Source organism: Gymnogyps californianus, chromosome Z, assembly GCF_018139145.2.
Source record: "Gymnogyps californianus isolate 813 chromosome Z, ASM1813914v2, whole genome shotgun sequence".
In the NCBI taxonomy this organism is placed as follows: domain Eukaryota; kingdom Metazoa; phylum Chordata; class Aves; order Accipitriformes; family Cathartidae; genus Gymnogyps; species Gymnogyps californianus.
The window spans coordinates 29,497,222-29,555,125 of NC_059500.1; the positions used below are offsets into that span (position 1 = coordinate 29,497,222).

General features: G+C 47.0%; 1 protein-coding gene across 1 annotated transcript; it reads left to right on the plus strand.

Moving 5' to 3' along the window:
• The first annotated feature begins 19,026 nt into the window (after positions 1-19,026).
• On the plus strand, positions 19,027-45,266 carry SLC49A3 (solute carrier family 49 member 3). Its single transcript, XM_050912795.1, has 10 exons — positions 19,027-19,155; positions 28,480-28,638; positions 29,576-29,795; positions 35,807-35,883; positions 36,001-36,138; positions 36,708-36,824; positions 38,442-38,594; positions 40,486-40,643; positions 41,710-41,822; positions 43,289-45,266. The coding sequence occupies exons 1-10, from the start codon at positions 19,027-19,029 to the stop codon at positions 43,441-43,443; spliced, it is 1,419 nt and encodes a 472-aa protein (XP_050768752.1). The 3' UTR covers positions 43,444-45,266.
• The last annotated feature ends 12,638 nt before the right edge of the window (positions 45,267-57,904 follow it).

A 57,904-nucleotide genomic window follows, 5' to 3' on the forward strand; every position in this document is an offset into this window, starting at 1 on the left:
AAGAAATTATCTCATAAAGATTTTTGGCACATCCTGATTTAGTAGCATGTGCAGCCTTCAAGTGGTGCAGCATGCAGGAGATACTGTGCCCTGAAAATAGGTGCTGTGAAGAAACAGCTCTGCAGGGAACAGTAAGGAAAGACAGAAGTTACTTCCGTTTGACCTGACCTGATCCTTTTGGGTCCCTGGGCTGTAACTCACACTCTGTGCAGGCAGAAAACATACATGGTTTGACTTCTTTTCCTGACTGTCTTTCCCTCACTAAAAATCTACTTTTCAGCTCCACTTATAGCCTTCCTAGAGGTGCTAAGAAACCCATTTCCACTGTGGGTTTCCAGAGGTGCTCCTCTGTCTGCCGCGTCTCAAGCTGTGCTTCCCTGTCTGGGACAGGACCCAGCCCAGAGCTGGGATGTCACAGCTCTTCCCCATGTTTTCTTCCTCCCACTCACCTCATGAGCCTCCAGTGAGTGGGTTTAAACACTGACAGGGTTCTTGTACGTAGCCATTCTCCCCCAGTATGTAATCCCCACTGTCAGCACAGCTCCATCTGTGCCTCATTTCCAAGCACATGGGGGAGTATCTGCAGGCTGCAGAATTATTTCAGTGGCATAAGACTTCCACAAGCTTTTGCAGGCCTGAGTGGGCAAGAGTTTGAGGGCAGGGAAGGTGCTGTCCCATCTTTCTCTCTTCCCTCCTCCCAAGTCAGCCTCAGTATCAAGGAGCAAACTGCAAACACGGGATAAACCAAGATGCCAGGCTCCTACAAAGCAATGACAGTGATTAATAGTGTGATCATGCCAAGACATTTGTGGGTTAGCTTACTGCAGTTCACATTTAAAAAAGAAAATTGAGAAATGTTTTTGCATGATGAGAAATGCATGAAAGACTCACAGTGACAGGGTATTTCTATGGTGACCAGTGCAGCATCATATTTAGACTACAGCAATAAGAGATGTTAATGGTGGAGTCCTGGCTCCTGAAGCAGCCAGATCTTTAGGGAAGCTGAGTACACTTTAAAAGGAGCAAGAAGATGTTTCAAATATATAACAAAACAAAAATACAGACAGAAAGACTGTCCCAGCCATGTAGAAATTTGGAGCTGAGATATGAGGGCTTTTGGATTCCCAAGTACAGCTCGGCAGCTACAACACTGTTTTTTCAGTATTTCTAGTACAACAGGCAGAAAACAAGAAGAAACAATGGTCCCATTTGTGAAGCTGGATACCAGAGGAATACAAAGGCTGTATTTTCAGCTTCTCACTAGGAAAACATCACAGATCATTTTTTTCAGCAGGCACATTGAGGTTTTGTTACTAAGGAAGCCAAGGCAAAACAAGGGACACAAGGCTTAGACCCAGGAAATAGAAAATAATTCCAAAGTCCATATCTAGCTATAAACCACACAGTATTTCTTAGAAGAGCTATCTGTAAAGGGAAACACATTATCCCTTAGCTCTGTGCTGAGTTCCTCTGAAGAACCTTAGTGTTCTGAGCAAGCCAAGCTGATAGTATTCCCCTTTTTTTGACAAACTGAAAGCATATATTCTTGTTAGATTTCAGCTCTGTCCCTTTCCTTGCTAAGCTGTTTTTTCTCACAGGTCCCCAGATGCAGTCAGGCGCAGTGGTACTGATGCAAGGGGAAAGATCCCTCAGATCGGGATGAGGTGGCACAGAAGCAAGTTTAGGCAGCTGAGTCTATCGATCGGGGCTGTCCCAAACAGTGGCCTTGATTCTCCCCTGGGTTTGAGAGGGGAATTCTTGGGTCAGAAGTTGGTGCACACAAGATACTGATTTTTCCAGGAGGAGACAGCAAAGTGTGGATGACACAGAATAAGGTGTATAGAATAGTTCCTTAACACTGCGCCAGCCCTGCAGGGGAACGCCATTTAAAACTGTCCTCAAGGGATGCTGGAGTAATGTGTTCCTTTCTACTGTCTCGTACCTAAAGTTCAGTCTGATTTTCTTTGGCCTCATAAGAGGAGAAAAAGTGACAGGTTTAAGCTTGTCATCTATTTTGTGCCATGAGACCCCCTAAATAATTACATTTACTCATTTTTTTTTTCATTACTGGCAGATGCTCATGTGTGAAACAGTGATCCAGGGTCTTGCATAACAAAATGAATGCTGGTCCACTGCCTGTCTGCCCAGGACAATTTTCTTGTCCAACAGAAAAGAACTGAAAGGCTGCCTAACACTGCCACCTTGGGACTTCTACACACACCATAATAATTCCTAAACATCGCTAAAGTCTTTTAGTTCAAATTTTTATAAGTACCTTTCAGAAACTACAGAGAGTCTTATCTCCATACAATGATCTAAAAGCTATCCATTTCCATTCAAACAAATTATTTTCAGGACTAAAGAATTTATCTAAAACTGTCTTTAAAATTTCTCTCTCAAAAACACAGATTAAATTTTAATCATAAAAATGTCTAGAAATTATTTTAGGTTATTTAAATAAACTATTGGATTTGGAGCTTGGCTTCAAAGATGATCAGTTACAATTGCATTCTAAGTAGCTTAAGTAAGATCTAAATTTGAAAAAACAAAATCGACCGTTTTAGCAGAGTAAACCCCATGGTTCAAACTCAGCCCTACTGTAATCATTTTAGATAGGAGGTACTTGCAAACAACCCTAGAGGAGGAGGAAACAACACCAGTCCTTTTCTTTGAGTGGCAAGAGCTAATTGTTCGCAAACCTACAGTGTCAGTTCCCATATGACGGGGAAGTGAGAAACCACATATAATTCCTGTCTGCAAGATGTTTAACACTGGTCTGGGAGCCACTAGCTGCCTTTAATTGCAGAGAGTTTGCAGACCCTGTCTAATATAAACACTCACAGCAATTAATTCCAGCTCACTCTCACATCTCACCTGGGCAACTGGCTCTCAGTGGCCCTGCTGGAGCAGGGGGGTTGGACCGGATGACCTCCAGAGGTCCCTGCCAACCTCAGCTCTTCTGTGGCTCTGTGATTCTGTGATCCCCATCATGGCAATAAGGAGATGCTGTCAGCAGCCACCCTGAGACAGCCCTCTTCCCCGCACAGGGCAGGGCCCCAGTCAAACCCCAGGTCAGGAGGTCTCAGCTCCTTACTCCTGCCCCTGCTCAACACCAGAGCCCAGCAAGACCCCTACCAGCTGCAATGGCAGGCTGAGCAGAAGAAGACAAAGCATTTCCTGCCAGGCTGAAGTCAGGAGCTTGCACTGAGAAGAAAGCTGAAGAGGGTGTGAAAATGGTGAGGCGCTCACCTTGGCACGGGGTGCAGCGCTGCAGGGCAGAACTGCGCCACCCAAGCTGAAGCCCCGTGCATTCCCTGGCCTCACCTGGGGGATCATGGAGACCCCAAAGCTTAGAAGCCCAGAAAACACAGGCTCCCACCTGAAATGGGATAGAAGTGTCTTTCAGGTGACACAGGCTGCTTCTCTGGAGGGCTGTGCTGGTGATGATGGTAGCTTTACATTGTTACAGAAAAAGAGAAAAGATGCTTGGTGCTGAAGAAGCAGTTCTTGAGGAACTCGTTGCTTGCTGTCACTGCATATGGGAGGAAGCCCTTTGTACAGATTAAGCCTTCAGCTGGCCTCAATGAAATAGCTATGGTCAGTACATGGGACATGTTGGTCGGGCAGGGAAAATAAAAGTCCACAGGCTCACAGGCAGCATGATGCAAGGCCCAGAGCTGCACTGTCCTGGCAGGACCATTGACAGGAGGCACAAGTGCAGCCAGTGTGATAAACATGAGAAACCCTCCCAAACACCACAGGCTTTGGGAGCCCTGACTTTAGGAGCCCTGACTGGCTTTTGTAATAACATTTCAATGCTCCAAACATCCTCCCATACCCACCACAGCAAACTACCAGCAGGAAAAACAGGCTGCACATCGGAGGCAAAACATTCAGTTTGGCATAGAAGGAGCTGACATGAGTCTCAGTTCATTTTCCATACCCTTTAGGGCGTTGTTAATATGAACAAATACATTCCTGCTCTGAAGTTATTTTAAAGAGCAATTTTACAGATTATATGCAGAAATGACCTGAACATGGCTGATGTAATTTATTATGTTCTTTAATGTTCTTGCAACAAAAAGATCTTGTTGTCATTCTGCCCTCTATGCAAACCGTGTTCAAAAGGATGCTTAAAAAAATATTAGCCTAACAAGTCATTCTTGCTGGACGTAAATTGAACAAACATAATTCAGCTACTGACTCAGATTAAATAGAAGCGAGACAAAATTCCTGAACACAGAGTGATTTAGAAATGTGGGTAGGGCAACAATACATTGTCAAGTTTTATGCTAAGCATGAGTCTGGGTAAAAAAACCCACAAGGGAAAACATATTGGACAATGCAGATCTGCGAACGGGCATTGGGGTTTCCATACCCTATTGCAGTCCAAGTCTCTTTGCAATGAGATCTAGTTCTCATGTGTCCTGGTTTCAGCTGGGATAGAGTTAATTTTCTTCCTAGTAGCTGGTATAGTGTTATGTTTTGGATTTAGTGTGAGAATAATGTTGATAACACACTGATTTTTTTAGTTGTTGCTAAGTAGTGTTTATACTAAGTCAAGGATTTTTCAGCTTCTGATGCCCAGCCAGCAAGAAGGCTGGAGGGGCACAAGATGCTGGGAGGGCACACAGCCAGGACAGCTGACCCAAACTGGCCAAAGGGATATTCCATACCATATGACATCATGCCTAGTATATAAACTGGGAGGAGTTGGCCAGGAGGGGCGTATTGCTGTTTGGGAACTAACTAGGCATCAGTCGGTGAGTGGTGAGCAATTGCATTGTGCATCACTTGTTTTGTATATTCTAACTCTTTTAGTATTATTATTGTCATTTTATTATCATTACTATCTTTATTATTATTTTCTTCCTTTTTGTCCTATTAAACTGTCTTTATCTCAACTCACAAGTTTCGGGGTTTTTTTCGATTCTCTCCCCCATGCCACTGGGTGGGGGGAGTGAGCAAGCGGCTGCATGGTGCTTAGTTGCCAGCTGGGGTTAATCCACGGCATCCTAGCACTGAATGACTGTATGTGAATGTCAAATTTTCACTAAAAAGACCTCTCGAAAATGCAGGAGTAGAATTCCAGTCTTCTGGAAAGACTGTGGAAAACAAATGAGGGAATTGTAAAAGCTTGGAGACCAGGAGGCAATGATAAAGTTCACATTTTATTTCTCTTAAATAAGTGATTTACCATCTGGGTAGCATTGGGGAAAATGAGGCAGAGTAGGGATTAGCTTTTCTTGATTAGTGAATGTTTAGGTCAGGCAAATGTAGGGCTGACCACTAGGCCAAAAGCCTGGTCATGTTTTGCTGTTGTTGCATTGTCTGAAAAAGGATTTTATGAACCATGTTGTCATACCAGATATGCTATTGCCTGAAAGTTGCTCTTTTCCCAGTTTGCTCAGGACAGAGCAGAGTTTTATAATAGGCATTTTTCCACTTATGGTTCTTGCTCACTCGGCTGCCAGGACTGTAAACTATTTTGTTAGAAGCCTTTTTTAGGAGGATTTGGTGGAGATAGGTACTTTGCTGTACAAAAGGATTCATTATTTTGAAATGTGCTTTTGCCTCTGGTTTTGAATACAAGCCAAACTTTTCAGCATGCTCTGCAGAGGCAATGCAGCAGCAGATTTGGGAAGCTTTTCTCCCCATTTCTGAAGCAGTAAACCTGCAACAGGCTAGAGACCTTAGTTCCCAATGTCTGCATGGATAGATGGAAAATACTCCAGCAAAGAGGGAGGCAACTTCCCATCAGAACCCTCTATGGCTTAATCAAAACCAACGCACCTCTATCAGATGTTTTCATCTTGATAATTGGGCAGATTCCACCAAATATTTTTTCCCAGACATTTAACATCAGCAACGTATGACAAGCATGCTAAAATAGTGTTTCTTTTCACATTGGCGCTATGGAAAAAGTCCTACAATTTAATGTAAATTAGTTTTAGCCTAGCAGTTGCCCTCCAGTGTGTGTGGTATGTATTCCTCTGTGTTATTAGTGAGATTAGTTAAATTGTGGTATTTCTGATCTGCCTTAGAGCTACAGGTCAAAGGGGAATTGACTGCCAGTATGTGACTGACTCTTACTCTGCAGCTGTTCAACCGTATTTCCAAGGCAAGCCATTAGTGCATTTGATCCTGGGATCCAGAAGACTCCACAGCATGAGGAAGCATCCAGAAGAAACACAAAGCATAGCCAACATCACAGAGCATGAGAAGCTTTGGTTTGAGCGGTGCTTGTTGTTCATGTCACATGCACGTTCTCAGCAAGGGGCAGTCCATGCTGTTATGTTTTATCTACCTTCTCCTATCAATGGGCTTCGTCATAATAGGTATCTCCATTCATGGTTTGTTCACTATTAACTTCAAAAGAGTTACTGTAGTTTAAACTTTGAACATTATCTAGCACACTTGCTGTTCAGTGATATTATTCTACCTAGTCTTTTATTTCTCTAATGAGTTAATATGCTGTTACTTGAAATGGTGCTAATCTGCCAAATTAGAACCAGATTAAAGAAAAGAATATGAACTATTAATATAGGACCTAAATACATGCTTGAAAATCTCCCTGAGAGCTTCAGTGATTGTTTTACTATGAAGTCTTTTATCTAAGTGAACCTGGATGATGAACCTAAATAAAGGTAGGAAAGTTAATTGGACCTTTTACTATAGAATTAGCATAATAGGTCTACCTTTCAAGCTGCCAACTCTGCTATAAAATAGTCAAACAAGAAAATTAGCTAAGTTTGAATATATGAATGCCTTTGGTTTTAAGAATGAGATCAACAAGTCTTATGCAAGATACTTACCCTTAGGAAAATGAAAATACGAGAGAAAGGTTGTATAGCTAAGTTGCAGAGAGGTGGCTTTTTGCCTTCTCAAAGGTATTTGAAATATATATTCCAATATAGAGAGAAGCCTTATTATTGGACAGTCTTTGCTTTTACACTAACACATGCAGATTGCTATAGATATAGCAGGGCTCAGGGGAGAAAACCTGGCCTATATGTATTAAAAAAAACAGATATCAGAAGCTAGGGTCTTAACCACAGCCCCAAGATCTAAATAAATTGCACCAGTGACAGAAGCAATGAGTGTACAGCAGCTGACTGCAAGGAAAGCTTATGAGCACGCTGTAGTGAAGCGCAAGTCCCAGTGAGTCTCTAAACCTCTTGTAGAAAACAATAGTTTACACCCCATTGCAGGCATTATCTCTGCCCTAGTCGGGGGGCAAGAAATAAAGGAAGTCATGGAGGAGAAGGTGAATTTTAAGATGCAGCCTTCTCCACTCAATTTCTTATGTTGGGCCTCTTTCTAGATTTCAGTGCCATATTGAAAGCTTACCTTGATGAACAAAATTCCTTGTGCCCTGTTGACTGTTCAGTAACTAGGCAGACTAAACAGTTTTACTGTGGAGCTCATACTGACTGAACTTGGAGACAAAGCAGAGGAGAGCAGCTTGATTTATTGTCAGCAGGAAGCCGCCTCTTCCACTGTGGGAATCTGGGGTCTCAGGAGGCAACAGGAGCTTCTGCTGTAAGTCGCAGTACTTCTGACATGAGAAAGATAAGGGCACACTTTTTTCCCAACAGTGTTATTAATTTTCTGAGTGCGTAGGTGAAAAGTAAGCAACCTTTATGAAATGAGTGTGCACACTTCCCCATTTACACTAAAAATATAGGATCTTACTGGAAACCTTTCAGTCAGCAAGGGTGCCCATCTAAAAATGCAATTGATGGTGTGCTCCATGTGGAAATGCACAGCTGGATTTTAGAGCATTAATGTAGTAAAATTTTAGTAAATGCTTTTCCTGTAGTTTTTCCTTTGCATTAGTAAAAGTCAGCATAATATATTGCAACATCAGCCTGAACGGCTGACTGCCTTGGCTTTGCTATCACAGTTTACATTTGTTTTACAAGCAATCCAGTTTTACATGGATTGTCTTTACTGGCCTCTGTGCTATGAAGTTCATCCCATGCTCTTCGTATGAACAAGTCCTTATGCTGTCTCTGTGTAACACTATAATGTATCTCCTGAGCATGTGTAAAGGCCATAATGACAGTTAAATCTGAATGAGATTTCTGCTGGAATAAAAAATGCATTCAGGTCAGTCACTTAGAAGTTTTACAGTCTATGCAGTCTATCAGGTTTTCTAAGTCAAATGATTATTCCAGCTTCCTAGTCTGAAGCCACAGGATGTAAAAAACCCATCATTTATACAGATGCTAATTACTCCCTAAAAGTATTCAAAATTAACTGTAACAATTCTGATTTTAAAAACTAGTGCTACTAAGAACATTTAAATGGTGTAATTGCATTTTTCAGCTATACTAGCATGTGTGACAGCACAGAATAGAAAATGAATCAGTGGTGGTTAATTTCTGATGTGAGTTTAGCTCTACAGCATCAAGAGAAACTTCAGTGGTTCTGCAAGGCTGTAAAGGGAATTTCAAATTATAAAAATTGGGATCTCTATAAAATAATTCTGCCTTCAGATCTGTTAATTATGCATTGAAACAAGAGCTGGGTATTTGTTCAAGGTGGGAAGCAACTGCGAAGTTCAGCATGAGAATACAAAAAAGGTACTTCGTGAAATATGATCCTCGTCTAATAGATTTAAAGTAAGACCTAAACTATATCCCACACATTTTCTTAGCAACTCTGTGATCCTGTGAACCAAGAATCATCAAAACTGAAAAAAGCACCAAGAAAACAGGCATGTTTTTTAACCAGCTGGTTTTTACTTTCTGGTCTGGTGTAATAAAAATCCAAACAAATTGCTCTGTATACAGAAGCTGTATTTTCCATGGATTTCTGTCCAGTAATCACTCTGCCACATTAATCTCTTCTTTTGGTCTCCCTCTAGCACTTAGAGTGCCTCCCATGACCCTGAGCTCCTTTTGGTTGAGTGGACAGGGGGTCAAGAGGCAGTGTGTGCGGTGGCTGGCTTGGAACAGGAGTCAGGGTGCCAACTGCCCAGCCTACCCCTGCTTCTGAGTTTTTGGGAGCCGGCCAGAAGACAGAATACCTGACCTCCCTTTGCCTTCCCTTACACACAGTACCAGTGGTCTGTCTTCCTAGATACCAAGTTTTACAAAATTTATAAGACATTAAAGTCATTGGGATTTCCACCTTTCCATCCAGCATGACTGAAGCTAGCCAGCAGATACGAAAGTTATCATAGAGGGACTCAGAAAATGGATACATGCAGGTAGCATGAATGCATAACCCCCTTTTCCAAAGCAAACTGTTCTAAAAAGGCTCAGGACAGCCTCTCATGCAAGAATATTAAAACACTGAAGAGACCACTCCTTTAGCAATGAAAAGAAAAAAAATAAGCAGAATGTAATCCTCAGTAAAACCTCACATGATAAAAAAAATCCAAAACAAACAAAACACATGACAAAAGGACAGCCCATACTCAGAAAGACAAAGCATGCAGTTTCCAGCTAAACAGAACTGTAGCTCCTTGTGCCTTACAGTCAGCACTGAAAAACACATGTGCCTGATGAGGAAAAAAGGGGGGGGCGGGACGGGACAGGGGACGGAGGAAGTTGTTGTAGTATTAAAAAAACCACTAGGAAATAAGTTGTGGGTGGCGGCAGAGAACAAGAGGAGAACCTTGAATGATTCTTTCCTCTGAATAACCTTGTATTATATTAAGGAAATACTAAATCCAGAATAGGAAATTTTAATACAAAAAGAGTGTGTAAAGTTTGCAAAATGAAGTGCAGCTTTTCTGCAAAAACCTTCCTACACTTCCTCTGTAAAGAATTTTTTATAATTCTGTAGGGAAATAATATAAACTGAGTTCAATTTCATTCCAAAACATAGTGCCTTATGTAGTAGATTTGTGCCCCAAGTGTCCTGTTTGGCTCCCTTTCTGCACAACACTGGTCCCAGTGGTGCCACTCTGGTAGAGTTATCAGTAAATGGCCACTCAAGAGTTACTTATATAGATCATAATTTTTCCCTTGGCAAAGGGTAGAGTCTTCTAGTGCAGCACTAGGGAAACTGTACTTCTTTCCCAAATACTTGCTAGCTCTCATTTTCAGTAGCGTTGAATATATGCACAGCAAATACAGTCACTGCGCCATTTCTCATCCTTCTGGGCTGGTTTAGGGCCCAGCTGGTTCCTTTTATGTTTACTCGTCATTTCTGGTCAACAGCTATTTCAGAAACAAAAGGAGGACTGAGACTACCCTTAAACAGGATAATTACTTCTGGACTTCTCTGAAGTTTTCACATGCCACTTCCTGCAGCCACTATGTAATAAAAATATTGAATTGTTCTTTTGCAATTACACAAACTGACAGCAGGCGGCCAGGAGTAAAGTAAGCATGCATGCCTCCATGTGTTGTGGGGTGTGGGTGTGTGAACATACTATGTGTCCTGTGTGTTCTCCTGCAGAGGGATTAAGAAGTTCCATGCTGGGGATTTCAGGCATACAGAGATAGAGCCAAAACAGAAGAGAGGAAAACGTGTTTATAGTCCTTCGCACAGACTTCTCTAAAATCCTCTATCAGCCTATATACTCCTCACCCAGCCTGTATATTGTAGCTGCTCTCTACATCTGCAAAGTGGTATAAAGCAGAAGGAATACATTAGTGAATCTGACTGCTGAAAGGCAAATACAAAAAAAGGGGTTTTGAGAACTTCTCTGTAGTTATTAGCAATCACAAATGGCGACATACTCTTTGGTGTTTCAAATAATATTTGGGAAGGGAATTCCATTCCAGATAAATGTCTAGCTGAAAGAGTATGAAACAGAGTATGCATCCAATCACATGGTAAATTGCACTGAAGAGAAATTGGAATTACCACAAAACAAGTCTTCCAAACACCAGAAATTGAACTAAGATGGCCAAACATGCAGGAGAGGCACAGATAAATCATCCAACCTTTTTTTGTCTTGCAGAAAGAAGGGAAAGTGAAGAGGAAAGGGGGAGACAGAGAGAGAAAGGTAGAACAGGGAGCCATTGCCCACAGGCATCACTGCTTTCAGAGAATATGAACAATGATGTGTTGTGATACGTAATAATTATTATCATATGGCCCTTGCACAGCATCCCTGCAAAGCAGATCTAACAAAGTCCCTTGTGTGCTCTACGTGGACAGCTGACTTCCAGCACTGAGCGTCCCTTCTCATCTTCATCTTGGCTGCAGTGCAGCTGGACTTACAGCATTTGCTTTCTGGGACCATCAGGCATCCAATCTTGTTTACAATATGTGGATCCTTACTCCATTCTTTAGCTCCCATATAACACATTTTTTTTGTGCAGAGAACAAAGGAGAAATCTGGGAATGTTTTTGAGAAAAAGACTGTCTTGGCTTGTCTCATTAGCACTGTGCCTGCAAGACAGCAGCAGCTGCTTGTGTGTTGAGGACATCTCTGATGACTTTGGAACAGGACACCACCACTGTACCAGGGATCAAGCAAAGATGACCCAATGTTGTACTAGTTAGATGTGGCTGTGCACCAGCACAGCAAGTTAAGAATGAGCAAGAACTGTGAAAATACAGTAATGCTGGAGCTGTGATTGCTAATGTTTAAGAGGAAAATGTTTTAAAAAGCTTACAATAGGGAAAAAAAAGAAAAAAAGAAACCCGAAAAGAGGAAGCTAGAAAAGCTTTGTGGTTAGAATGACCTAACAACAGAGATCCGTGGTACAGAGCAAAGCCGACTGTGTGGCAGGGGAGAAGCGTGCTGCACCAGTGCCTGTCGCTGTCGCTGTCACACCAGTCCCAAGCCTCCTCGCCAGCTAAAACCTCTCTGCAGGCTGCCGCGGCCCTAGCAGGCGGGCCGCGGGCGGGGACAGGGCGCGAATACCGCGCCAAGGCTGCCAGGAAACGGAGGTAAAACTCCCCGTGCTGCTCCCTCCGCCGGGCGCGGGCTGGGGGGCTCTGCCGGCCCCCCAGCGGGAGGCGGGCCGCCTCCTGCCGCAGGCCCCGCGCCGGCGGCTGCGGCGGGCAGGGCGGTGCGGGGGGGTACCCGGCCCCCCGCGGGACCGGTCCGGCGTTCGGGGGACAAGGACCAGCCGCACAACGCGGGGGACGCTGCTGGCCGAGTGAGCCACGCTTGCGCCGGCGAAGAAATATTTTAAAAATAAGAACAAAGACAATGCTGCACCAGGAAAGCTGATTGTTAAAATTTCCTTTTGCTTCGAAATGTAAATTGGACACCTACTTTGTTTGGATTTTGCACCCACTTCTTTTAAATGGAGCCTGAAATATGGTCAGGTATAATGATTCTAAAATAGCTTCAGCTACTCATGTTTGCAAAGCCATGAAATTGAGTGTGTTTTCCATGGGGAAAATAATAAATAAAATAAAATAAAAAATAAAATATGATTTCCACTTCTCTCCTTGAAAGATTCATCCTACAAGGCACTTATCAAGCTGTCAGTGCACAAACGATTGATTTTTATGTAGACATATCAATAATTCCACTTGTTTGTCTTATGTGAGTGGGTAAGTTTGGTATAGACATAAATGGAAAAAAACTGGCTCAAGGACGACTAAATACCAAAATAAGAAAACACTTTAAAATATCAGGTAATGTTTTAAGTCTTTCATTGAGTTATCTTAGGCTTCAGAAAAGATTGGCAGCACAGATACAACAATCAAGAGTGTGTTTTACTTCACGTTCGTAGAGTCCACAAGCAGAACTTTCTAAGGCACATGTTATTTATTTTAGCCAGAAAAGTGCTATTGTTGGGTTGTGTCCACCCATTTGCAGGAATGGTTACAGCTACAATGACAAATCTGTACTGTCTTGGGAAAAGGAACATCCTCACAAGGAGGAGTGAGCCGAAGGGTAGACAAGTCTTTAAAACTGTATTCTGTAGAAAAATGTTCAGAGGTAAGACTGTATAATGGACTAGTCTTTCACTGCTGTTTAGAGTGGCAGAGGTGACTGTTAGCTCCCTGCTCTTCTGTCAGCTGCTTGCAGTTCTCTTAGGGGACATTTTGGTTTTCCAGGCTCACAACTGCCAGAGATGGGAACAAGAGGAACCGTTCCCAGGACCTGCCTCGCTGTGAAGAGATTCAGCCCCTGGACAACTGGTTTGCTACCCAGAGCGTTGGACATGCATTTTGCTGTCTCCTAAGATACTTTTCTGATTTGACTGGCCTGTTTTGCTCTGTTTGGCCAAGCGAGCAACTAATCTTTAAGTCTGGAGGAAAGTGTCTGGTTCAGCAGTCTGCAAACATGCCAGTGCAGTGACTTCTGCATTCCTGTTTCTTCTCCATGCCTGCCAGTAATGCGGAACTTGCATATGCAATAGTCTCTTGCAGTCTGGGAGATCCTTTGCGCTGCTTTGCTCTGGGCACTTAACAATTGCTCTCCTTTTTTTTTTCTTTTGTTTTTTTTAAATGTATGATCTTCCTCTCCATGAAGGGTCTTAGACTTGCATTGTGACAGTCTTGGAAATGAAGATTTTACTGTTTTTTTCCAATTCACCTTCCAGTGTACACAGTGGAAACAAACAGGATGCTGGCCTCCAGGTATGCAGAATGAGTCTTCGGAGCCCTCTCTGCCACAAACCATACAAATACACACTTTAATTAAAAGGTCCACATAAACCAAAATCCAGCATTCCCTGGGGAACTCTCCTCATACTTCTAATACCAGGCCAAGAGACAGAATAGCAGTGGATGATGGATCGGTTTCTGTAACGACAGCACTTTTCACTATATTTTTGTGGAATTAAAATTAATCAAGGCTTGCTAATTTAAACATTAAAAACATAAGGAAGTTCCACAGTAAAAATTGTTTGAGCAATCCCAGTTCCACCTCCAGCCCCATACATACACTCTGCACCTAATGAGCCTGCATGGTCTTTAATTACACTTTCAGGTACCATTTTAACCCGGGCTCCTTAGATAGTAAGCAATGCACAAAACTAGTACGTCTGCCTATTTCATTCCCCTTCCCCTTCCTTTTTTTTTTTTTTTTTTTTAACGTTAGCGAGTTTTAATGGAACTTGACAGAGGGACAGCCTTCTCAAAACCAGCAAAGTTCCTACAGTTTCATGAAAATCTGTGGCTGAAGAGAGAGAAGAACATATTAGCACCCCAGCATAGAAAACTTGCAGTGTCAGCAGCAAGCAGATAAACCATGTAGCAGGAGGATATTATTAATGCCCCAACCGTGATGAAAGGTTGCAACTTACTCAATGCTAGTCAAGCCAAACATGCACCCCTAAGGTTAGTTCTGCAGCTCAGGACATCTTGTTCCCTGCCTCTTTCAGTGCACAGCAGGGGAAGAAGCAGCCTTTCACTCTATCACTGTCTCCAGCAGTGATGAGATCTGTGAAGCTTCCACCAAGTGCAAGAACAGGCCATCTCAGTATTCAGGAAAAAAGGAGACATATCAGCAGACCAGCTTGGGTAAGTAGGGAATCATGGCAGAACTCCAATGCAAAACAAGAGCATACAGGATGTGGAAGCAGGGATGGGCTACAAAGGAGGAATTCAGAAACATTGCCGAGGCATGCAGGGATGGTGTCAGGAAAGCCAAAGCTCAGTTGGAGTTTCAACTTTCATGTCAAGGGTAACAAGAACAGCTTCAGCTCCTAAATTAGTGGTAAAAGGCTGGACAAGGAAAATGGCAGACAGTTACTGAATAGGCTGGGTGACTTGGTGAGAGTGGACACAGACACACCTGAGGAAGTCAATGCCTTCTTTACCTTATTCTTCACCAGCAAGGTCTCCCAGGCCTCAAGGCCTAGGATTCACGGAGGGGAAGGATGACCATTAGTGGATGAGTCAGGGATTGCTGGAGAAAACTTGACTCATACAAGTCCATGGAACCAGAAGGGCTGTGTCCAAGGATGCTGAAAGAGCTGGCTGATGCCACAGCAAGGCCACTTTTGATCATCTTTGAGAGGCCATGGATACCCCTGCCAACTGGAGAAAAGTTGCACCTATATTCAAAAAGCACTCAAAGGACAGCCCAGGCAACTGCAGGTTGTCCAGTCTCAATTCAATCCCTGGAAAAAACAGGAACCGAGTTCTCTTGGATGATATTTCTGGACACATGAAGGAGAAGTAGGCAATTGGGAATAATCAGCATGGGTTCACTGAGGATAAATCATGCCTAGTGAACCTGCCTGATTGCGGTTTTTTGATAAAAGAATGGGATTTGTGGATGGGGGGAGAGCAGTGGATGTCATTTACCATGAGTTTAGCAACATTTTCAACGCTGTCTCCCACAGTGTTCTTGTATACAAGTCAGGACATTATGGTCTGGATGGGTAGCCAACTGGATGGGTAAAGTACTGGTTGGATTGAGTCAGAGCGTTGTGGTTAATGAGTTGTACTCGATCTGAAGGTTATATTGTGGCATCTATCCTAGGGTCGGTCCAGCAGTAGGATAGGTTGCCCAGAGAGATTGTGCAGTCTCCATTGTTGGAGGTTTTCAAGACCAGATTGAGCCCTAAGCAAACCGGTCTGACGTCATTGCTGACCCTGCTTTGAACAGGAGGTTGCACTAGAGACCTCCTAAGGTCTCTTCCAACCTGAATGATCCTGTAATTCCCACCATGAGTGCTCAATACTGGAAAGCTGCTTTGGATGCAGAATCCTCTCCCAACACTAAGTTGTTCCACACTAATTTTACAACCAAGGTACAGAAACTTCAAATACCCCATTGCTGAAAACCTTCTTTCACATACCTACTGTCTCAGCATTTCCTTCCCTGACAGAAAACAAACATGTTTTTTGTTTGGGTTTGTTTTTTTCTTTTTTTTTTTTTTAAGTAGCAGGGACTGTTCAGTGTAGATCACATAAGCTCACACATCAGACACCACAGGTACCTCAGTACAAGTACCTACAAAACAAGAAACTGCTTAACTGAGAAGCATCTGTGACATCTGGCTTAAGCTGCCAGTTCCTGAAAACAAAAGCCAGGATGAAAAGAGGGTATAAAATGTGCTGGGGTGTGGGGAAGAGAGGGTGACACTGGGGAGAAAGGGACTGATGGAGATGTATCAGGCAGAAGCAGAGCACCAGGAAAGAATGAGGAGATGCAGGGCAGATGGGGCCATTCTCCTTCAACACTAATCCTATTGCTCTCCTTGGTGTCCTGCCAGTAACAAGTGGTGCCCCTGTTCATGGGAGACGTGGTATAGAGCAGAGGAATGAAGTTGCACAGAGCTGCTCTGAGTGCTCTTAGCTCCCTGCAGGCCCAGACTAGTCCTTGCAGGGTATGTACAGCAAGGCAATACAACTAGGAGAAGCACGAGGGCAAAAAAATATTGAATTTCCTCCCCAGATGTGACTTACACAGATTTCTTCTGATTATTCTGGTCCAAACAGCAAAGCAGTTCTCTCCTGCTTCAGTTGTCTTTTCCCCTTTCTGTGGCCTTGCTTGACACATACTTTCTGATGTCTGCACCCAAGGTGACAGAGCTCTCATAGAGAGCATCTCCTTCACTATCCAGCTACAACTCAGTCCTGGACCCTATTTCAAGTAGAAAACAGCACACCATGTTATCTTGACATAAAAAATAATGCAGAAAGGGGCTGAACAGGGCAGCCTTGATTCTGGTCTGTCCTACAAATATGTGTAATTTGAGCTTTTCCTGTATTTTACTAACAAAATGGACAGCAGAGAGCAGAAGCTGTAAAGGTATTTCACATGGGATCCTGGTTTCTGCCAGCATTATTCAGACTTCTTTGATGATAACAGATTTTTGAGCTGAAAAAGGAATGGACATGGTGGACAGATCACACGGACAGAGCCTCAGAGAAGTTTGTTTTCATACAGGGCTTGCCGGCTGACAGGAGAGACCAGCGAGAGGAGGGAATGATGGATCTCCTGTTGAGCACTGACTGCTGGGTCTTTCTGCTGTCCCACACACCTGAGCCTCTTTCTAGCATGTTGATGTACAAGTTTCTCCCCATGTGTCAGCACTGACAGGTCAGGAGGGCAGTTAACTCATGCACACAACCCAGGTCACAGCACATCTCTTCAGAGCAGGGCAGAAGTTGCTGTGCATCAGCCTACAGCATACAAACAGTGTTGTCCCAAAAATCAGGATTCTTTCACCCGGTGTGCAAAAAAAGCCAATTAACACACAGAATCGAGATATTTGTTTATTTCATGTCTGTGCAGAGATGGGTGCTAGGTGGTAACTCCACAAAGCTAGGACTCCTGGTTAACACCCGGTAAAGCATTTTATACCTGTCGAGCAACAGTTATCAGTATTTTTACAGTTTTGCTTAGTTACTCTCGTTCCTATTGGTTCTCGCAAGTCTCATCTCCACTCAAAGTCACAGCATCCTCTTTTTTTACTGCGCATGTTCTGTGAGGAAGGGGCTTCTGTTGGTAGGGGGCTCTCCCTACCTGAAGGTGGGTTTTCTAGTATGTTAATTAGGATAGTTCACTCAAAGTTCAGGTAGCTTTTTGGTTGCCCTTGTGCTTATCTTGGTATTTCTTTACCCGGCTGACTTATGGTGTCATCTTGTTTCTCTTCTCAAGGTCACGCCTCGTTAACTAAGTAGCATCCTTTGTTTTTGTTTCTCACATATCTCCAACAACAGCAGTGCTCTTTTGTCAGCAGCTCATAAGCCAGGCAAACCTGGTCAGGCATTTGTAGACATAGGAACAGGTCAATCATTAATATTACCTTAACAGTCCCACTTGCTGTTACTAAATGTCAACCCCCAATTCCAGCTGAGGGAGACTGGAAGGCACAATCTATCAGTCCGTAAAGCTTGCTCACTAGTACAAATAACCCATGCTTCTCTCTACCCTGCAACAACAGGCTTGACTTGTGGTTGAAATGATTTCTTCTCCCTCCTTCCTCTCTCTCCCTCTCCCCCCCTCCCTTCCCCCTCCTTTCCGCTCTCTACTCATCCCCCCGGCCTGGCACAGAAAATTTCAGCTAAAATTGTTCATGAGAGAATACTTGCATGCAGGGTAACCCTCCCTATCCACTCTTCCAAATACGTCCAAAGCATTTGAAATAAAGTCCTTCTCACAGTAAATGACCCCAGCCTCTGACTGAGAGGGCGTTGCACTCTTAGCAGGTTGTGGTGAGAAACAGCACAAGGGTTTCAAAGGGCTGAGCAAGAGGTGACATGGTGGACGACAGTGCCTTGGAGCCATTTCTGGAATCCATTGGCCTGCCGGCTCGGCAGTCCTGTGGCTGAGCAGTGGGGGTGTGGTGGGTGTGGGAGGATGATCAGATCTCAGGGCTGGGAGAAAGACATCCAGGTGTTATCAATGTCCAACCAACCTGAAGTCACAGGTATTGTTTAGGAGTGGAGGAGGCTTTCGCTTTGCACTCTTGGCTTTTTCCATTGGTGAGTTTTTTAGGAGATAACAGCTAGTTTGTGGGTGTCTGCATTGGGGGAAGAAAATACTAGTGTCTGCAGCATAATCAGTCATGTAAAACCATAACCAAACTGTACATCCCGTGGCTGAGAGACCCCTGTGGGTCTTAACATCCTCCCTTTATTCTCCTCTAGTCCTTTTTCTACTCCAGTAAGCGATCACCCTCGGACAGGTCTGCTCCTACAAGGCTTCTCCCTCCTACTGGCACCAGCACCCCCAACCCCTGAAGCTGCCGCTCCGGCGCTACCCCGAGGCAAGAGTTAACGGTGACTCTTACGGTAACGCGGAGCTATCAGCGGACATTAGCGATGTTGTTGCTGCTGCTGTTGTTTTAACGACACACGGGGAAAGAAAGTTTTCTCCCCCGAGCGCCTTAGCAGTCCACTTTCCGAGCACCTTAGCAGTCCCGTTTCGGAGCAGCAGGCTTTCCCCCTCTGACAAGCGCGACAGAGCAAACCGCGATGCCCGGACACCGGCAGCCAGCTCCGGGCCGGGCACAGCACCCGCGGGAAACGGCTGTCGCTCGGCTTGGCGCGGCTCCGCACGGCGCTGCCCCACGTTGTGAGCCGTGCCGGGCGGCAGGCGGCGGCTCGGCCGGCAACGCCCCGGGGAGGCCGGCGAGCGCGGCGGGGCGGGGCGGGGCGGGGCGGGGCGGGGCGGGGCAGTGCCGTGCCGTGATGGAGGGCGCCGAGGCGGCGAGTCTGCTGGCGGAGAGCGGCGTGGGGCGGCTGGCCCAGTTCAAGACCTATCGGCGGCGGTGGTTCCTGCTGGCCGCCGTGTGCCTGCTGAACTGCTCCAACGCCATGGTGAGTGCGGCGCGGGGGCGGCACCGGCCTGGCCGAGACCCGCCGGCCGCCCGGCTTCCCTCGCCGCCGGGAGCTCCCGCTGCGCGGCTGGCGGAGCCCCTGCAGCCGGGGGGCGCGGGCCGCGGCCGTGCAGGGCAGCGGGGACGCTTCTCCGCAGGGGCGAGGGCGGCCCCGCGCCGGGGGAGGGGTGGTGGAAAGGGGCGGCCGCCGGCAGCCCCGGGGGGGCGAGCAGCCGTGAGCGCAGGAGGAGGCGCGGAGCAGGCAGGGCAGATAGCCCTCTCTCCTGCCTACCTGTGCCGGAGCTCTGGAGAGCAACTCTGGCTGCTGCTGCTGCCGAGGGAGGATGGGGTGACAGGGTCCGCCGGAGCGAAAGCCACCTCCTGTCTCTTCCTAGAAGCAGCCAGGCAATCTTCAGGGCTCTGTCCCAGTGCCCGGTCTCAGATCCACCCCCTCATCACTGGAGCACTGGGGCTCAGCTGTACTCGCACAGCACAGAGAAGCCTCAGCCTGGCCGTGCCTTAGGGACCGAATAAGCGGCTTTTCCTTTTGAACTTTGTTTCTCTGGTTACGACTTGGGCCTGGACACCTCCCTTTCTGGCCGGTGGGATCCCGGGCATGGAAGGGTGGTGATGGGGGAAAGGCAGGATGGGGCGGGAGGGTGTGTGTGATCTAGAAGAGCACAGCAGGAAGTACTGCAGCGCCAAGCCAGGCTGGGATGGAGCAAAATGCATTCTGGAGCACAGCTGAAATTACTGCTGTGTCCACTTCGTAGGCCACGGGGAGGAGTAGAAAGTATTCAGCATCTGTGAGGGTCACATGTTTCAAACCTAAGAATAGGAGAACACTGTTGAAACTCCTTGGGTACAGGAGCAGGAGTTCCCTCTGCCTTATTGCTGGCCTATGACAGCAGATTTATCTGGTCAGAAAAAGGAGCAAGTAGGTTTCCTTTTGGGGTCTATTGCACGTACAGAACAGTATAGGAGTCATTCTGCACTAAACATACTGGTATGTTAACTTCTTATTGCGTATGGGTACTTTATTCTGAAAGACCTGAAAAAAAGGGATGCCAGATCACACCCCACCTGTTGAACAGATTAAAACTAAGTTCAGTAATTATCAAGATAAACACATAAAGTTTCCCCTTACCAAGTCCTAGTGTGCAAGATCTGGAGCCCAAATCTTTGTTTACCAGGTCATTGAGGACACTGTTGATAATTATCGGAGTGATGTAGAATTATTCATGTGCTTGAAGATTACCATGCTGCAAACACAGGCTGTCTGGCAGCCAAGATCAGGCACTGCAACCAGCAAACATTTAAATGCTGGGAAGGAAGAGCAGGTATTCCATGATGCAAGAGTGCTGGAGTAGAGAAGTGGAAAAACATAGTGAGAATTTGGCTGTATATGGAAAACAAAGAATGAATGTGCCTTCTCAAGGGAAAATCAGTGTATCCTTTAAAAGTGTAAAAAAGTGTCCTGCAGAAAAGCAATGTGAAGCCCCACTGCTAGCTTGCAGTTAAATTGGCACAGCACAAGAACATTATGTAGCAAGAAAAAAACCACCCTGCTAGAAGTGGACAGTGACACCATGGGTGAAGGAAGCTGTACAAAACCTTTCCAGGATGTCTTGTCAGACTTTGACTTTGCTGAAATCTTAACAGTGAAAATGGAGGGTTACTTAAAAAGGTCATTCCAATGCATCTGCAAGTATAACTGTGTCCTGAGTCATGCTGCTGAAAACTTTGTAGTCCTGAAAGATTGTACTGTTGCCTGCTTGGTCTCTTGCCAACTTCCTGACTGTCCACAGTGTTATTTTCCCACAGTATGAACTTAAGCCAGAACTTCACCACTTCAAAACTGAGCACTTAATAAATATCCTAGGGTGGGAGTACTGTTTCTAAGCCACTGCAAAGGTCTGGAATGGCAAGTATGCTGACATATAAAGTTGTAACCAAACATTTCCTGATGCTAAAGCTTCTCCTAGATGTTCCTGATAAAAATCACATTAAAATGGAGGGAGTGGTTGAAAGGCCATGAAATCAAAGTGGTTGGTTTCTGTTTAAAAGTTCCAGATGGAAAGATTAATTTACCAATTCTGTGGTGTGAAAATGGCCTTGCAAGTTGTGTCCTCAATTCCTGTGCAGATGTTGCATGCAGCACTTTGTTCTATGTATTCCTGTGTGAGGCTATCTGCAACATACATATGGTGAGGACACATGACTTTTGAATTGTCTGACTTGGAAAGAACAGATCACCTCATGTGCTGGACCAAGCTTCCAGGACGATGCATTGTATTCCCCACTCTTACCCATGCACACATGCAGTTTTCTATTAGTGGCATTCAGTGTCACTAAAAGTGGCAGACAGGAGACAATCCTGAGAGGGAGAGACTGTCAGTGTCAGGAAGACAAGGTAGAAGCAACTGAACACTCGGTCAGGCAGCAAGGGCAGGCTGAGAAAGGAGTATTTCTTAGTTCAGTCTGTTTCAGGATTGTGATTGAGCAAAGCCAGGCCAGACCATGTGGTGATGAAAGGGTCACTCTTCCGTACTTCCTCCTGCTCCACATCGTGTGAAACCCCTTCTTTAACCAGAGCACAGTGGGGTAAATAAGATATAAGGGAGGCTTTTACACCAACGATACATAGGCCCTTACTTGAATCTCTATTACTGACCTGAGTTTAAAAGCCTCTGTCTCTCCCTGCTGTACAAAGTGGGTACTATCTTACCAGGGATTGGTTCTCATTTCCTAAATATGGCTATTCTGGAAATTCCTAGCTGACAATGTAGTGTAAGAAACCCTTGCATTATCTTAAGAAGGCCATAAGTAGGCATCAATATAATTCACTTGCTGCCTGAAGCCCTGGGCAGAGAGGCTGTTCTGACCACAGCTAAGCTTGGATGATTGATCCCTAGCTGTCTCTTGCAGCACTCCTGCTGAGGGGTGACATAACTATGCCTGCGGTTGCTCTCCAGATTTGTTTTGTCAAACTGATGCTGTGGTTTTGAGTGTGTGGGGTTTTTAATCTGAAGACTTAATGTTTAAGAGTATTCATGGTGTGCTGACAGCTGCTGTAGCAGTAAACTGCTGAGGCAAATACCTCTGTCCTCGTTGCCTCCTTCCTGTGAAGCTGAACAGGTGGGAACTTTGTGTTTCACAGGAGGAACTTTTTCTTGCCTTAGCGCTGGGGACAGAGAAATGCACAGAAGAATGAAACCAAGAGTGTTTCATGCTCTGTTCTGTGCTTGTCAGCATGAGCAAGCTGGGGAGGAGGAGGGGAGCAGAGGGCTGGAGCTGGCTCACACTTGGCCTGGTGGTTCCTGACTCACCAGCCTGGAGGACTTCCACCACCGCTTAGTGTACTTGGGAGAGGAAGGAGAGCTGCACAAGTGAGACTGGCATGCTCCAGGGCAGGGTGCGCACGCTCCTCGCCCACACCTGGCTGCTCCAGCAGTGCCCCTGCAGATACACATGCACACACAGCTGCTGCCTGGCTGTTGTGTCCTGATAGTCCTCCTGAGAGCTGTAGAGGCTAAAAGTGACATCTAGGCAGGGATCTGACCTTTCTGAAGATCATGCCTCTGTCCTTACTTCCTAGGCTGCTGTGTCAGCATGGGTGCCTTCAGTTGAGGCCAGGGGCTGTTTGCTTCCAGACTGTGTGGCCCTGTTGACCTTGAAGATGAGGAGTCTGGTGTAAGGGCTTCATAGCCCGGTCCCAGGGGAGGAGGAGGCAGCCTGTGTGTCTCAGAAGGACATCCTACATCACCTTCAAAGCAGTGTCCGAGTGCATGGGAGAGAGCATGCTGGGACTGGGAGAGCTGCTGCAGGCAGTGCCTGCCTGGGGATTGGCAAGCTGTGCTTGTTACAAAGCAGAAGGTCCCGTTTCATGTAAGTCATCCCCCTTGGCTCCTCCTTTTTAAGCTGTACATAAAAGGTATTACAGGGGCATTGCTACACTGTGCGCAGCTATACAGTGTGCCAGACAGTGAAGAGCACTCCATATGGCAGCCTTTGCTAGCTGATACCACCATTGACATGGCAAAATGGCTTAATTTCCACCCTGCCTGACTGCAAGTGCTTGCCATTCTGCAAATGATTTTGCTTTTCACTTTTAGAATCTTGAATTGTTTCTGAGGAGGGTAGACTTTGGTTAACAGCTTGCCTTTCATGAAAAACAACATTTTTGGTACTGCTTCTGGCAGGGCCGTGCCTGGTTATATGTGTGATGCATCAATATATCATTACTGGTCTTTGAGCTCTGAAAATCCTGGGGCTGTGTTTATTTATGCTGCCTTCTGCAGCTCACACCTATTGCTTACCGAAGTATAGAGTCTTCAGCCATCACCTTGCTACCATTGCAGACAGAGAACTCGTGGCTCACAGCCCACCAGTAACCTCCTGCAGAAGTGGGAGAGAGGGCGAATGTTTGGCTCCCTTGAAAAGGGTGGAGGGAAACTGGGTCCTGCAGGTGAAATGGGTCCTGGACAGTCTGTGTGGGAGTGAAAACAGTAAAGGCAATAGGATAGAGGAACTGAACCTGGAGAAGATGGAGGTAGAAAAGGAATGCGAGCAGGGGGAAAACTAGAGGGTTTGGGCTGATTCTGGGAGAAAGAGGGCTGGATTCATGTCTGAGGATCAGTTAAGGGTTTACAAGGGTATCAGAAAGAGCAACAGAGAAGCTTAGAAATGGGTGCAGGATGAGCACAGCTGTAACCTGTTCTTGGTTACAGGAGTGCCCAAGAAGGCCTGCAATTAATGGGGAAAGGAGCAGGCAGTCTCTGGGAGGTGCAGGAGAGGAGAAAACAAAATGTCGGCTGGAAGAAAGTTAAAGCAAAGGGAGGGAGAGCTGAAAGGGGAGCCAGTACCCCTCCAACATCAGTACCAGTCAGATGGTTTGCGTTTCAGTGCACTTGCTTTCCCTGGTGTTCCCACATGCTCCGTTGTTAGAGGAGATGTGGAGGGGGCTCTCCTGTGGATATAAATCCACAGGATTTAAATTATATATCCACAGGATATAAATTATATCCTCAGGGCTCTCTTGAGGGTATAAATAGACTCTCGATGGAAAACATTTCTGTCCTTTTCTTCTGGTGATGGGGCATGGCTACCCAATCAGCCAGCTGCATGCTGAAAGCAGTGGGAGCTGCAGCTGTACTCCAGTGCAAGCCAGAACAGGCTTGCAGGTCTTCAGGGGACCTTCTGTCCTCTTCATCAGTTGCTATGCCCACTGTGTAGAGCACAAGTTTTTATAGTGAAGAGTATGTGCCAAGGTATGACTTCCTGCCCAGACTAGCATGCTCTGGAGCTTTTGCTGTCTCTAAACTCAGAAATCACAGTGTGATGAACATGCTTCTAAGGCTTGAGGTCAGGAGAAGAGTGTGGGAAATACAATTCCTGCATTTGGAGAAGAAATGGTGTATGTTATTACAGCAGCTCTTTCAACACCCTGCTAGGTGCATATCTAAAGGTAGGGAAAAGTCCATCCCAAATGCTGAAGGATCAAATACTATGGTCTACAACATGAGTGACTATGGCCAATGATATTGGATTATACTACAGCAGGAACTGTCATTTGAGAACAAATAATGCAAAATCTGTGAGGTAATGCTGGGAAGTGAGTTTTGCTAAGTGTTAGGGTGTTGGGCTCACAAAGCCATTGTGGTGGTTTGGTGTTCAAAGGCAAGAGTCCCTGTGCTTGAGTGGCTCTGCGTGGGCTTCTGTGTAAATGGCTTGACCTAAATATGCCATGGCCCAGAGAGTGGACTCCTGCTGACCTCCAACGTCATCCACTCCAACACGTTCAGCAGCCCAGCTGTATTCTGCTGTGGCGACTGCACAAGTCAGGGTGCGGGACTCTGAGCTGGGTGGATTTGAAGCCTCAGAGACAAGGCATTCCTGATCTGTGGGGTACCAAGCTGGGAATTTTGTGAAAGTTTGCTAAAAGGTTTTGGTTAATTGTAGCCCTGACAGGGCTCAGAAGGGACATAAGCCATAGTAGGTGAATGGAAATTGCTTGTCAGCATTGCAAGTCAGGAAGAGGCATTGACTGGAGGCTGGACTCTCTCAGTTCTGCTGTTCCGACATCCATTGAGCTGCCTTCAGAGGAGCACATGTGGACATGGATGTAGTAGTGCAGTGTGTAACACAGACTCCCCTTAATGCCTTCTGCACCTCACACTGAGGCTCGACGTCTGTGTGGCTACATAGGCAATGGAGCTGAGTGCAGCTTGACCAGATGACAAGGGCATATTTCCACAAAGTGAGGCTTGTGCAGGGACTGGACACGTCTGTAGACAACCCTGTGAGGACAGAGGTGTCTGTCTCTTTCTCCTGCCTTTGTCTGTCCCAGGAGCAAGCAGCTTTTGGGGGCTGGCATGCTATAACCCCACACGTTATCTCTCCTGCTGCATCTGTCACCATGATCTACAGTGGGGAGCTTTGATACTGGTTTTGGTGTGCCGAAGCGGAGTTAGGACAATGGCCCTTGGGGAGTGGAGGAAAGGAACCTCTCTCAGTCTCTATTCTGCGTCTTTGGAGGTTACAGGGCTTAGACCTCACTAGGAAAGAACTGCATCATCCTCACCCTGTTCTGCCTGAGGGGACGTGTCTCAGGACAGTCCCTGTAAGTACCAGCCTCGGCAGTGCAGAGTTTCAGAAACAACATGTAGGATAAGGGCTCTAGCTCCCAGCAGAAGACCTTGCTAACTACTGTGGATGAAGTCATCGTAGCTGGGAAAACCAAAAGCAGAAGGTGGCATATTCGCTTGCTTAGCATGGCAATTTCCCTGTGTTGGCAAAACCCCACAGTGCCATCTCTTTGTTGCAGGGGCATTTGGCAGCCACTGGGACCACAGCTATACCTCGAGCTCCATTGCCCAGTTATTAATTTCTATGTTAGAGCAACACATGGTAAATAACCCCAGCCTGAACGGAGGCAGAGACATACTTTTTCTCTCCAGACCCATAAAGAAACCCACTTCCTATTTTGAAGACAAAACTCAGGCTTGGGCAGGCTACAAGTTCCTACCTTCTGTGCTCTCACACACATATGCTAGGACTGGAGCTCTTGCTCAGGATAGAAATACAGGGCAGCCCAAATGCTTGGTTTTCAACAAGGAATGGTTTTACTAGGTCTAATGGAAACATGCCAGAGTGCTTGATTCCAGCTTGCCTAGATGTACACAGCCACTGAACACAAAATGCTGTGCTCTGGCTTGTGGCATCATTCTCCTAATGATGTCATGCGTGGGTGAGCGTCTTGTGTGGAGGAACAGGAGGGGCAAAGATGTACCCGAAGCTGGCTTACGAAGTGTATCATCTCTTTAATTACACTGTTTCCTGGTACAGTGTTTCATCACCACCACTCCCATTTGGAAGGCAGTGAGGAACTGAGAATTGCTGTTGCTGGAAATACACAGCTGGGTTTTGTTTAGCAGCAGTTTAGCATCCCATAATGAAACTAATCCTCATGCCTTAGTGATGTTTGTAACATTTAAACTGTTACATTAACATTAAACATTTAAATTTCCATCAAATCTGATGGAGATCAGTTCTGGAAAAAACAAAGGTGGCTGAAATTTCTTCCTGAGACAAGACTGAAACATCATTCCACTAAAATAGATTATTTCAAGGAATTTTTAAAAAGCTCATTTTATTAGAAGCCTGCGGCAAGTCTCCCAATGACCTGGAATAGCCTCCTTGTTGTCTAACAAGAGTACGGTTTCCTTCAGCACCCAGCATCTTCATCCACCTGATTGTAGGAGCTGAGTAAACACCAAATCCACCCCCTGCCAGACCTTTGACTGATCCCACATGGGTGTGTCTGAGCCCAGCATGGCGATGTGAGCTTTGTGTTGAATGCAGGAGATTAGGAATGTCACTTCCTTTCAGAGAAGAGGAAAGGGCTGATGCTAGGAGTCCTTGCTAGGACACTGATAATACATTCAAAACTTCTCTGTTACTGCCATTTACTCATTGCATCCCTGCTAGGAGAAAAGCTTAGCTAAATAATGATTTGCATATGCCTATTCTCACACAGTGACACTAAGAAAGAAGAAAAGCCCATCTCCCCTTCTGCTTCCATTTAATGTGGTAGTTTTTATGGTCTCTAGCATTTAAGAAGTAAATAGGAACACTGGAAATAACAAGTAGTAGAGTGTAGGGACACACCTTCCCCTGTGGTTACCCAAGCCCTTTTTCAGTTACACATTAATGCTGCAGCTCATGCTGTCTGCAGGATGCAGGCTGTGAAGAGGAAGCTTGTGATGGCAGAGAGGGGTACCTGGAAAGAGGCAGTGGCTGGAGTTCTTTTGTAGGAAGCTATAGCTGAAGTTTTTGCTCACATCTCTACAAACTTTATCATCTTGAGTGTTCCGCAGCTGCAAGATCATCTTCTAACAGTGGAGTAGCTTACAGCCACATTATTGAAACCTGTTCTCAGGTTAGGCCATTCTTTTTGAAAAGCACCAGAGAGGGCATCTGCACAAAGAATCCACAGAAACATCCTTAAATTTGGGGTAGTACCCTCATTTCTTTCTTGTGGGCATGATCTCAGAACCTGATTTGAGGATCAAAGCATGCCTTGTCATTCCCAGAAGAAACCAGAAGCAGACAGCAACCTTATGAAACCAGTGCTTAAAACAAAGTTTAGGGAAATGTTTTCAGATATGGCACTGGAAGGAAAAGATGGATAGTTATTAAAGGACCTCTTGTGTTTCCCTGTTATATGTTCTGATATGTTGAATAATGCAGATATCTAGGCCCTTTCCTAACTATTGAGTGTGTGTAGGACAGCATGGAATAATATCTCTCTTGGCTGACACATAGCAAAGTTGTTCTTACAAAGCCACATCCAGGGGTTACCAATGCAACCATAAATACCAGGCTGAGTTTAAGAGGCTCTTAGTTGCAGAGAGGAGATGGCAGCCTCTGTTTTGTTTGTGCTAACATAGAAGGATTCCTTGTGGTTTACATCAGGTAAGTAAATGCATCAGGGGCCAACATGTTCAACCTGGGGACAGAAAAAGGTATTGACCTCTGCTTCTGCCAGCTCCCAGAAGCAGGACTAGAGGATTGGGGATGAGATAGTGAAATGGATGGGGTGCTCTGGGCCAAGATAATGGTATCAGTGGTAAAATAGTCCTAGCATGAGTAACTGCAGTCACTGGGGGTTTGAATTTTTATTACCAGCCTTAACATCCTAATTTCAAGGAGAGACTAAGATAGTAAGGCCCTTCACAACTCAGTTAGACAGTTTGAGGGGATGTTGAATTTCTATTCTTGTGAAGGTGTTCATGCTTACCCATCTTTGCTTTCTACTCTACAGCTGTGGCTGACGTTTGCTCCTGTGGCTGATAAGACAGCTGCCTACTTCCACATTTCCCTGGAGATGGTCAACTGGCTCTCAGCTGTGTACCTCCTCATCTCGATCCCATTTGGTCTGGTGGCAACATGGGTTCTCGACACCGTGGGGCTCAGATGTGCTGTGAGTTGAACTGTTCTGTCTCCCTGAGGGCGTTTGACCTAGCGATGGCAGTAGCTGCCCAAAGCACTAACGTGCATACTGCAAATGGGAGTCTTGCCAAATGCTGCAGAGGATGAGCGTGTTGAAAGCTCTGTCCTAGTGTAATAGCTGTCACATCATCTCTGCGGTGGGGAGCACTGGGAAAAGTCAGAATGATGTTGCATCCCTATTTGCCTTTTCCTGCTTCAGTTTTTGTTGTCTTTGTTGTCCTCAACTGACGTGATAGATGCTGTGAGCTGACTCTTTGAAGACCTTGCTCTAATTGGGTAGGGTTTGCTATGGAAAAGTGTCAGCACAGCTATTTTGTTTGCAGGGCCAGTTTAAGGAGCAGCAGGGCAGGGTGCAAGCAAGGGACCCCTGTCAACTCAGAGCTTGGTCTATGCTAAGCCAGCTTGGGATCTCTACGCAGTCTTCCCAGAAGCAAGAGTGTTGTGGAATGTGGCACTGAAACTCTAGCATGCTAGTGGTATAGAAGAGCATTTGCAGGATCCGTATGCTGGATGACTCATTGCCATGATCTTTGGATTGTCACAGCAAAATACGGGTGATGGTGCAAACTTGCAAACAGGGTGTAATTAGTGAACTTTGGATTTCTTATCAATTCCGTGACAGTGTCTGCTGTCTTGTATAACCTACATTGTGGTGTAGTTCTCATGTGGGGCCAGGACAGCCACCTTGCTCCCTAAGGAGACAGGTAACTCACTCACTGTTGGATCAGGAGCATTTTGCAGTGGCCCAAAGGGGTGGGTGTGGTCTGCAGGCAACTTTCCGTGCAGTGAGTACTAACACCCAGTGTCTCCTGTAGTGCATCGGAGATGCTGCTCATGCTACTCAGTTGCATTAAGTTCTGCCCTTCAGGCTTCAGCATACAACCCCTGTCTGTTTCTGCTTGCTGCAGGTGATCCTGAGCGCATGGCTGAACATGACGGGAGGCATCATCCGGATGTTCAGCGTCCTGAAGTTCCTGAGCTTGGGTTCCCAGAGTTACTGGTACCTGTTTATTGGGCAATGCCTCTGTGCACTGGCACAGCCCCTTATCATCTTTTCACCGACAAAACTGGCAGCACTATGGTTCCCAGACCACCAGAGAGCAACAGCAAATATGATCGCATCAATGTGTAAGTGATAGCTGCAAAGTAATATTGCTGCCTCCCAGAACTTGCTAGCATTTGTTTACCTTTCAGAGGCAGCAGGCAGAGGAAACCCTCTGTACTACAGCCATTTGGCTGTGCAAATGCAGCTCTGCCCAAGAATCTCATAGCCATGTGCAATAAACCAGTGCCTTCAAGGCCCCGCAAGACAGGCAGGCATTTCCATGCTGGGGAGCAAGAAGTGAGCCTTAGCCACATCCAGGTACAAAGTTCAAAGTAAGCCACCCAGGCTCCCAACCTTCTTCCTCTCTGCCATGACGAGGTGATCATCTTTGTCTAAATATCATAGAGGTTGGGGACAGCCCTCAGTATTACTAAATCTGAAGTCTGTAGTGGCCTGAATTCTACAGCTTGTTAGGAAAGTGTCCAAATTGCATGTGATGCCCATGGTCACAGTCGCCAAATTCTGTAACTGGACAGAGGTGAGGCTGCTGTAGCAATTTTGTCCACCAGTTCGTCCAGTAGCAAGGCTTAGCATGTGTTCCCAATTGGTATGTATGCACATACAAATAAAATATACTCAGCTGGCCACACAAACATGTTGGGGATGCTAAATGCAGCAGGACTACCCATGCAGAAACCACATCTGCCTTGCAAAGTGCCTGGAAGCTGGGAAACTGGAGGGGAGGCACCAGATACACCTCCTCTAATCTCATTCCTCTGTTAGCTCCTTTGGGCCCTGCTAGAGACAGGATACTGCACGTGACAGACCTGTTTCCTCCCTCCATGTGACATTTTCCCCAGCAGCCAGAAGAAATCTCTTCCTCCTGTCTCCAAGCACTTGAGAGGTGCCCCAGAAACTGGGCTGGCTCACTGGCTCCATCTGGGAAATCTCACAGTACCTACATGTGTTGGGGAGCCCCACCTGCCCTTCCCTCAAAACAGCCAACAGCTGCCTTCCCTCCCAGCTGCCTTAGAGTTGTGGGGAAGGGGTAGGCATGGGGAAAAGGGCAGTATAGGAGCACCCCTATACAGCTTTCCCAATGCTGCTGCAAACCCAGAGCACGGGCACTGTTGTTTAGCAAGAATGGATTTATGGTGTCAGAACAAATAAATTCTTTTTGCACTGGCTTCCCTAGAATAGGGTGGACCTTATGGCTCACCTCGTTTCCCAGGGCTGAGATAGACCTTCGCCTTCCCTCCTGGAGAAGGAGGTCTGTGGTCAGTGTGGTGCAATACAAGTACTACCAGGGACCACTGGGCACTCGGTCCTTCATTGCCCTGAAGGATCCCAGCCTGCAGACAACTTGCTCCTTTTAAGTGAGAGAGCAGCCAGAGCAGCCAAAGAGCATTTCTTTCACATAGGGTCCTCAGTCCTTACAGGACCAAATGGATCTAACTAATGGAAAGAATAAAACCGAAGAGTAAGGAGCAGTGGAAACCCAAGACCTGAAGCTGTTCAATCTGTGGCATGTTGAGATGTCAGTGTGAGGACTGAATGGGCTGTGATTATTATCTGCTGCAACACCTGCATATTGCTGTGTAGAGGGCTTCCATTAATAATGTCTGGTTACACCCATTACCGTCTGCTGTACAAAATCAGTATTTCATTTCAAGAAAGTTTAAATATTGCCTAGAAGGAGCATCTGCCACAGCCCCAGTCATTTACTCCAGTGGTTGATTACCTCACTGGCAAATGTCTACATGTTACTTGTCATCCTGATGCTCCTTATCCCCCAGCTATTCAATCTTGTTGCATCTGTTTGTCAGGTAGTTACGGACAGAGTCACCTCTTCTCTCCTTTGTCTAGAAAGACTGGACAGCTCCAACCCAGTCATTTTACAGGCACGTTTCCCTTTGCCTCTTCCCATGTGTGTCCATGTCTTCCTGTTGCACACACAAGCTTTTTCTCTCAGCTTGCTCCAATTTATCAATACCCGTTTCCTGTGTTAATACCAGAGCAGCACTCAGCATTGCAGTACTGTTGGTATCAGTGCTGCACACAGAAACTGGCCTTACAGCCTCCTGTCAGTAACCCCACAGCTCCTGTTAGTGCCTCTGGGTAGGGTTCCCTGTGCTTGTGTACAGACAAAAATGGACCCTGCACCCAGGATCCTGCTGAGCAGCTGAAATCACTATGACTCAGCTGTGCTCTTAAGTATTTATTATATCTCAGTCCTCCCCATCCCTTGTAGAGACTTACTCACAGAGAAGCAGTGCAGGGCCAAGAACTGATTGCCTGTGAAGACCATCAAAAATTCTCCTGTGTCAGGAGAAGAAAGACTTGTCTGAGTCCACTGAAGTGGCCTCTGCTTCATCCATGGGTTTCTTCATTTACTGTGGTCTGTCAGCATGTCATTTTCTGCACCCTGCAGAGCTCTAGTGCGTCAGCATCGCTGTCCACAAAACACACAGCCCCATTGCAGAGTACTGCAAGCTAATCCACCAGGACCTTGGGACCATAATGTACAGTTGATTAACTCCAGTGATCTCCTTTCCATTCTTAATCTAGGCTCGTATAATTTCTCTTCCCAGGAAGAGAAGGCAGCTGAAACTCTGTAATTACCCAGATAGTCTCACTTAGTCTTTTCAAATTTAGCCCAATGCTTACATTTCCACCCCTCACCCATACCTTCTGGAACTGCTTCAGCGTGCCGATAGTTCATGGAAACACCTGACAGTAGTTTTCCAGCAGTCCCCTGCAATGTCTAGATGCATTTTAACCCAATGGAGAAGCTTTAATCCATCTCCTTGGAAACGGTTGTTTAATTGTGTACTTAGAAGCAGGTAATATTTCACCAGGATCTAGTACTTTCCCAAGTACAGAGCAGAAATGCTACAGTTGTTTTGTGCTATAGCACTATTAATGGTGCCTCACCAGAATCATAGAACAGACAAGGTTGGAAGGCACCTCTTGGGATCGTCTCGTCCAGCCCACTGCTCAAGCAGGGTTGGCTAGAGCAGGTTGTCCAGGGTCATGTCTAGTCAGGTTTTGACTGTCTCCAAGGATGGAGATGTTGCAACTTATCTGAGCAACTTGTTTCAGTCTTCAACCACTGTCACAGTAAAAAAGTTTATATTCAGACAGAGTTTCCTGTGTTAGTTTGTGCCCATTGCCTCTTATCCTTGCCACTGGGCACCACTGAGAAAATTCTGGTTCCCTCTTCTTTACAATCTCTGATCAAGGTTCTTTTCTCCAGGCTGAAGAGTCCCAGCTCTCCCAGCCTCTTTATGTATGAGAGATGCTCTGGCCCCTTAATCATGTCTTTGGCCCTTGACTGGACTTGCTCCATTAACTGTGTATCTTTCTTGTATTGAGGAGCCCAGCACTGGACTCGTGACTCCAGATGTTCCTCACCAGGGCTGAGTAGAGGGGAAGGATCACCGCCTTCCACCTGCTGGCAATGCTTTTCCTAATGCAGCCCAGGATGCTGTTGGACACCTTTCTACAAGGGTGCATTGCTGGCTCATGGTCAGCTTGCAGTCCACCAGGGCCCCATGTCCTCTGTAAAACTGCTTTCCAGCAGCTTCTCCAGGCTGATCAGTCCCAGCTCTCTCAGTCTCTCCGCACATAACGGAAGCTCCAGTCTTTTAATCATCTTTTTCACCCTTTGCTGGACCAGTAAGTCCATGTCTCCCTCATACTGGGGAGCCCAGAACTGGACACAGTACTCCAGATGTGGCCTCACTAGTGCCGAGTACAGGGGAAGGATCACCTCCCGCTGATGACGCTCTGCCTAATGCAACCCAGAATGTGGGTGGCCTTCTTTATCATGAGGTTATGTTGCTGGCTCATGGTCAAGTTGGTGTCCACCAGGACCCCTACCCCCAACACCAGGTCCTTCTCCGCAGAGCTGCTTTCCAGTTGGTCCACCCCAGGGTGTACTGGTGGATGGGGTTATTCCTCCCCAGGTGCAGGACTTTACATTTCCTCTTGTTGAACTTCACAAGGTTCGCCTCTGCCCATTTCTCCAGCCTGTTGAGGTTCCTCTGAATGGCAGCGTAGCCATCTCTTCTATGAGCCACTCCTCCCAGCATCACATCATCTGCAAACTGTCTGTGAGTGCGCTCTGCCGTATCGTCCAGGCTTTTCATTAAGGTTAAACTGTATTGGCCCCAGTACCAACCCCTGGGATGCACCACTAGTGGCTGGGCTCCAGCTGGACTTCATGCCAGTGATGATAATCCTCTGGGCCCAGCTGTTCAGTTGACTTTGAATTCATCTCAGCATCCACTTACCTAGCCAGAACGTCGTCAGCTTGTCTGCGAGGATGTTATGGGAGACAGTGTCAACACCCTTAGTAAAGTTGAGATAAAAAACATCCACCCAGCCAGTCATCTTGCTGTACAAAGCTTTTAGGTTGGTTAAGCATTTCTCCTTTGCTGACTACTCCTGTTCACTTTGTTGTCCTTCATGTGCCTGGAAATGGTGTCCAGGGTTAGTTGTTCCAAGAGCTTCCCAGGGACCAAAGTGAGACTGAAAGGCTTGGAGTTCCCTGGATTCTCCTTCTTGACCTTCTTGAAGATGGGAGTGACATGTGCTCTCTTCCAGTCCTGAGGAGCCTCTTGGAATTGCCATGGCCTTTTAAAGATAACCAAGAATGGCCTTGCAATGAAAACAGCCTGCTCCATCAGCACTCACTGGTGCATCCCATCAGTCCCATGGACTTGTGTATGTCTAGTCTATTTAATGTTCCCTAATCTAGTCCTCCTCCACTGAGGGTAAATCTTTATTGCTCCAGACTTACCTCTGGTCTCAAGGCTGAAGGCTGGTCTTACCAGTAAAGACTGAGGTGAAGAAGGCATTGAATACCTTGGCCTTCTCCATGTCCTTTGTCACCAAGTCTCCTGCCACATCCAGCAGTAGGCCCACATTTTCCCTAACCTTCCTTTTGTTGCTAATGTACTTGTAGAAGCCATTCTTGTTGCCCTTCATATCTCTTACCAGACTCAATTCCAGTTTGGCTTTGGCTTTCCTAACCTCATCCCTGCACACTAGTAGAAAATCAGCTTCACTTGTTTGACTATTTGCAGAACATCGCCTTAAAGTTAAAAAATTGTCTCCTGCAATTTTCAGCGTTGCCAAGCTGAGTCCCAGGAGTGCTGCTTCACACACTGCTCAGCTCCAGCCCCATGACAATGCAACTCCCTACTCCAGTACAGACAAGTGTCCAAGATTCTATTCTGCCATGTGATTTTTGTAGTTGGTAGCAGAGATCAACTTGTATGCCAGCTTGGGCTTTACTGAGGAAATGTATTGGCTTAAAAGGTGTCAGGAATGATCTAGTGTCACTTTAGAGAGCTGTCACAGGGCTTTCCTGCTTTTCATGCCCTTTTGGCAAAGAAGACCAATGGCATCCTGGTGACCATTGGGAAGAGCATTGCCAGCAGCTTGAGGGAGCTCCCCTGTCCACATCTGAAGAGCTGTCTCCAGTTCTAGGCTCCTCAGTACAAGAAGGACGTGGACATATTAGTGTAAGTCCAGTTAGGAGCCACTAAGACAGTTGAGGGAATGGGAGCATCTGTCATGCCAGCGGAAGCTGAGAGGTGGGACTCTTCACCTTCAAGAAGGCTCGGGGATCTTACCCATATGTATACATGCCTAACGGCATAGCGGGAGTAAAGAAGGGAAAGCACCTCTTTTTGTTACTGCTGCTATATAACATCAGGACAGATGACATGGATTCATCCATCTTCATTTTGTCCCTTCAGCTTAGCATTTACTGAGGCAGCCTTGTGAGGGTGAGGACACCGTAAATCATAGATGAAAACCAGTTTACAGGAGCTAGGAGCTGTAGGGGAACAGGTTTATAGAATGGACTTCATGGAGGTGAGGGAACAGATGTGGCAACAGTAAGACCACACAGTCAACTTCTCCAAATGTTCCCCTCCTGGTTTCTCCCTATATATGCCTTGTTCCGTCCTTACTCATTGCTCTGCTGCACACTGCAGGTCTGGTGCTGACTGGCAGTAGGGGTGGACACATGATTCCGACTGCTTGCATGAAAAAAGTGTGTCTCTGTTTTATTTTCTTCCAGCCAATCCCTTGGGTATTCTTATAGCAAATGTGGTGTCACCTGCACTAGTTCCTGAAGGAAAGCACATCCCATTGATGGTAAATAAAAACTGCTTTAATCAGCCAGCTGGGCTGATCGGGGTCTAGCTGGTTTATTTATTTGGAGGCAGTGGGGCTGGAAAGACTGGTAACATGTCTTTACTTTGTGTTGTGTAGCTGGGTGTTTATGCTGTCCCAGCAGTAACAGCCTGTGCTCTAGCAACTGTGGGGATTCACGAGAAGGTTCCTCCAACGCCTCCTTCGGCCAGTGCCACTAACTCCACCTCCCAGCCGTTCCTCACAGGGCTCAAAATGGTAAGTGCTGTAGCACAGAGAGAGACCATTGCTGGAGTGAGGGATGCAGCCCTGCCAGACAGGGATATGCTGGGGAATCTGCTGACACAGCAGACTCTGAACTCCACTCCACCAAACCCGCCATGGAAAGCCCCCTGAAGGAGACCAGGTTCCCTTCCTTCCTCAGGGATTGGAAGCTGCTCACAGCAAAGCTGCGAGAGACGCTATCTGACCATTCAGCTGTGGGCTGGCTGCTGTTCAGCTAGCTCAAACAGGCACACCTGGGCTCATCCAAGAAGACCACAGAACCTGAGCCTTCTGAGCAGATGTGGTAACAGGTAGGACAGCACATGGCAAGTGAAGGAAGAATTTGGGCACTGAAGAGACCTTTCTCCCTACATGGTCCCCATTTTAACTTGTCCTCTGGCTGAACTGACAGGAGAGAGCCAAACTTCTCTAATGATCACAGAGCTGCCCTGTCAGCATTTCCAACTGAGGGGTCAGAGCCACTGGCCCTCAAGTCTACTGTCACAGCCAGGCCTTTTTTCCCGCTCTACTTGTTTAAATGATATGTTAACTTCTTTCTCTAGCTCCTGAGAAACAAGCCGTACATCATCCTGGCAGTGTGCTTTGGAGGAGGAATTGGGATGTTCACCTGCTTTTCAGCTCTGCTAGAACAGATTCTTTGTGAAAAGGGGTATTCAAATGTGAGTCTTCCTCCTTTCGTCCCCATTGTCCACATCATCTATGATACAATCAAAATTATTTTCCCTGATAAGGGACTCAGAGCAAAATGAAGACAGTTAAATATGCTGCACTGTCTCATATCTTGTTTGCTCACATTATCTAATGTAGATTAAGCAGTACATTAGTCCAGAGCAGAGTCAATCTCTCAGTATAATGGATGATCTGCATTTTCATTACTGCCCATGGCCAGGCTCCCATTTGCAAGTGAAAAATGTTTACTCCTCAAACACTTTTTAGGAAAAGAGTATTGTGTTTTTTCTAAGCCACTCCAGAGCACTGATGTCTATGCAGCCTTCTGACACTTTCCCCAGAGTAGGATGGGGCCCAGGCAGGCCCAGGGTGAAGCTGAAGGCAGGCTGATGCAAGCACCTTTTCCTCTTTGCACAGTCTTACATGAAGTGAGGGCAGCAGAGGAATTCACAGGTACTGACAGCTGTTTCCCCATCCTTCCCATGACACCGGCCAGGTCCTGCTTTTACAGTTGAGCATAGTGTGTGCCCAGCTGGTTCCTCCTGCTCTCTCCCTGCAATAGCAAGGGGCTGTCCCCGTCCCCTCAGACAGGCAGCACTTCAGTCCTGCTGCTTGTATCCCCATGGAAGTCCTCTTAAAACACCTCTCCAGCTGTTATGTATGCACATCTACATGTCTGGTCTCTGTCCACTCCCTCTCAACTCCCAGGTCTGATACCTGGCTCAATGCTCCGTAGCCAGGTCACGTTTGCACACTGCATTGGCTTTTAACTGGAAGCCTTTTAAACTTTGCAGCCTTGCTTTGTGTGCATCATGATGCTTTTGTTTGTGTGTGACTGTCTTGCCCTGGCCCTTTAGCCCACAGGAGCTATTCTAGACACCCTTTCCTTGCAGGCTGCCTCTGAGGCTCCCAGAAATGTTTACCCAAATTTGTTAAAGCTTCCCTGCTTTCAGGCTTGGTGTCTGCATTTGAATTATTACAGAGCTGAAGGAGCAGGACAAGCAAAGATAGTCACTGCAGGCAACAGAGCACATACCCTATCCTAACTACTGCTCACTGCCTCTCTAGTTAGACCTTGTTGCTACGGCCAGGCGATGCTGTGTCTCATCTAACACGCTTTGGGGCTGCCAGCCTTGTGGAAGGCATTCCGCCAGTGCAGGTCGCTGGTCCCTGGTAAGAAAAGGGCCAGGAGCGTGATTATAAACAGGAGCAGATCCCAAGGCAGTTGCACCTGTTACTGCCAGTGTGGACAAGGCATCTGATTGCCCCTGGAGGAGCCAAGAACAGTCTCATGGCTGGGCTGGAGCATTTAATGCCAGGGAACTGCTGCTGCTCTGCACCCAGCCTCCCTTGCCAGGTGTACAGAGACTTGTCATCCATTGAGACCTTGGGAGTGCTGTGACGCTGCTGTCCCCACACACTTGTAGCAGCGTCTGGGCCCCCTTATTTGCTACTCAGAGCCCTGTGGAGGCCTCAGCTATTGCAATGGGCAGGGAAGCTTTTCCTGCCTCAAGTGATCCACTAGCAGCAGGCAGATGGGTCAGTGACATTAAAACCTCTTTCCTACCTGCTCTGTTTGCTCAGTTACTTGTTCTTCTGCCCTCCAGGAGTTTGCTGGCCTGAATGGTGCACTCTTCACAGTGTGTGGTTTGTTGGGTGCTTTCCTGCTAGGCCTCTATGTTGACCGGACAAGGAAGTTCATAGAGTCCACCAAGATTTGTTTCTGTCTGAGTGCACTTGCCAGCATCGTGTTTGCAGTGGTGAGTTCTCCCTTGCATTGCATCACACCTGCAGGCTTAGTTCTGTTGCCATCTGATAAATCACCAACTCAAACCAAGCTCATTTGGTGTCATAGTATTTGTTAAGCCATGTGTTATGCTTTGGGATTATCTCTCTGGGCTAGGAATGTTTTAAAGAAAAACCCTTTACTGAGGATTTCATAGTCACTGTGGAGCCTGAGACAGACTGCTTCAGGATATAAATAAATTGGCATAATTTTACTTCCTTACATTGCATCACCATGTTTGTTTACTGGCCCTGAGACCATTCTTTCCTAAAAGAAATGGAATTGCTAAATATCTATCTTACAAAAATGAAGAAGAATGCCATGGTTTTCCCAACACCTGCCTTTAACAGTGGGGCTGCCAGGAATGTAAGATTAGCAGAAAGGACCTAGTTATGGGCTTAGTTCTGCAGTGGTTCCTCAAGGAGGACAAGAGAAGGGAGATACAGAAAAGGAGGACACTTGAATCCAGCCAGGAGAGGAATGCAGAACCTGGAGACTTTACACCCCTGGGGCTGGAGGGCAAGTACTGCACTCAAGCACAGTCATTGCCAATGGGAGCCATCACCTAGCAGGAACCTGAGCATGAGGAACAGGACTCCTAGCACTGCAGAGGACCCAGACTGGTGCTGGTCTCTGCTTTCCCAACAGGCTTGTGCTGTGCATTTCTCCTGTGTGTTGAAAAATCCAGATTTTCAATACAGCATGATCACACCTGCCCCTGCGCCAAGATCCCGGTGATGTTAGCTCCACCTTGAAGAGACAGACAAATGCAATGTCTTTCTCAGTGTAGGACAAAGTGCCTAAAGCAGACCTTGCATTTCCCCCTTTAGTACTCTGGCATTTGTTGGGGGGATGCTCTGAATACCAGTCAGCATGTCTGGGCTCAGGTAAAGCACAGAGTAGGCAAGAGGCTGTGTTAGGAGCAACAAGCAAACCTTTGCCTCCTCCTCTTCCCTCCATCCCCTTCATCCCACACAGATGAACTACTAATTCAAAGTAGTAAAACAAAAAACACCCGTTCAAATCTGCTTGATGCCTTGACACTTTGAACTTGGATTCCAGACACACAAAGTTTTCCTTGACTTTACCAGTTTAGCTGGGCCAGGCCTTCTGCAGCCATGCCAGGACAGACACCTCTTGTTCCTCTGTGGGAATTTATTACATGGTTAAGGAAGGAGGTACCAGCACTGTGGCTGCAGGATTTATACCCTTGACTTTACTGGCATTGGCTGGACAAGGCCATGCTCTTTCCTCTGGAGTTAGGGACAAGGCTGTTCTAGGCACTAAACTGATCTCCAGGGTTTGTGAATGTTTCAGGTGGTTTTTTTGTTTGTTTTGTGGGGTTTTTTTTGTGGTAAAACCTCAATGGTACAAACATGAGTCTGACATGATAAGGAATAGTTTTCCTTATCGCTGAGCTGCAGCAGCTAAGGAATAGCTTTCCTTATCAATGACCTGCAGCAACCCAGTGAATTCTTATACATAACCCAATGCAACCACCACTTCTGAAATGCTAGCTTGCATTGGGAGGAAGGTGTGTGTTTCCCTTGGTGCTGGAGATACACTGAGCGCACTCCTGGTAAGCTACTGACCAGGAAGTCAAGTCACAGTAATACGACACCAATGCTTTTCAGGTAATTCTGCTGATCCTCTCTCCTCTTGCTTAAATTCAACAGATAAATCTGCGTCGTGTAGCCATTTGTTGACTCTAGAGGGTTGGAGGTAAAAGAAAGATTTCAGGAACAGGTAGGGAAGGTACTGGTGAGAACAGTGAGCCCTTGGGACTTCCTGCAGGTTATGGGTTCAGAGACTTTCTGCGCAGCAGTGCTGACACTGAGACTTTGGTGTTGCTTTTCTGCCTGCAGACTTCTCGGTTCAGACATCAGGCTATCACACTGGCCATCACCAGCTCACTCTTTGGTTTCTTCGGTTTTGCCATCTACCCTATTGCCATGGAGCTGGCTGTGGAGTGCTCCTACCCCGTTGGAGAGGGCACATCTACAGGCCTGATTTTTGTTGCAAGGTAAGCAGGCAGGTTAAATTGAATTGACAGGTAAGCCTGGGTTCAAATACACACACACACACAGAGGGGTGTGGGTGCAGATAGAGAAGAGCATGGACATCAGTGCTAGCCATCCTGCTGAACTTCTCTCTGCTGTCCGTTGCACATGACCACCGCAAGGGGGGGGAGCTGGCTGGCTGAGCCATAGAGCTGAAGAGCTAAAGGTTTTAAAGCAAGGAGGAGTATGTGGAATTGGTGCAAGAAGAAAGATGAAGGTCTTCCTTCCTTGGCACAAAGCAGGATTTAACCATGCCCAGCATCACCTACCTTTGAAGCAGATGGGGGCTGTATGCCTGAGAGGGGCACCCATTCCCACGGCAGTACAGGGACTTGTCAGGTCTCAGTGCTCTGCTGAGGGAGATGGGGCTCCTCACTCTCAGGGCAGCTGGTCACAACACATAGGGCAGTGAAAGTCCTTCCTGTGATCAATTTACATGCCTAGGGCTGGCACTGGACTGCAGCAGGAATGACTTGTTGGAGCCCTAAGCAGTGATATACGTGGCCTGGTGCCATGTGTGTGTGTCAGGTGGAGCTGCAGCAGCAAGAAACATCAGTCAAAGAGGGGCATTAGACACCGCCTTTGAAGGCTGTTGTCTCCCACTGGTTGTGGACTTTGTTGCTGCTGCCAGCCAGCTATGAATGAGGAGGAGGCTGAAGTCATAGCCTGACTTTTTCCCATCCTCAACGCTGCAGTGAGAGGTACTTCCAAGTCTCTGGCCAGTGACTAAGCCTCAGCTCCTTGACAGCTGTAGTTCAACACCTGCCCACCTCCAGAGGGAGTGTATAGTGGTCCTGCCATGCTGGGCCTGTGTCTGGGGGTGTGTTGAAAGACTGACCTGGACACCCTGTGAGCCAGGGCCAGTTAACCAAGTGCCTGGGCCAGCGGAAGCCGGCAGTAGCTTTCTCTGCTAGAAGGACCCTGCTCCAGAAAGGGGCCTCACTTTCTTCCCTCTGGGGAAGCTGGGCTTGTCTGCAGCACTGATGAATCGGGCAGGCGCCATGACTGCATGTTGGCTTCTCCCCACAGCCAGATTGAAGGTGTGATTTTAATGATTCTGTTACAAGCCCTCACCGTGCGTGTTTCTGAGGATCCATCTTCCACCTGCGCCCTTGACCAGGATGGAGCCCTGGACTGGACAAGTAAGTATGTCCTTGGGAAATGATGCTGGACACTTGGTTGCACCCCACGTACCCCCCACTCTCCTCCAGGTCTCACTGTGAGGGAGCCTGCAAGACGGATTCCTATTGTAGCATATCTCTTAGCCATCTTTCCCAACCTGGTGGTGCACTCCCTCCTGCCTTTGCTAAACCAGGCCTGCAAGACTGAAATGGGAAGACCTCTGAGGTGCCATGAATGCTGCTCCTGGCTCTGGGTTAAAATTTCCCTTATGGTCACCCTGCAGAGACCTGAGCTTCACCGAGTAGAAAGCAGCTGTTCTGGGGGGAAGACACTGTCCACGTAGCACAGTCTGTGCTGCTTTGCAGTGTGGGAGGCCAAGACTACAAATGTATTGACTGAAAGCTGCTTGCCTTGCTTCTGCACACACAGCTGCCTGAGTCTGTAACACGGCGGTGCAGCTTTGTTCTGACTTATTCCACATTTCCCTTCCTTTCCTAGCTGCTCAGGAGAAAGGACAGCAACTGAGATGAACAGGAGCACAAATGTGTTTTCAGTGCAGGCTAAACCCTGGCCTTGATCTCTCAGTGGGTTCATATTTATATAATACTGACACCAAGTCCTGGGGACACACTGTAACACAAAGGCTGGCACACACCTTTTAAATATATCCTGCTTGGCTGAGCAGAAACTCCCCAGAACAAGCTCCACTAGCTGTCAGGGAACAAGGCTTCACAATAACTGCCCCCAAAAAGCAATTTGACTGCTTCATATCTGAAAGCCTGCAACTCTCCATCTCATCAGATCAGAGCTGATCTCATGATTAGGTACCCATTCCTACTGATTTTGTGGTCTGATACATGCAGGGACATCTGTGGAGAGGCATGGAGGTCTTTATTTGAGACACTGCTGGAATGAGAATGTAACTACTTCCAGGACTTGTTGCATAGCCTTTTAGATTTACTTTTTTTTTTCTTCAGAAAATGTTCTTTCAACATAAATTTTTCTTTGATTAAAGTTTATCCTTAGTGAACCTCTCCTACACTTTGCTCTCGGATGACATAACAAGAAGCACTACCTGCGTGGACCTGTTCTCTTATGAAGCTCAAGTGTTTTGATTCAGTCTTTCTTGTAACTTTCTTCACCACCCCCCAACACAGAAACATGTACACGTACACAGAAACACACGCTCCCACAAACACACTGTGTACACCAGTGTAAGACCTCCAACCTCTGGGGTCATGCAGGACAACAGTCTTGGAAACCTTCCACATGTCACCCAAATCCTCTTCCTATGCCAGTGTTACGTGAGGCAAGGTTTGGCTGTTACCAAACTGGCATTGCCCCACTGTGAGCTGCACACTGTTCTCAGGGGTGGCCCTTGGGAGGAGATCACCCAGGCTGTGCAGCTGCTGGGGAGCTGACCTCTAGACTGCTGCACCCGTGGCGAGTTGTGAATTCACTATCTAAAAGTGTATCTTCCTTGCAGCTCCGGTACTGGTGCTGGCTGGCCTCTGCAGTGCTATGGCTTGTTTCTATGTCATCTTCTTCCACACTGACTACAAGCGGCTCCATGCTGAGACAAAGAGTGGTGATTTGGTCAAGGCAGAAGATACAGCAACAGCAGATGTTCCTGAAGCCTAACCAGGCCAAAAAGGGGATGCCAAGGGCCCAGTAAGGGAAGGACTCAGGCCTGTGGGCAGGGACCATGACTGCAAGTGCTCAGCTGGCACACTGGGATATCCGGGTCCTGTTGCACAACAAGCAAGGGCTAGAGCAGAGTCACTGGGGCACCTTTGCTGTGCTTCCCTCAATCTTGTGTTTGTTTGTGAGTCCGGGCTGTAAGAAAGGCTGTGCTGCCAGGAAGGTCAAAGTGGGACTGGACAGCTCTGCAGGTAACAGGGATTTTTAGCTGACTTGATTCAAGCTCAGGAAATGTTGCAGAGGAGAGGAGCATCATATTTCAGCTATTTTTTCATTTTCCGGTATTTGGATCAGGGGTGAAGCTTTCAGAGGGGTGGAAGCCATGCTTATCACAAACCTAGTGGAAAACTTCTGTTTAAGGACTGTGGGTCTTGTACAGCATAACAACTCTTCCACTCTAAGGTTGGAGCTAATTGTGCCTCTTAGCTAAAGGGCGGTAGGAGCTAGAGCATCCTTCCATTGCAGCAGGGAAGTGTAGGTATGTGGTCTGTAATACAAGTCTGTAGCAATGAGACACTTTGTCCTCTCCTACAAACAGGAAAAGAAAAGCCCTGCCTGCAGTGCCACCTGTAAAAGAAAATATCAGTAAGAAGCAGAAGTTAAATACGGCAGCATTCCCCACCCTTCTGGTGCCCTGCCAGATGCTGAGACATTCAGGACAAGCTTGTTTTACCTGGGCTTCTGTTGTTTCTCCACCTCTCCTGCAATTCCAGTGGTTTAAGTTTTCCACAAGAAGACGAACGTGCTGGAGTAAGATTAGGGTAGTGTACCCTCCCCAGGCCAAGTCATGCTCTCCTATAGGGGAACACTGAGAGGGCAGCTCACTTTTTGGGGAATGACATAGCAGTGCCTAGCATGGTAGAAGCTGGCAGGAGAACTGACAAAGGTGACCACTGAGAGAATGCAGGGACCTGTCATAAGTTTCTACAGATGATAGGGGCATTTTGGGGAAGACCAAGTAAGAAACAACATCAACAAGCACCTTCCAGTTCTCTCTGCAACTGACAGCTGTTCTTCAGCGTTAGAAGAGATGGGTAGTGACACAAAAGATCCCATTTGGAGTTCAGTTACCCTAACAATTGCAATGGGTACAGCTGGATTTTTCATTTTACTGTACTTCCACAGCAGTCCAGTGTCCTGCTTGGTGTTCAGGTCTAGATGTACAATCTGAGAACTTTTTACCCTATAACATCTCAGTGGTAAAAAAATGAGATAGATGGGACTTGGTGATTCTTCATACCATGCATCTTGCAAGAGGATCTGAGTATTTGCTGATTGAGGGAACTTGATGCAAATTGGACCTGTGACTGGCTTTGTCCAGATGATCCCAAAGCAAAGGATGCACTTTCCCTGAGGAACGCTGTACAGAGGAAGGCTCTCAGTGCCTGAATTCTCTTCCCCATTAGCAACTGAAAATCTCTCCCTTTGTAGAACACCTAGCTGCATCCTTCTAGGGAGCCTGTTAGTTCCTACAGCTCCAGCCTTGTTCTCACCAGTAAGTACTGATGTTTGTCAAAAGGAGCAGGAAGAAGTCTGAAACAGGTGAAACAAGATCAATTTGGACCTGTCAGAGGAATGAGATTAGCTGTCTTTTGCAAAACTAGCTGGTCAGTTCTGCAGCCCTGGACCTAATACACTGAACAGATTAACACCAAATTTACCGGCTACTCCTGGGTCCTACTGTACTGGGAAGCAAGAAGCACTTGGTACTTTATAATTTTATATATTTACAAATGCTTATGTTTTTTAATAAAGGGTGGTTTAAGAAAAGATTAAGCTTTTCTTACTATATTAAACTTAAAAAAATATTTTATAGGTGCAAGGGTGCATGAGATCTGCTATGTAGCACAAACCAAAGGTCTCCGTATTTGCCAGCAGTGCATTAAGTTGTGCTCAAAATGATGATGTGAAGTGATATCTCAGATCCTTAAAATGTCAGTGTGAAATTAGCTGTAGGTTAAACTACAGTTAGCTCTATTTTGAAGGATAGGTTAGAGGAGTGAGGAGATACTGCTAGCAAATGTCTCCAAAATCTGCTGTTGCCCTGGTCAGAGAGTCTGCCTTGCATCAGCTAAGACACTCTTATCTTTATCCAAGCATATAAAAGAGATTTGAAAGGGGAGATTTTTCCCTCTACTAATGCATCAGACATTTAGGTGTGTGAGGCTAATTCTGAATTCCTAATGTGTAGAGGAGCAGGAGCTCCTCCACTATATGGTTTGTCATACGCTGGCAGCATGCCATAGAGGCATTATGGCACTGCTAACGGTGAGGCCAGGTAGCTCGCACAAATACCTACCTTGCACAATCAGCTGTTTCTGGCTCCGCTAACTTCACATTTTGTCTTTGGAACAAAAGAGGCTCAAATTTCTGTGCTAGTCTGTAATTACCACCATAGCTGAAGTCAGCTTACTGCTGTACAGTCTTCTCAAGGCTGCATAACTTATCTGTCTCTCACAGCTCACATTTAGATGTGCCTTTCCCTGGAAATCCTATGGAAGGCGTGAAGCTGAAATCTTAGCAGGACAGAGGGATTTTGATGTTAAGGCATGGGCCTGGTATGCTGGGTGGTGGACCCGTGTCCTCTCCCTGCCAAAGGAGTGGTCTGGCTGCCTTGACAAGCTGCCTGTGACCCCAGTAACCCCAGCAGAGGCCTTTACAACAGGTCTGTAGGGGTCACTGGAAAACCGGTACTGCAGAAAGCCTCCTGCAAAGGTGAATGGTCCTGGCTGTGGTCTGGTCTCACTAGAGGCCTTCTGCTTTTATAAAGTCAAAGGAGAAGGACATAAAGGTCAGCCAGCTGCTCCCATCACAGCTGTGAATCCTAGAGAAGCCCTCTGACACAGGCAGGGATACGCATTCTTGCCATCCTGCACACAGCTGGGGCCAAGACAACATTTCTGTTGCAAGAAAGGTTGTTCCTCTTGCACAGCAGCCAGACTTGAGGCCCCTGGAGGAGCTCAGTCCAAAGGCTTTCTGCAGGACACTACCACCTGTCTCTAGAGCAACTCTGCTTGGTGAGATACCCCTACAGGCTTCCTGCAGCCCCTCAGAACAGCCAACTCTCTCTGCCCTCTTTCTGCAGCCTCCCCTGGGGACTGCATGCGGCTGGCAGAGGAAGATCAAGTTCACATGAGCTTGGGGGTGAGGTATGCTGCAGTCTGGAGACCAAGCAGTTCCTGACCGCCCTGTCCTGTACTGGCCAGACTTGGCTCTAAGTGCCAGGAAGGCAAAAGGGGCAGGGGCTGTACTGCAGAAAAGCAGCCCCAAGGATGCTCCTGTGAGTAGAGCAACCTCATTAGAGACCTATGGAGAGGCTCAGGTGACATCCTTTGTGCTGCCATGGGATGAGCTGTCAGTGTCCACTACTCCCATGCTGCACCTCTCCCAGGGGGCAGTGGACATATCAACAAAGTCCATATTGCCTCCACAGGTATTTGCACACCAGCACAAGAAGGCCTGCCTCTACAGGATTGGGTTACCCTGGTTGGAGTTAGGGTTGTCTACACTGTAACCCCCACAAAACCAAACAAAACTAACATTGGTGCTGTCTTTTTAAGTAAGTAAAAGCACACTTGTCATCGAAATGTTAAAAAAAAATCCAGGGAAACTTTAAGATAGAAGATACCTTTTGTTTCTTCAAAAGAAAGAAAATACTGTAGAAAAAAACCCAAACCTGTGTATAAACTGTATAGATATAAAAATATTGCAGTGATTGGAGCTGGCAGTGGAACACATAGTGAAAAAAACAAATTATGGCAATGGCTGGAGTAGCCCTCCTGTCAGCTGTTATTGCCCCTTTTTGGGACCACTGTGTTGAAACACCTTTAACCCTGAGCAAAGAGACTCAGTAAGCAGGACAGATACAGGTTGAAAGTCAAAAGCAATTATACTTTGGGGCTATAGAAAACCGTCTTGTGCCTCATGCCTTTCTGAAATAAAGATTTATTTTCTTCCAACCCCCAGAGCCTCAAGACCTGTTGTCCGCTTCCAACCTTCATCTACACCGCTCTTTGGATCAAGTTTGTCACAAGGATTTCATGGCCTACCAGTGAAAGCAAGCTGTAATTTAGCTTTCTGGAGCTCTGTGAGGCTGGAGCTTTTCAGAGGAGCATAAAGCAGCAGCTAGCATGTCCAAGGTCTGCTTGATACTCCGCAATCTTAAATAAAATAAACACCAAAAGTAACTAGTGCTTTAAAAATCCCCAGGGAATTTTTATCACATGTTTAAAACAAGTGGCCCTGCTCACAGCTGCAATGTGTTCACATGTGTGCCTGCTTTGCAGGCAGCTCCCTCAACAACTTTGTCTCAAGTCAGGTGGTTCCTATGGAAGAACAGATATCCCTGAATCACATGTGCTACAAAATGGGAACAAAACTAGGTTTCTTGGGAGGTTTTGTGGAAAAGGAGCTCAGAAGGGTGGTAGGAAAAAGATTAACTATCTGAAACGTCTATTATAGTACTTTCTGCCTGGATACATTTCCCTCATGTACACCCTCTGTGATCCTACTTCAGGAACTCCGGGCTTTATTAACGTATGAGGGATAGTACTGGCATTATTTAGTTTGCTACATCATGTTCCTTTAATAGAAGAGAGCAATTTAACCAAGTGTATCCCCCTGGAGAAAGAGGGAATAACACAGCATGCCTGGAGGAAGAAACTCTGTAGAACCTTGGCTCTGCTTCATCCTGTCCATTCTGCCTTATCTCTTAATTTTAAAAAGTGACCCACTGTAGTTTCTGCTCCCCCAAAAACCTTAACGTCTCCCTGCTTCCTGCTCAAAAGCTGCTCTTTTGAGCTAAAAGCCCCCTTGGTCTCTTTGGCATGCTTTCTTGTAAGGAGAAATCTAGGCAGAACCACTTCCAATCACCAAAGCTCTTTAACCTTACTACTACTACTGCTACCACCACCACCACCACCACTAACTAATACTCCCCAATGTACTCCTCTTTCAAGATCGTTTCTCTTCCTTTTTCGTTTCTTCTTTCTTCTTCCTTTTCTTCCTGTAGCCAGGCTGTTTCAACCGCTCTTGCATTGCCCTTGCCCCCCCAGAAGGAGCTCTTCCCTCCCTTCCAAACCTCCAGCTCATTGCATGCTGTCCTCCACAAAGAGGAGTCCCGAAAGCCCTATGACCAGAGTTTCTTGGTGCTGGGGGACCCCCTGGAGACTCCTCAGGCTAAGAGCCTAGCAGCAGACCAAACCCGACCCTGAGACCATGTGTGCTGGTTTTGGCTGGGATAGAGTTAATTGCTTGCAGTATGTGCTCCCTGTTGTGCTGTTTATCACCAGTGGGAACTGGGCTAGAGTTATCATGTTGTTGTACTTTGTAACACTGGCTTATGATACAATAGAATTGCTGGTCGTGAAACTAATCTGGTATTTGTACTCAGCATTGTTGTCATCTCTGTACTTTGGGAGCCATCTACCAGAAACTATTAATAATTACACCTTTTACCTTTTCTCATCAGAAAGACAATCCATGGGGGAGACACATTTCTTCACCTTCCCCTTCTCCTCCAGGCAAATTACAAGAGCTCTTGAGAATTTTGAATATCCTTGGGATGTTCAAACCAGCATGTTCCTATTGCTATGTCTCCTGAATGTGTTCCAGGTCTTGTTTAAGGTTAAACAACTATTTAAGAATACCACCCAGAGATCTGTGGCAAGGCTGGACAGTCATGGGTGGCATAGCATGTGGGCAGGTATCTAGAGAACTTCTCACCTCCAATGGTTTGGAACTTCACTCCCAAACAACTACAGGACTCCAATAAAGTGACAGAATATTTGAAAGGAAAATGCTGTGGCTATTCCAAAGAGGCACAACTTATCGCGCTGTGCTGGGCCCTGGCCATATCTACCAAACACTGCTTGATATTATGCAGCACCCACAGGGGGAAGGGAGGGAAAACAGACCGACAGGTGCTGCAGGTACTCCAACGCCCGCGACAGGCATGGCGGCTACTCCAACCCCGACGACAGGCACTGCAGCTGAACCAGAGAACCAGCCTGTGCTGGTATCAGTCGCCCCTATACAGAAGAAGAAATATACAAAAAACATCAGTTTGCTTAGTGAGGGACGAAGATGAACCAGGGTCATCATGAGAACAGGAGGAAGAGGCAGAACCAGAGGTAATCACCCAATTCCTATCCCTGAGTGAGCTGCGGGATATGCGAAAAGATTTCAGCCGTCGTCCAGGTGAGCACATTATCACCTGGCTGCTCCGATGCTGGGACAATGGAGCTAGTAGCCTGAAATTAGAGGGTAGGGAAGCCAAGCAGCTGGGATCACTTTCTAGGGAAGCAGGCATTGACAAGGCAATTGGAAAAGGGACACAAGCCCTCAGCCTGTGGAGGCAACTCCTGTCAAGCGTGAAGGAAAGGTACCCCCTCAAGGAAGACGTTATATGTCAACCAGGCAAGTGAACCACCATGGAAAGAGGTATCCAGTACCTGAGGGAATTAGCCATGCTAGAGACGATTTATTATGACGTGGATGATGCACAATTACCCAGAGATCCAGACGAAGTCCAATGCACATGACTCGTGGCAGAAATTTGTATGGAGCGCACCATCATCATATGCCAACCCATTGGCAGTACTAACCTGGAAAGATGAAGGGGCACCGATGGTGGATGAAATGGCTTGCCAACTCTGGCAATATGAAGAAAATCTCTCTTTCTCCCTACAAGCCCGCCTCTTGGCTGTGGAAAAACTGTCCAAAAAGTCCAAAAAACTGATCGAACTGATCGAAAAGTCCTACTCCCCACCTGTACGGACCAGTATCTCAGCTATTAGGAGTGAGTGTTCCTCTGCTCAAGAGACACAATATAGAAGGTACACACCACAGGGTACGCTGTGGTTTTACCTGTATGACCACAGAGAGGACATGAGGAAGTGGGATGGAAAACCTACCTCGACCCTAGGTGCACAGGTACGTGAGTTGCGAGGAAAAACAACCACAACAGGGGGTTCTTCCAGAAAAAATGCCACTCCATTTTCCAGCAGGCAATTTCCCAGACAGAGTAGAAGGGCTTCTGACCCTCTAGTCATTTTTACAAGAAGTGAGTAACAAATACTCTGACCAGGATTAGAGGGGCCCTGCCTCCAGCCAGGCGGAGGGAAGGGACAACCGGGTTTATTGGACTGTGTGGATTCGATGGCCTGGCACATCACACCCACAGGAGTATAAGGCTCTAGTGGACACCAGTGCACAGTGTACTCTAATGCCATCAAGTTATAAAGGGGCAGAACCCATCTGTATTTCTGGTGTGACAGGGGGATCCCAACAGCTAACTGTTTTGGAGGCTGAAGTCAGCCTAACTGGGAATGAGTGGCAGAAACACCCCATTGTGACTGGCCCAGAGGCCCCATGCATCCTTGGCATAGACTATCTCAGGAGAGGGTATTTTAAGAACCCAAAGGGGTATCGGTGGGTTTTTGGTATAGCTGTGGAGACGGAGGAAGTGAAACAGCTGTCTACCCTGCCTGGTCTCTCTGAGGACCCTTCGGTTGTGGGGTTGCTGAGGGTTCAAGAATAACACTTGCCATTCGCTACCACAACGGTGCACTGGTGGCAATATCGCACCAACCGACTCCCTGATTCCCATCCATAAGTTGATTCATTGACTGGAGAACCAAGGAGTTATCAGCAAAACTTGCTCACCCTTTAACAGTCCCATATGGCCAGTGCAAAAGTCTAATGGAGAGTGGAGACTAACAGTAGACTATTGTGGCCTGAATGAAGTCACACCACCGCTGAGTGCTGCTGTGCCAGACGTGCTAGAACTTCAATATGAACTGGAGTCAAAGGCAGCCAAGTGGTACACCACAACTGATATTGCTGATGTATTTTTCTCAATCCCTTTGGCAGCAGAGTGCCGGCCACAGTTTGCTTTCACTTGGAGGGGCGTCCAGTATACCTGGAATCGACTGCCCCAGGGGTTGAAACACAGCCCCACCATTTGCCATGGACTAATCCAGAATGCACTGGAACAGAGTGAAGCTCCGGAACACCTGCAATACATTGATGACATCATCATATGGCGCAACACAGCAGAAGTTTTTGAGAAAGGGAAGAAAATAATCCAGATCCTTCTGAAAGCTGGCTTTGCCATAAAACAAAGTAAGGTTAAGGGACCTGCACAGGAGATCCAGTTTTTAGGAATAAAATGGCAAGATGGATGTTGTCACATTCCAATGGATGTGATCAACAAAATAGCAGCTATGTCTCCACCGACTAGTAAAAAGGAAACGCAAGCTTTCTTAGGCGTTGTGAGTTTTTGGAGAATGCATATTCCAAAGTACAGTCTCATTGTAAGCCCTCTCTATCAAGTGACCCAGAAGAAGAACGATTTTAAATGGGGCCCTGAGCAACAACAAGCCTTTGAACAAATTAAATGGGAGATTGTTCATGCAGTAGCCCTTGGGCAGTTCAGACAGGACAAGGTGTTAAAAACGTGCTCTATGCTGCAGCTGGGGAGAATGGCCCCACCTGGAGTCTCTGGCAGAAAGCACCAGGGGAGACCCGAGGCTGACCCCTAGGGGTTTGGAGTTGGGGATACAGAGGATACGAGGTCTGCTATACTCCAGCTGAAAAAGAGATACTGGCAGCATATGAAGGAGTTTGAGCTGCTTCAGAAGTGGTTGGTACTGAAACACAGCTCCTCATAGCACCCTGACTGCCGGTGCTCAGCTGGATGTGCAAAGAGAAGGTCCCCTCTACACATCATGCAACTGATGCTACGTGGAGTAAGTGGGTTGCACTGATCACACAATGGGCTTGAGTAGGAAACCCCAGTTGCGCAGGAATTCTGGAAGTGATCATGGACTGGCCAGAAGGCAAAGATTTTGGGGTATTGCCAGAGGAGGAGGTGACACATGCTGAAGAAGCCCCACTGTATAATAAACTCCCAGAAAATGAGAGGCAATATGCCCTATTTACTGATGGGTCCTGTCATACTGTGGGAAAACATTGGAGGTGGAAGGCGGCTGTATGGAGTCCTATGCAACAAGTTGCAGAAACTGCTGAAGCAAAGGTGAATTGAGTCAGTTTGCAGAGGTGAAGCCATCCAGCTGGCTTTAGACATTGCTGAATGAGAAAAGTGGCCAAGACTTTATCTCTATACTGACTCATGGATGGTGGCAAATGCTCTGTGGGGGTGGTTGCAGCAATGGAAGCAGAGTAACTGGCAATGCAGAGGTAAACCCATCTGGGCTGCCACACTGTGGCAAGATATTGCTGCCCGGCTAGAGAACCTGGTTGTAAAAGTACGTCACATAGATGCCCACGTACCCAAGAGCCGGGACACTGAAGAACATCAAAACAACCAGCAAATGGTTCAGGCTGCTAAGATTGAAGTGGCTCAGGTGGATCTGGACTGGCAACATCAGGGTGAATTATTTTGAGCTCGGTGGGCCCATGACACCTCAGGCCATCAAGGAAAAGATGCTGCAACATATAGATGGGCTTGCGATCGAGGGGTGGACTTGACCATGGACACTATCACACAGGTTATCCATGAATGTGAAGCATGTGCTGCAATTAAGCAAGCCAAGCAGTTAAAGCCTCTTTGGTATGGAGGACGATGGCTGAAATATAAATATGGGGAGGCCTGGCAGATTGACTATATCGCACTCCCACAAACCCATCAAGGCAAGCGCCATGTGCTTACAATGGTGGAAGCAACCACCGGATGGCTGGAAACATATCCTGTGCCCCATGCCACCACCTGGAACACTATCCTGGGCCTTGAGAAGCAAGTCTTATGGCAACATGGCACCCCAGTGTGCTGGGTTTGTGTAGCAAGGGAGGGGCTACAGGGGTGGCTCCCGTGAGAAGCTACCAGAAGCTTCCCTGGCTCCAACCCAGACCCACCTCTGGCCAAGACCAAGCCAATCAGCAATGGTGGTTGTGCTTCTGTGACAGCATATTTAAGAAGCCGGGGGGGGGGAACAAAACAAAAAATGAACCAAACAAAAAAAAACCAAAGAAAACAAAAAAACCCCAAAACTCCTGAGGTGGGGACGGTAAGATGGAGGAGGAGGAAGAAGAGGAAGAGCTACAGTAAAAAGAAAGAGGAGAAGAAGAAGAAGATGGAAGAAGAAGAAGAGGAGCTCCAGTGAGGAGAGGAGTGGGATGTGAGAGAAACAACCATGCAGACACCGAGGTCAGTGAAGAAGGAGAGGGAGGAGGTGCGCCGGAGCAGAGATTCCCCTGCAGCCCCTGGTGACACGGCAGGCTGTCCCCCTGCAGCCCAGGGAGGTTAACGGTGGAGCAGAGATTCCCCTGCAGCCCGTGGAGGACCCCACGCCAGAGCAGGTGGCTGGGCCCAGAGAAGGCTGTGACTCTGTGGGAAAGCCCACGCTGGAGCAGTTTGTGGAAGACTGCAGTGCGTGGAAAGGACCTGAGTTGGAGAAAATCATGGGGGGCTGACACCCATGAGAGGGACCCCATGCTGGAGCAGGGGAAGAGTGTGAGGAGTCCTCCCTCTGTAGAATGAGCGGCAGAGACAATGTGGGATGAACTGACCGCAACTCCCATTCCTGCCCCCCTGCGCCGCTGAGGGGGCAGAGGTAGAGGTATCGGGAGCAAAGCTGAGCCTGGGAAGAAAGGAGGGGTGGGGGGAAGGTGTGTTTTTAAGATATGGTTCTATTTCTCATCATTCTACTCTGATTTGGTTGTTAACAAATTAAATTGGTTTATTTTTCCCCAAAATTGAGTCTGTTTTGCCTGTGACCATAAGGGTGAGTGATCCCTCCTGGTCCTTGTCTTGATCCACAAGCTTTTTTGCTGTATTTTCTCCTCCCCATCCCACCGGGGGGGAGGAGTGAGCAAGCAGCTGCATGGTGCTTTGCTGCCAGCTGGGCTTAAACCATGACACCCAGAAAGAATTCAGTCAGACAATGGGACTCATTTCCAAAACAACCTCATAGACACCTGGGCCAAAGAGCATGGCATTGAGTGGGTATATCACATCCCCTATCATGCACCAGCCTCTGTGAAAATCGAATGATACAATGGACTGGTAAAGACTACATTGAGAGCAATGGGTGGTGGAACCTTCAAACTTTGGGATACACATTTAGCAAAAGCCACCTGGTTAGTCAATCCTAGAGGATCTCCAATCAAGCTGGCCCTGCCCAATCAGAACTTTTACATACTGTAGAAGGGGATAAAGTCCCTGTAGTGCACATAAAAAATATGCTAGGGAAGACAGTCTCGGTTACTCCTGCCTCAGGCAAAGGCAAACCCATTCGTGGGATTGGTTTTGCCTAAGGACCTCGGTGCACTTGGTGGGTGATGTGGAAGGATGCGGAAATCCGATGAGTGCCTCAAGGGAATTTGATTTTAGGTGAGAATAGCCAATGAATTAAATTGTATGATGTTAATTGCTATATAACCCTGCCACTGTACTCATGTGTAGTCATCATTACTATAGTTGTTATATGCTCTACCAACAGTATTACAGTAAGAATCACCCAGATTAGTGAAGAATGAACTTTGATAAAAACAAGGGAAGCGCAGTAGTGATGGAACCAGAACTGACTTCAGCACGCAACAATCCAACACTACACACCATCCTCCTGCTACGCCCAATGTCACCTGCCCGCCGTACTGCACTGAAGCCTGATCCTGCTCTGCTGACTGAGTGGACTTCACACCATCCCTCCTGCCCAGAAAGACTGTTATGACAGATGGAGCCCAAAGTCATGGACTAAATGAACTCAATAAACATTTTAAAGGGACATTTAAATGGACATTTTAAAGGCCTACAGACTAAGGGAATGATATCTGTGTGTATATGTATCAAAAGACAGGAAAAGTGGTGGTGATTAACTGAAAATGTATTGGAAAGTGTGGGACCTGGACATGATGTAGATGGTATAGAATAAGGGGTGGATACTGTCCTGGTTTCGGCTGGGATAGAGTTAATTTTCTTCCTAGTAGCTGGTATAGTGCTGTGTTTTGGATTTAGTATGAGAATAATGTCGATAAGACACCGATGTTTTTAGTTGTTGCTAAGTAGTGTTTATACTAAGTCAAGGATTTTTCAGCTTCTCATGCCCAGCCAGCAAGAAGGCTGGAGGGGTACAAGAAGTTGGGAGGGGACACAGCCAGGACAGCTGACCCAAACTGGCCAAAGGGACATGCCATATCATATGACATCATGCCCAGTATATAAACTGGGGGGAGTTGGCTGGGAGGGGCGGATCACTGCTTGGGAACTAAGTGGGCATCGGTCAGCGAGTGGTGAGCAATTGCATTGTGCATCACTTGTTTTGTATATTCTAAGTCTTTTAGTATTATTATTGTCATTTTATTATCATTACTATCTTTATTATTATTTTCTTCCTTTCTGTCCTATTAAACTGTCTTTATCTCAACCCAGGAGGCTTTTTTTTTCCCCCCGATTCTCTCCCCCATGCCACTGGGTGGGGAAGGTGAGAGAGCTGCTGCGTGGTGCTTAGTTGCTGGCTGGGGTTAAACCACAACATACGGCCATGACCCCTGCAAGGCAGCAAGGTGCTTCTGCGGTAGAGTCCATTGCTGCTAGCCCTTCCTGGGGCGCATCTGCAGGGAGACGTAGGTATGGGATGTCAGGGTTGGTTTGAGCAGCCCAGGAGGGCCGGAAATCGCAGCTAGGCAGACTACGGGTGGGTTTGGAGGAAGGTGTTTGAGGGCCTTGAAGCAGAGTTTTGGGTGATGTGGAGACCCTGGGACAGGTTTTGGCGACCAGTGGCAGGGTTGGGCATCTCTGGAGATAGCTGGGCATTGTTTAGGATCTTTGCAGGGCCTGGGATATGGTTTGGACAGGTTTGGGGAAAGTCTCGAGGAGCCATGATGCAGGGTTCGGTGTTCTGGGGTTTGGGGGCAGGTTTAGGGGTGTTTGGTGTCTCTAGGGAAGGGTTTGCCAGTGTTTGGGGGCCCTGGGGCAGGGTTTGGCAGTAGGGGCCACTTGGGCTAGATTAGGGGATGTTTGGGGAGCTCTGGGGCAGGGTTTGGAACTCATTGGTGGCAGTTTGGCAGAGCCTAGTGACTGCTGACTTTGAGGGTCCTGAAGCAAGCTATCAGGGTGTTTCAGGACCCTGATGCCAGATTGGGAGGGGTTGCGGGTACTTGGGCAAGGTATACACCCTTTGGGAGCCCTGGGGCAGGGTGTGGGTTCGGTTGCAGGAGGGCTTTAGGGGACCTGAAGCAGGGTCTGGAGGTACTTGGAGGCACTTGGGCCAGGTTTGTGGGGGTTTTGTGGCTCTGGGGCAGAGTCTGGGACTCTTTGCAGTAGGGAAGCTTAGAAGCAGGGTTTGTGTTGTGACGTGGGAGTAGGTTTTTGGGGATTGTAGGGCATGCAGTCAGGGTTTGGGGGTGTCCATGGTCTGATGACAGCTCTGAGATAGGGTTTTGGGTCTTTGAGGGTCCTGAAGCAGGGTTTGGTGGTGGTTTGGAGCTCTTGGGCAGGACTGTGGGACACTGGGGATATTTGGGCACTGTGTGGAGCAATGGGGTAGTTGAAGCACAGTTTGGTAGGGTTTTGGGGAAGTCTTACGGTGACCTGAAACAGGGTGCAGGGGTCTTTGGAAGAACTTGCACAGAGTTTGGGGGGGACTGGGAATGCTGGGACAGGGTTCAGGAGTGTTTGGGAGCCTGTGAAACTGTTTGGTTTGGTTTTTTTTTTTCCCCAGCACTGGGTCAGGTTTTAGGGTCCTTGGGGCATTTTGGCAGGCGCTGGGGGAACTTGGAACAGGATATGGGGGCTGGAAAACATCTCTGGAGGACCTGAAGCAGGCTTTGGGGTGTTTGGGGGCCCTAGTGCAGGTTTGGAGATCTTTGGGGACTATTGGTCAGGGTTTGAGGGTCTTCAGTAGCCCTGGTCATGGGCTTAGGGGGATCAACTGAAGGTATTTTGGGGTTCCTGGGGCACACTTTGGGGGTTTCAGAGCATGAGGCAGGTTTGGAGTCTTTAGGGTCACTTTAGGAGGGTGTGGGGCTTTCAGCATTGCTAGGAGATTTTGTGGCAGAGTTTGGGGTCCTGTGGTAGGGTTTTGGGGAGGCTTTTGAGAGTCTTGAAGTAAGGCAAGGTTTGCTTGGGGGCCTGGGTAAATTTTGGGTTCTTTGAGGAAAATTGGGCAGGGTACAGGGTCTCTTGAAGCCAGCAAGAACTATGGCATGTTTGGGGATATTTGCGGTTTGATGGGAGCTTCAGGACAGTGTTTGGACCCTTTGGCGTGGCCTGGGAGAGGTCTGAGAAGCTTGGAAGCAACATTTAGGGTGTTTAGGGCTGCTTGGGCCATTTTAGGTGGGTCTTTGGGGGCACTTGAATTTGGTTTGAGATGTTTTGCTGGCCCAAGAGCAAGTTTTCAGGGTGTTTGGGGGAAGTCTTTGGGGACCTGGAGGCAGGGTT

Coding starts and splice junctions, on each gene's coding strand:
- SLC49A3 (XM_050912795.1), top strand. CDS start 19,027: ATGGAGGGCGCCGAGGCGGCGAGTCTGCTGGCGGAGAGCGGCGTGGGG. Junction 36,139..36,707: donor TCCTCACAGGGCTCAAAATG/GTAAGTGCTGTA, acceptor TTCTTTCTCTAG/CTCCTGAGAAACAAGCCGTA. Junction 41,823..43,288: donor TGGAGCCCTGGACTGGACAA/GTAAGTATGTCC, acceptor TCTTCCTTGCAG/CTCCGGTACTGGTGCTGGCT.